Raw genomic sequence first — 72,089 nt, 5'->3', positions numbered from 1 at the left:
CAAGCGGAGTGTTGGAGAAAAACAAGAAGTGGGGTAATGGACTCCAGCAGTTCTTGGAGATGAAGCATCAGCTTGCAGTTTCACCTTTATCCAGTGTGACCAACTACATGTCTAACTTCCATTACTTCAAACTGTACATTAATGGAAAAGGCATATTTGGTGTTTCTGGCACATTGGGTGGTGATGCAGACAAAGACTTTCTGGAAAGGCATTACGGAACAAAGAGCCACACTATTCCAGCTCATCGTCATAAAAAAGTGGTTGAGTTGCCAGCCATGCAGGTGATTGGGGGACAGTGGGTCCAGACTGTATGTGAGACTGCCTGGAAAGCAGCAAGTAGAGGACAAGTTGTCCTGGTGATATGTGAAGATGTGAAGACAGCAAATGAGCTACATGTGAAAATGAAAGACGAAGAGAGATTTAAGCCACACCAGATCACAATGTACACAATCAGTGAGAGACACAACATTGAGAAAGATAAATTCAGTGGAGGGAGGATTATCATTGCCACAAACCTGGGAGGGAGAGGAACAGACATAAAGGTTGAAGAAAAAGTAAATGAATGCGGTGGCCTTTTTGTGCTTCTCACACACTTCCCACGCAATCGAAGAGTGGAGAAACAAATCTTTGGTCGTACTGCTCGGAAAGGAAACCCCGGCATGGTCCAGATGGTTCTGAACCAGGATCATCTTGCACCAGCTTACCAAGGTCAGTCCCTTGAGATAATGCAACAGCTCAGAGAAGAGTACGAAGTAAAGCGTATACAAGACATGGAAAGTGATGAACTGGTAGAAATAAACTTGAAGGAAGAACTTTTTTCCACATTTTGTGAATCCCTCAAGGACTTCGACCAGAATTACACGGAGGAAGAAAGACAAGATCTCTCACAATGGAAGCTCAGTAAAATACCTAATCATCTCAGCTGCTATCAGGCTAAGATTGATTATCAGCCAGCCCTGAATGCTCTGAAAGAAGCATGGGCATTGTGGCTGACTCTTCATGAGGAGCATATCAACAGACATGATGACATCCATGGCCTTCGGGCAGACCTCATCAAGACACTGAATGAAACTAAGGGAAATCTCCTGCAGGGTAGAAGTGATAATTTCTATGATCACATTAAGCAGGCCGTTCTCAGGACGACCTTACACTGCAGAAACAAATCCAAATGTGACTATGGAGCTAAGACCTATTGGCAGAACGTAGTAAATGCTGACCCATTATACAAAGCTGTGGCACTCTATAACCAGGCATACATCACCATCAACCTGGCTAAGGGTGACTATAAAGCAGAGGCCAGACTACTGCTGGAGCAGGCTAAGAAGTCTGTAGATGTTCATATTTCAGAAACATCAAACACAATGTTTGCTTGTCAGATGTCCGTCACTGACAGACTCAAACCACACAGTGAAACTAGCAACAACTTTCAGAGTCAGATGGGGGCCAGAATGAACATCTTCAAATCGTGGCTAACATACATTGATAATGCTTTGAAGAAACTTGAGGAGCTGGAAAAAGACAACAGTGATGCAATCACAGAGGACTGTTCAGTCTACATGTTGTTGGAGGAGAAAGATTTCATCATCTCAAATGAGTTATTGGAACTCTATGAGCATGGCCTTGGTATTGTTTTTGAGGTGAAAAAGAAACCCAAATTTTCTATTGATGCTCTCATTTGCTTCGTCATCGGTGCACTCCAGGTGTTGGCTGGAGTTCTCGTTTGTGCCTTATCATGTGGCACTGCAACCCAGTTTGGACTTGGCCTGATAAGTGAGGGAGTATCAGATATGATCAGTGGAATACAAGGCATGATAACAGGTGCATTTAGCTGGGTAGAATGGGCAATATCCAAGAGTATCAGCATTGGTATGTCTTTGCTTTCTGCTGGATTCAGCGCCATCAAGAAAGCTGTTAAATCAGTGTACAAGGTAACAAAATCACTGCTTAATGGTACTAAGACCTTTGGATCTGTGGCCACAGATATCATCAAGTCAGGAAAACATGTGTTTTCATCTATCAAAGGAACCGCTCAGTCTGCCATCTCCTCCATTGGTAAAGAAACCTTTGGAAGTGCAATGAAAAAAATGACATCTTCAACGGTTTTAAAGCAGAACTTCAAACATGCTGCCAAGTATGCTGTTCAGGAAATCGGGAAGCAAGCTGTGGTCACTGGTTTGAACTACGCAGTTGATGCAGGCCTGAAGGCAACCTTTGAAAAGATTTTGAGCTCAGCCTTAAAGGATGTTGTTACTTCAGCAGTGAAGCAGAACTCTGATTTGGTTAAAGCCATCAATGACTTCATCTGCTCACAAGTCCCAAAAGCAGCCTTGCAGCAAGATAACTACAAGGTCAGCAAACTCGATGAGGAAGAAATGAATAAAGCAATTGCTTTATTAACTGAAGAAGTTATTCCTGACCTAATGATGGACTGTACAAGAGTGCATGAAGTTATCGGTAGACTCACTGAGGTGTGCAATGGAGCAACAGCAGTTATGGACAAAGCAAAACTTTCTGGTGTTGCAGAGAGTGCCACGTTATGTTTGAAAGTTGCAGATTGCAGTACACATTACATTGAAATATTGAGTTCTATTCCTACAAAAGAGGTAATTGATGAAAGTTTTGTTCCTAAGTTACTGAGAGACATGGAGGAGCTTCAGCAAGACACAGTGAAATACGACCAAGATGGACGACACAATCTACCAGATGTGCAACGTGTTAAAGACAAAATTCTGTGCACAGTTGCAGACAGTGTTTCCAAATCATTTATCAAGGCTTGCTCGGGACATATGACCTCTTGTTTGACAATGACATTCAAGAGCAAGTTGAACAAAGCTACTGGTAAAGCTGTTGGCAACATAATGGGCAGACAAAAAACTCAAAAGTTTTTTGATGACCAGAGACAGAAACACAACATGAGAGCAGCCAGTCGCAAAACTGAGAAGTCACTTACAGAAGAGGAACAGAAGGATTTCATGAGTTACATGGAAGACATAAGCAATGTAGATCACCCTGCTACAGATTTTGACATTATTGTGCTCACAAAAAGTGGCTTACTCAAAGGTAAAGGGATTCGCCTCATTGTCACTGATAAGCATGGAAACAAACTCTCAGAGGAACATTACAAAGGAACAGATGAGTCTGCTGGAAACATCACACTGCAGCTGACAAAACGAGCAGAAGAACTGCAGCAACCAGAGTAAGTTCACTGATTGATCATTAATTCAGTTATATACTATTCTTTATAAATATTGTTGTATAGTATTGTGATATTTGTGGATTAAAAGGTTTACATTCAGATATTCCATTTGTTCCTTTCAGTGTCTCATCATGGATCACAGGAAAGTCTCAAGCTTACAGCGGACATTTTGACATTATTCAAGATGATGGCACAGTGGTCAAAGTGGACTCAGAGAACCAGAATTGTCTCTATCATGCAGTTGTACAAGCAACTGGAAGTGACCCAAGTGATCTTAAAGGAGCTGCTGTGAAACTTCGTGAGAGAGTGAAAAATGAAGTGAGTATAAATGTTGGAGGTTGATAACATTTGATGTAATGTGAGTATGAGAACATAGAGGGGAGAGTGCTGAGTGTATAAGGGGGCATGGACAGAGGAGTTTACAGAAGAGTCAAGTTATGTGAAAATTAGTTAAATCAGTTAAAAGACAATGATCATGAAAAGGTCTTTTACCAATATTAATGAGAACACTGTGTACTGTGTAAGAACACAGAATATTCCATCTAGTTGTCAAGTTAATGAAGTTACAGCTGCTGTGCCACTTGCCATGTGTGTAAATGGACACATAACTCTCAATTTAAAGATGGACTTTGTTTCTGTTGCTGTGTGATGCTGCAGGTATTTAAAGAATCTGACACAAAACATTATTTTAGGATTCAGGCATTAATCTAACAATGTTCAGACCTGCCTGAGTCACATAAATAACTGTAGTCTGATTGTACAGATGTGTGCATGTGAACAAATCAACATATTGAGACACTTTTTTGATCAGGTTCAGGAAAACCTTCCTGCATATGCACCGATTCTTAAGCTTCAGAAAGGCTATGATGAGACCCATAAAAACCCTGGAAAATACGCCATCACTGGAGGAGCAAAAGAGCCTGACCTTATTACCAATGAGGAATATTCAAAGAGTATCAACTCAATCAAAACTGATGAACGTGACATTATCAGAGGTTATAAACTTGGATCTGTCGGAGAATACAAACGGTAAGTCACTTTAATAATTTCACAAGAGAGACACAAGAATACTTTAAAATCTGTTTTTCTGAACTAGTCACATAATCAAGTAGAAATAGATTCAGTAAGGGGATAAATATGGACTATGGATTAAACAGAAAAATATTTTCATTTTCCAGTTTAAGAGGTGCTCGAAGATCTAATAACAACAGTCCACCAGTGAATGCAGACCACATTCCTCCCAAGGACTCTGTTCGCCAAGCTTGGAACAGAACAAAAGACAAACCTGAGCTACAGGAGCAGCTCAAAAATAAAAATCCAAAACTCTATGAAATGATAGAGAGCATTAAGGATGATAATAATGGGCGTAATCTTATTGCCATGGAGGTGTTGGCCAAAGATCACTACAGTGCTCTCACCACAGGGAAAAACCAACATGCCCAGAATAGCCGGTAAGCATTCGATTTGACTCTGAAAGTTATTCAACCAGATTAATCTGATCATCTGGAACTTGACCTGTAGGTGGTGTTTTTGTGTTCTTCTTATCTCACAGGCAGCTGATAGCAGAAAGCCTCGTCAGTGGAGATGTGGAGAGAGCACTGAAACAGTCTATGATTCTGGCTCATCCTGTAACCTCACAGCAACTGCTGGCTGATTTAGGTAAGACCTAGCTGACATGGTTTCTGACTAATTAACTCACTAATGCTTCAGTGAAGAGAAATAAGGACAAAATATAATCTTTCATCAAATTAGGAGGCTCATCATTTTCCTAATCGCTGCCTTTCATGTTACGGTTTTGGAACTTGATAACCATCCTATCATTATGTTACTCTGTTATAAGTTACACCAGCCACTCAGACTCTGAAATCCTACTGAAGTAAAGTGGCATTAAACTAATAAAAAGGTATTTTGGAGCCTACACTTAATAATAGAGTTCACTTGGGATGAACAACCACAACCATGCAGTGTTTAAACATTTCTTACTGTTTATTTCACATTATTCTACTTCCAGGTGAAAACAGAAGACCATCTCATAACCTCATGTCACAGGAAGGTACCAGGGGCTACTACAAGGCCGGTTTCACCAATCTTGTGACAGCATACAGCCGGCAGGGACTCATCAATCAGAATCAGAAGGAACAGCTGATGGAGTGGGTGAAAGACAACAAACATGAAGATGAAAACACACCTGAGTACCTGAGTATCAAGGTTTTATTAGAGGAAAGGAAAACTAGTAGAAAAAGAGAGAGAGAGGAGACACCTGCCCAATGGTTATTGTGATAATAATGTATTTGGACTCATATTCTGGTTGAGGTTATATTTTAGTACTTTGACAGCTTCTTGTGCCTTATACTGTATGACTGTTAGTGACAGGAAGAAGACAGAAGCCACTCACAATGTAGGCCAATAGAAGTGGTGGTGGTATAATGATTTTTTTGATGCCTTTTCAGTCTTGGTTTTTTTACCTCTAAATCAACTTTTATTTTTGTTTAGTTTTAGGCAAGTATTTTATGTTTAATGATCAGCACAGTGTCTTAGAGTAAATCGTAGTGAGTCAAACGTGGCCATCGCTGTACATCGGCCACAGCTTTATCAAAGGCTGGGATGGTCCTTGATGCATTAATGATTACAAGTGATGCTGCCGTAAAAGCATTGTCGCTTCCTTCTTTACTTAAAAAATGGATGTCAGGGATTATAACAAATGATTTTAGTGTCGAAGTTGGTATGCAAATTTCGTATATATATATATATATATATATATATATATATATATATATGCTGGCTCACAGTCACGATAAACAAGTTACTTAAAAAGACCAAAGATAACTTACTTCTAAACTACTTTTATGTGCTTGTAACAGCGAGAATCAGATTTACAATCAAAAACTAGAAAATTCCAGGGAAATGTTGAGTGCCACAGGGCTGGGATGAGTACATGATTTATTTCCAGTGTTCAAAAGTCACCCTGATCACATTCTGGTTCCGAGAAATGTCTTGTTATATTGTTACTATAGCGCCCCGTTTGTAGAAATGGCTCAAATACGACACACTTGTGTATTGTGAGTGTATGCACAACATTTACAAAGCTCAATTTTACCTTGAAGATGTATGGTATCAGGCCATGTCAGGAAACTAATATGGAGTACCAGGTTGAAACTAGTGCATTATAAATATTATTTTTATTAAAGATAAAATATTGGAAAAAACTAAGTAAAGAACACAGATTCAAGTACATAGCCATTTACAAAAAAGCTGCTAGCTCGGTTAACTGGCAAAACAGACAGACAGGAAGAATTAGCCAATCACAAAAAAGTAGTTCAGTTTCTGCCCAGCAACAGGTTGCTAAGGCCCTGTGATTGCTAAGGTCAGCTAAGGCCCTGCGGTTGCTACGGCGATGTGAGAATCTGCTTGGAAAAAACTCTCAAAATGCCCCCAGAATTTGGCTTCTGACAAGGTCCCGAACAATTGCAAACTGTGAGAAAACCGTAACTCCTGTCCAAAAACTGAAAACACCGTGAGAGACACAGAAGCCGGCAGATTCTGACAGTGTTTATTTTATTCACATATTCCTTAAAATGAGCGAGTAAGCTCAGTGTGAACACAGAGTGAGATTCTTTTGAAAAAAAGACGATTGCATTAGAGTCAGTGGGGAGTGAGACAGGTATTGCTGCCGGTCTCGGTCCCCCCGTTTAAATTTTGTGCAGACCCCGCCTGTCAATGTCACATTTTATGAATCCCAACACCTATGTCTACATTTTGACAAAGAATTATTTGTCGCCTTTTTACGGTTTGGCCGTGAGGTCGAGTTAAAAATAAAAATTAAGCTTATTTTTTGTGGGTTCTCGAACTCCAGCTAACTGCCGCTTCCACCCTAACTTTGAAGAAAAAGTGATTTCCACTCCTCGTTTGACGGCTCATAGTTTGAAAAGTTTACATGTTATGTAAAAACAGTTTGGTGTTTTGGAGAGAGCACAAGTTTTCCTCCGTTTTAAAGTTTGAATCACATTTCTACGTGCAGGTATGAGAGAGCTAGGTGACTCTGAAAAAAGGTGAAAAGAGGCAAAATTTTGTGGGTTTTTCGAAAAATTCCCATTCATTTATAATAGAGCATTCTCAAACGGGTTTTTTGGGAATAACTTTGGGAAAAATTGGAATTTCAACACCAAAAGTCATAGCACCCCTCCCCCGATCGAGCCGCACGTTTTGATGTATATATTGTCGGGGTTTTCTCCCCTGTAGAGGAGTATCTCAGAGCTGTGCACCCGTGGCACTAATCACAGCATTTTACCCCTATATTAAGTTCCATGGTGTGTTCAGGATGGCTACGGCATGATAGCTTCTGTATTCTGTTTTTAACTTTTTATCTTTTGTTTGATCATTATTGTTATTTTTATTATTCAGTGGGTTTTATCCTCCATGTTATGCATTCTATGTATTTTATTTTCACTTTATTTGATCATATTTTGATTATTATCAAGTAGGATTCTCCATCTTATGGTTAACATGTTTTTACTCTCATTACATCTTTTTTGAATTTTTTAAATCATTATTACATTATCAAGCAGGATGTTCAACATGCTTTTATTTTAATGTTGTCTTTTTTCATTTGGCATGTGTAATCTCTTTATTTTAAAGCACATTGAGTTACATTTCTTGTATGAAAAGTGCTATAAAAATATCAGTTTGGATTTAATGAACTGAACTGACAGAATGATATTCACACCTTTCACAGTGTAGGAATGAGAGGTTCATAATATTTTGGGTTTTGGATTTTTTCTTTACTTTTATCAAGACTTAAGACTTTCAGAAAGTGTTGTGATTTTCAGTTTATCATCCTGTCCCTTTAATTTACATGATCCATATATCTTGTGTTGCTTCTGTATCTCAGCTGTTCTTTAAGATGATCTACTCATGAGGTGTTGAACCCTGAGTGGATTATAAATATTCCTGCCTGATCAATACGTGTTGGGATTTCTTTAAAACTGTCCACACTATGAATCTTAATTAATTAATTTGACATCTTTTATTTTTTTGACAGTTTGAGTTTGAATTGTCCTATACTATATTCTGTAGATGTAATAACATTTTTACTCTCATTGCATCTTTTTTGAATTTTTTAAATCATTATTACATTATCAAGCAGGATGTTCAACATGCTTTTATTTTAATGTTGTCTTTTTTCATTTGGCATGTGTAATCTCTTTATTTTAAAGCACATTGAGTTGCATTTCTTGTATGAAAAGTCCTATAAAAATATCAGTTTGGATTTAATGAACTGAACTGACAGAATGATATTCACACCTTTTACAGTGTAGGAATGAGACGTTCATAATATTTTGGGTTTTGGATTTTTTCTTTACTTTTATCAAGACTTAAGACTTTCAGAAAGTGTTGTGATTTTCAGTTTATCATCCTTTCCCTTTAATTTACATGATCCATATATCTTGTGTTGCTTCTGTATCTCAGCTGTTCTTTAAGATGATCTACTCATGAGGTGTTGAACCCTGAGTGGATTATAAATACTTCTGTCTGATCATTGCTGGAGTTTTATTACAACTGTCTGAACTATGAATCTTTGTGGAATTAATTTGACATCTTTTATTTTTTTGAGTCAGTTTCATGTTTCCTTAACTATGTAGATGTAATAAAACCAGCTATACTATCATTGGTTCACCACTCAAAGCCCCTGCTATCCAGGCGCCAAAGACTCTTGTTGGAGGATTTCTCTGAATAAATTCTGGCAAAGTCATGTTGTTGTCCTGTGACTGTTTGAAACTGCTAAAACATCTTACATCATCATACACACCAACACACTACACAGGTAATAAGACTACTGAAACTAAACTGGATCCTTTGTGCATTTGAAATGGAAAACCTTCCCATCATCCATCTGGACAATTGTTAAGAGGAATGACTGAGAAGAGATTTCTGACCATTTCTTTCTTATGTAGCCAAAGTATTAAATATACTTGAGATCATAGAAAAGAAGTGTAATGGGAAATTCTTATTATTCATCTTGTCTGATCAAATGAGTAATTATGTTATAAGATTAGATGTATGTGTGTGTGTGTCATAATCTGCTGACCACGCCATGAAATGCTGATTTAGTGAACATTATTGATTTAAAATCAAATTTGAAGACTTTTAAAGCTGGACGTTAACTAAATATACCTAAAACATCCTCTGGGCTCTATATGTACACATGTGCTATGATTTATTTCTATGACCTATGATTTCTAAGAACATTTATGGATACGTATTCATGATGCACATCACATATGACAATATGACAATATGTGTGTATTTTATATGTGCTCATATTTTACTGAGTCCTGACTCAAAGAAGGAGAAGGGTTAGTAAATATTAGTGGCATTAAGATGGAAAGTAATTTAATTTAATAAAGAAAAATGAAAAACTGAAAGATTAAAAAAGGTGGTAAGGTAACCTATAATGTAAATAGTTTTAGTAGTTAAACAGTTAAAAAGTTGAAAGACCAGCTGAGATCAGATCTCTGAACTGGACGGACCTGCACACACACATACACACACACATATACACGCACACATACACACACATATACACGCATGCACACACACACTGAAGGACAAACTGCTGAGCACTTTGACGGACGGGTGAACGGACCAATGGAAAGGTTGTATTGAGGCAGGAAGTGACATAGGAAGTAAGAGCTGCAGCCAGTGATGCTGATCTAACACACCTGACCCGTGGATACAGTGATTGGTTTTAGTTTGTGAATAAAGTGCTGAATGCCAAAATTGACCTTTTCCTGCTCAAAGTGTGTTTTTTTGTAAAAGAAGAGGGACGGTTCTCATCATCCATACGTCACTTTTTATACATATTCACCTGGAATTGTTTTCACATACATTTGATTTATCCAGCACTAGTTCCCAAAACAAAGCAGGTGCAGCTCTCAGTGTAGCAGTCAGTCTACATCCCAACCCTCACCTCTGCTCACTAGCTGTCAAGGTGCAGCCAGGGGGAGGAGAGAGTCCAGTTTGGGGACCTCAGAATCACCTTTCTGTTTTACATGGTTGATGTTGTTCTGTTGGACTCTACAGGTGAAGACCTCCAACAGGCTGACCTCACAGCTACAGGACTCTGAGGCCATGGTGCTCTGCTGGAACAAGGTGGACTGCCCCCTCAGGGTTGCGGAGGGGGGGGGGGGGGTCACCTTCTCCCAGTTCACACAGTTAACATAACCGGTCATCTTCTTCAATATTTGATGAAATCTGCCAACTTCAAGGTTTTAAGGAAGGCTTCCTGTTCTCAGCTGTGCTATAAAGACCTTTGACTTCTTGTTAAGTTTGCTGTAACGTAGGATTCAGTAGAGCCGCTGCTCCTTCACATGGAAAAGAGCCCCAGAACACACTGGAGGGATTACATATCTCTGCTGGTCTGGGAATCAATCAATCAATCTTTATTTATTAAGCACCAAATCACAACAAAGTCATCTCAAGGCCCTTTCCAGAGCAGGTCTAAACCGAACTCTTCAGGTTTCATTTAAAGAGACCCAACATTCCCACATGAGCAGCACTTGCTGACAGTGGAGAGAAAAAACTCCCTATAACAGGAAGAACCCTCAGAACCAGACTCAGAGTGGGAGAACATCTTTTAACAGGAAGAACCCTCAGAACCAGACTCAGAGTGGGAGAACATCTGCCTGGGTCGGTTGGAGTAGAGAGGAGAGAGAGGAAGAGGAGAAGAGAGAGGAAGGAGAGGAGAGAGAGGCACATTGAAGGTCCGGGACTGGAATCTGTCATCCGGACGTCTCCAGGCCCAGATTACCTGTGAGACCAGAAAGCACAGACATCTCCGGGGAAGAAGTTTAGCTTATTGAATGCATTAATAGAACATGAATGTTAATGGATATAGATGGATGGATAGAGAGAGAGAGAAGGAGGAGGAGAGAGGAGGATGTTTGCAGCTGTTTGCAGCTGTGCGTTGAGGACGAAGCAGAGCTTCAGAGTCGTCTTTAAGGTTATTTTTGTCCCCACGCAGCAGAATTTAATTATGTAGCTGCCGAGCAGAGAGGAGCAAATGAGCTGCTGATGGGACTCATTCATTATCCACACTGAAGGGAACAGAGTGTGTGTGTGTACGTGGCTGTGTGTGTCTCTGTGTGTGTGTGTGTGTCTGTGTGTGTGTGTGTGTCTGTATTATTAATGTACAGAAGCATCTGCTGTCATTACTCCATACACTGCATGAAGTTTCCTCTGAAGAAAAATGATCCTAAAGGTCATAACTCTGGTGACAGACAGCCGCCACCTCGCTGCTGCAGGAGTCACAGAGTTCAGAATGACTCAGGAAGATTTCCCCGAGGCTCCGTTCAGTCCGGCTGAATTAAACTACAAACACACTCAGACCAAAAGCATCAGATTGAGACTTTGAGAGATAATATCAGCTGACCTCTCTGCACCTTTCTGCTTAAAGTGTTAAATATATGATCCAGATACGACTTTAGATGCTGCATATTAAACAGCGAAATGAGCTTATTATAATCTCTATAACGTTATTCTTTGCCTACAAATCAATAATCAGTATAATGTGAGGTTGATGTTGTTCTGTTGGACTCTACATGTGAAGTGGTCGGGATAAGAATCAGCACCTCCAAATCTGAGTCCATGGTGCTCTGCAGGAATAAGGTGGACTTGTTGCCCCCTCAGGGTTGGGGGGGTTGCTGTGTCTTGTTCACAGTGAGGGTAAGATGCAGCGTGGGATTGACAGATGGAATGCCTCTGATCCTGTTTGTGGTCTTCATGGACAGAGTCTCAAGGTGCAGCCAGGGGGAGGAGAGAGTCTATTTATTTATTGCTGTGTCCCAAGTGTCAGATGGACTGATCTAAAGCACGCAGCCACCGGACTCTGGAGCACGAAGCACACGTCTCTGTCTGGCAGTCTGATGGACGAGTCTGGGTTTGATGTCTTTTTTAATCTTGTGGTCCAGAGATACGTGACTGTCATGTTGTAAATTGAGAGTTCAAAATTCAAATGTTTGACGTTGGTTATGTAACTGTGGGTTACGCCCTTAATATTCTGCATATAAACGAGTCCTCCAGTCTGCAGAGAAGTACACAGAGTACAGTGTGTTGTATATTCCTGCACATAGAGGACTGGATCAGCCATGAACAGATCACAGCGAGACTAAAAGCAGGTTTGTGTTTTATTTCTTTTACAGTTTCTTCTGTTTAACTATTTAGTAGCAATTAAACCTTGTGCTTTATTTGACTTGTTTTTATATGTTAAGTCTTTTTATTTCAAACCAGAAATAACATGAGCCATCTTTTAGTCTGTTTAAACCCTGTGGATGAATTTATACTGTAGTGTAACTTAATATGTTTTTATAACTCAAAAATGCAATTTTACAAGAGCGATTTTGTTATGATTTTAACAATGATATAAATAACTTGATCTGTGGTCAATCCACACTTCTGTATTATTTGGTGAGGAGAAAGATGACAAACCTGAGCGAGTTGCAAACCAACTTCCAGTATTAATTGCTGATTTTAAAAATCAAAACTTTAAGTTTTTCTCTCTGGTTCAATTTAAGGGATTCATCTCTATATTCCCATCAGCAGTACTGAGGCTTCCTGACACTGATTTAGTGAGACACAACTAACTCTGATTAACTTCAACAGTGGAAAAAAAAAATCTAATCGACATCTGTGAGTCCAAAGGCTGTTCTTCACAGTCACAATAAAACACAATTACATATATTATTTTTAGGAGCATAACTTATAGACAGATTTAAATACAGATAAGCAGACTCATGTTTTAAAGTCATGTTTCTTTAACAGATGCTGAACCATGGGTGCTAAAGTTTCAGTGAGGAATGAGACTCCTTACACCTGGTACTACTCCAGATCACCCTCAGAGGTGAGAGTTCATAACATCAACTTTGGCTTTCATACAGTTCAGTTTGAATTCATATAATACATTTAGCTTATGTATAATTAACTGTTAATGCCTTTGTCTCTCTGATATGTGCAGTGATTCTACAATCCCACAGCTCTTAATCACAATGATCTTTTTTTGTCTTTTAGGGATTTAGTTATCTACCCAGTGGCTGTCAGGCAGAGTATGATGAGCAGCTAAGTGTCTGGTGCTGGATTTATGTGAGATACCATAGTCATAGCTGGAACTGTCTGGCATATGAATTCAATACTCACAAAGGCAACCCCACGTTCTACTTAAGAGAGAACTGGGACCGCTCATTAGTTGAGTTAAGTTGCAGCAAAGAAAGTGGTGTCCAAAGGTGTTCCAACTATGGTGAGTTATCAGTTTTTCATTTACTTTGTTTCAACTATTTAATCATAAAGAAGATCATACCTCAGAATATCAGTCTCTGTTATTGTTTGTTTTCTGTTCCTTGATTTTCTTTGGCAGACTAATAATCGTCTCCTCTTCTCTAAGGGGGCCCCAAAAGTCTTGAGAATCATCAGTTCTAACAAAATATTTGATATTTTATGGGTCTCAGAAATAGGTGGGGAAAATGGCTAGACAGCGCCCACTAGTAAGAAAAAAAAGAGCTACTCAACACAGAAAAATTTAATTTGGTATGCATATATATGATGAAAAGGTCTTTCGGAGCCATACCCAAAGTCCAACAGAACATTGGTCACTGTCCAATGAATTTTTTTAATATAGTAGTTCTCTAAAATAACTGATTAATGCTGTAAATATACAGATATTTGTCTTTGATCTTATGTACTTTTTATACAGCATTTCTTTTGTTATTGCACACATGGAATACCTATTTTAATGGGAGATTAACTTGAATAGATATTTTTGATGTATTTTAACAAATCTGTTTTCCAAAAACAACACTGCAATATAAATTTTGACAGTAAAAATTTGCTCTGTATTTTTTTACATTTTTCAATCGTTTATTACATGCAGTTTTGTGGTATGGTTAGTCACTGTAATTAGACAGTATCCATCTGGTATCCTTCCTCCTGTTAGACCAAACAGAGCAAAGGTGTTTTTACAGTATAGCCATAAAGTGTAACTTAAATTATAAATATTTGGGCACTGATGATGGTCGAATCATTTACAATGGCATTTAAATTACTTTGGCTCCTGGCATATGCTCCTTAAATTATTTTGACCAGCATTTCTGACTCACTGGCATCTATATTGGTAAATCTTCCAGAATATCAGCTTTTGATTGCAGGGTAATTCCAATGCTGTACTGCTTCATGATATTAATCAGAGGGGGGTAACGAAGAGCAGAGACCAACGACTGCCATCCAGTGCCCTCCAGAACTTGGCTAACAATCACAGAGTAACTGTTATCTGGTATATGATGAACTTTCTAAATAATCTATCTAACTAAATGTTTTTTCTTTTTTTAATGTTCTATATATGACCTCAAGAATTTATTATATTTTTCTTGTCTTAATCTCTGTGGGACTCTCCTTGTTAAATAAAGGTTAGTAATGCATGAGTCTTTCCAACAGGAAAAGAGGAGGATGACCAGCGACAACAAGAACAGGAGAGGAGACGACAGGAGGAGGAGTTGAGACGACAGGAGGAGGAGTGGAGACGACAGGAGGAGGAGAGGATACGACAGGAGGAGGAGTGGAGACGACAGGAGGAGGAGTGGAGACGACAGGAGGAGGAGAGGATACGACAGGAGGAGGAGAGGATACGACAGGAGGAGGAGTGGAGACGACAGGAGGAGGAGAGGATACGACAGGAGGAGGAGAGGAGACGACAGGAGGAGGAGTGGAGACGACAGGAGGAGCGAAGACGACAGGAGGAGGAGAGAAGACGACAGGAGGAGGAGTGGAGACGACAGGAGGAGGAGAGGAGACGACAGGAGGAGGAGAGGAGACGACAGGAGCGCCTGGAACGGGAGCGAAGGATTCAGGAGGAGATTGACAGAGAGAGTGAGACCTCCAGAGAGAAACTGTCTCGGTCGAGGGAGAGACTTCGTGAGAAACTGAGACTCAGAGGTCAGGCACATCATCAAGAGCACACACAAGTTCTCCATCAGCAAATAGAGGATGATGCAGCTGCAATCGAGAGGAATGAGGTATGGCATTTATTGTTTATATGGACAAGTTCAAAAGTCAACGTCTATACCAAGGGTCAGGAACATTTTAACCTAAAGAATTAAAATAGCTGCAGCCAGTTGGACATTGCTAGAAACACAATTGTCCATGTTTCACTCATGGTTAACTAATCATGGGTAAACACTTCTTGGTCACCTCAACATAGTATGTACCTCCACATGCTTAGTAATGGGTGTTAATTGATCTTGCCTGGTTGAAGGTGGAAGATAGATTAAGACGCAGTCTTTTAACATTATTCTGGAATATATGTGTTTTTAAACAACCAACCTGCCTATACTCAAGAATAACGTTTTCAAGGAACAGACATGACCATGAAACAAGACAGGTGAGGAGGTCATGTCACAATCGCTAAATCTAGAACATATGCCGTATGTATAGATAGATGTATAGAGCCATTTTTGAGTGGAATGAGTTGCCATACTTTATTATTCAAGCTACAAGTAAAGGAAGTTTTAAAAAGGATCTAAAAAGGTAATTCTTGGGTGGAGGCTGGCAAAATATTTTATATGCATCATTGTTTTGTTTGTTTTTTTGTTTGTTTGTTGTTTCTATAGTGTAGGTTACTGTGTACAGTCATCTGTGTGAGTGGATACCAAAGATGTTTGGCCATTGCTATTCTTTAATTAGCCTACAGCTGAAGAGAGAGGCGCTTTTTAAAATGATTTGTATATAACAAATAATGAGAATACTTAATTATATACTAATATTGCAAAGTCATGGTTTTCTTTATTGTATTTTCAGTCAACTTTGGGATATTTGAGAGTCATAAAATCTATAGGTTCCTGGCCCTTGGTTTATACAATTGAAGAAACTTGTTTTGCAAATACAGCATTTGAAATCCTATGATTATTGTACATTTTTAATTCAGGTGCATTCACTATTTTTCTTTATTTCCAATGTAGCTTGTAGATGTAGAGCAGAAATTCAGAGAACTTCTGTCAAAATACAAAATCACGGAAAGTGGAAAAATGCAGGTATATGAGCTTGAGGACCGGATTAAAACTCTTCATAATGAACTGATGGCTCAATACTGCAGAGAAAACAAGCTTTCAGTGTGGTCTCAGTTTACATTTGATCAGGCTGTGGGATATGAGGAACTTTCTCTGACTGAGAAACTCACCCTACTTGAGGCAGTTCTGCAGGTGGCTCTTCAGAGCATCACTGAGACCAAAAATGAAAATGTTCTTTCACTTGACTGGGAGAAGAAGTACCAGTTCCTTTTCTGTCTGGTTGAGGAACTTTACGTCTCAAATCCAACTCTGGCTGAGAAAATCTTCTTGAGAAATCTTGATGCAATTTCAGAGCTTTTACCACAGAGTAGGGAGATTCTGGGTCAAATACTCTTCAATAACATCTGGACACCAACAGAGATAATGCTCTTCATTCGTAAAGTTTTGTCAAGAGACCACAATCAAACTGCCCAAGTCCTCCACATGGTACAGACCTACAGGCTCGACTGCCTCCTCACTCTCTCTGTTCTGATGAAGCAAGAGCCACTAAAGTTTCTACAACAGCAAGTAGAAGAAGACAGGGACAAAGATGCTGACACCATTTTGAGAGAACTCGCTGACTCCCAGTGCCCAGAGAATGTTGTGACAGTGATCAATGATGTGCTCAGACACATGGAAACAGAACATCCAAAATATCAGGAGGTGGATCTTACTGACCAGGATATAGAGGATCTCAAGGTGAAGATCAGATCCCTTGATTTGGCAAACCCAGATATCAATACTCTGAAGGAAGTGTTGATTGGAATGTCTGTAGCTGTGCAAGACACCACAACAATCAAAAATAAAGATGAAGAAGAGATTCCAGGTTATTTTCCAAGACTGACTCAGTTGACATCATTACTTTTGCTCCTACTGGAAAATAAAGGCTGTCTCCTTGAGATTGGTACAGGTGAAGGGAAATCTTGTATCTTGGCAATGTTCGCTACAATCCAGGCTATTCGAGGAGTGAAGGTGGACATTGTGACAAGCTCTCCAGTTCTTGCACGACGAGACCAGGAGGAGTGGAAGAAATTACTTGTAATGTTTGGTGTCACATCATCTGTAGTACCACCAGACCTCTCAAAAGCATGCTCCCCTGAGGAACGAGACAAGGAGTTAGAAAATGCATATAAACAACAAGTTGTGTATGGCACTGTTGATACTTTTGCAGCAGATATATTAAAACAAGAGTTTGAGAGGAGAACTACCCGTGGAACAAGAGGATTTGAGCTCGTGATAGTAGATGAGGTGGACTACATGACCTTGGATAATGGAGTTCAAGTGACATTCCTGTCTCATGAAGCCACCGGTTTGAGGCATATAGAACAAATTCTTGCCAACATTTGGACAATGACATCCAGTTGTCAACCAATTGAAATGCAGGATACAGGTGAGATAAAATGGGCAACGAGGATCCAACACTTCCATAAGGCAGCAGCATCTGCTGTTATGGGACAGGAAGCATCTGACAACTTCTCAGCTTTTGACATTTTGCAACCAGGGGTGGATTTGGGCTTCTTTTCAGAAGACGATATTGAAAAGTTGACGCAAGCTGGCAGTGAGACAGAAACAGAAAATACAGCTGATGACTTCCAGGATGCCAGCTGGAGAGCGATTGAACAAGTCATGAAGAAAATAGTAGTTTCACAACAGTATGATCTTCTAACCATATTTCAGGAAGTAATGGAGAACAGTGTGGCTTTTGAGTGTTATTCAGAAGAAAACAAAAAAGCCAAGCGTTACGGGGCTGAGGAAAGATATGCTGACTTAATAGTCAAAATGTTACTCCTTGAAAATGGATTAGCATGTGAAATCATGTCAGAAACACATCTCATTCAAGCGACTGTGAGTGCAGTAAAGTCCTGTATTAAGTACTCAGACAAATGTTCTGATTCTGAAAAACAGGGTGACTTCATTACTATCCCTCATTTCTTGGGGGAATATGTTGAAAATCAGTTACCAGTGTTTGTTGAGAATGCCTTGAGGGCCATTGAGATGACTCAGGGCAGAGAGTACATGATAGATACTTCACCAGCTGCTGACAAAGAAGTTGCCAGTGGTACTGACAAGCATCAGTATGATGCCATCATTCCAGTGGACTTCAAAGCAAGCGGAGTGTTAGAGAAAAACAAGAAGTGGGGTAATGGACTCCAGCAGTTCTTGGAGATGAAGCATCAGCTTGCAGTTTCACCTTTATCCAGTGTGACCAACTACATGTCTAACTTTCATTACTTCAAACTGTACATTAATGGAAACGGCATATTTGGTGTTTCTGGCACATTGGGTGGTGATGCAGACAAAGACTTTCTGGAAAGGCATTACGGAACAAAGAGCCACACTATTCCAGCTCATCGTCATAAAAAAGTGGTTGAGTTGCCAGCCATGCAGGTGATTGGGGGACAGTGGGTCCAGACTGTATGTGAGACTGCCTGGAAAGCAGCAAGTAGAGGACAAGTTGTCCTGGTGATATGTGAAGATGTGAAGACTGCAAATGAGCTACATGTGAAAATGCAAGGTGAAGAGAGATTTAAGCCACACCAGATCACAATGTACACAATCAGTGAGAGACACAACATTGAGAAAGATAAATTCAGTGGAGGGAGGATTATCATTGCCACAAACCTGGGAGGGAGAGGAACAGACATAAAGGTTGAAGAAAAAGTAAATGAATGCGGTGGCCTTTTTGTGCTTCTCACACACTTCCCACGCAATCGAAGAGTGGACAAACAAATCTGTGGTCGTACTGCTCGGAAAGGAAACCCCGGCATGGTCCAGATGGTTCTGAACCAGGATCATCTTGCACCAGCTTACCAAGGTCAGTCTGTTGAGATAATGCGTCAGCTCAGAGAAGAGTACGAAGTAAAGCGTATACAAGACATGGAAAGTGATGAGCTGGTAGAAATAAACTTGAAGGAAGAACTTTTTTCCACATTTTGTGAATCCCTCAAGGACTTTGACCAGAATTACACGGAGGAAGAAAGAAAAGATCCCTCACAATGGAAGCTCAGTTATTTACCTGATGATCTCAGCTGCTATCAGGATAAGCTTGATTATCGGCCAGCCCTGAATGCTCTGAAAGAAGCATGGGCATTGTGGCTGACTCTTCATGAGGAGCATATCAACAGACATGATGACATCCATGGCCTTCAAGCAGACCTCATCAAGACACTGAATGAAACTAAGGGAAATTTCCTGCAGGGTAGAAGTGATAATTTCTATGATCTCATTAAGCAGGCCGTTCTCAGGACGACCTTACACTGCAGAAACAAATCCAAATGTGACTATGGAGCTAAGACCTATTGGCAGAACGTAGTAAATGCTGACCCATTGTACAAAGCTGTGGCACTCTATAATCAGGCATACATCACCATCAACCTGGGTAAGGGTGACTATAAAGCAGAGGCCAGACGACTGTTGGAGCAGGCTAAGAAGTCTGTAGATGTTCATATTTCAGAAACGTCAAACACAATGGTTGCTTCTCAGATGTCTGTTACTGACAGACTCAAACCACACAATGAAACTAGCAACAACTTTCAGAGTCAGATGGAGGCCAGAATGAACATCTTCAAATCGTGGCTAACATATATTGATAATGCTTTGAAGAAACTTGAGGAGCTGGAAAAAGACAAGAGTGATGCAATCACAGAGGACTGTTCAGTCTACATGTTGTTGAAGGAAAAAGACTTCATCATCTCAAATGAGTTATTGGAACTCTATGAGCATGGCCTTGGTATTGTTTTTGAGGTGAAAAAGAAACCCAAGTTTTGTATTGATGCTCTCATTTGCTTCTTCATCGGTGCACTCCAAGTGTTGGCTGGAGTTCTCGTTTGTGCCTTTTCATTTGGCACTGCAACCCAGTTTGGACTTGGCCTGATAAGTGAGGGAGTATCAGATATGATCAATGGAGTAGTGGGCATGGCAACAGGTACATTTGACTGGGTGGAATGGGCAATATCCAAAAGTATCAGCATTGGTATGTCTTTGCTTTCTGCTGGATTCAGTGCCATCAAGAAAGCTGTCACTTCAGTGTACAAGGTAACAGAATCGCTGCTTAATGGTACCAAGTCCTTCAGATCTGTTGCCACGGATATCATCAAGTCAGGAAAACATATGTTTTCATCTGCCATCTCCTCCATTGGTAAAGAAACCTTTGGAAGTGCAATGAAAAAGATGACATCTTCAACGGTTTTAAAGCAGAACTTCAAACATGCTGCCAAGTATGCTGCACAGGAAATAGGGAAGAAAGCTGTGAGCACTGGTTTGAACTACGCAAAGGATGCAGGCCTGAAGGCAACCTTTGAAAATATTTTGAGTTCAGCTTTTAAGGATGTTGTTACTTCAGCAGGGAAGCAGAATTCTGACTTGGTTAAAGCCATCAGTGACTTCATCTGCTCACAAGTCCCAAAAGCAGCCTTGCAGAAAGATAACTTCAAGGTCAGCAAACTGGGTGAGGAAGAAATGAATAAAGCAATTGTTTTATTAACCGAAGAATTAATTCCTGACCTTATGATGGACTGCACAAGAGTGCACCAAGTTATCGGTAAACTCACTGAGGTGTGCAATGGAGCAACTGAACTTATGAACAAAGCAAAACTTTCTGGTGTTGCAGAGAGTGCCACGTTATGTTTGAAAGTTGCAGATTGCAGTACACATTTCATTGAAATATTGAAATCTGTTCCTACAAAAGAGGTCATTGATGAAAGTTTTGTTCCTAAGTTACTGAGAGACATGAAGGAGCTTCAGCAAGACAGAGTGAAATACGACCAAGATGGACGACATAATCTACCAGATGTGCAACGTGTTAAAGACAAAATCCTGTGCACAGTTGCAGACAGTGTTTCCCAATCATTTATCAAGGCTTGCTCGGGACATATGACCTCCTTTTACACTAAGCCATTAAAAAGTGAGTTGAACAAAGCTACTAGTAAAGCTGTTGGAAACATAATGGGCAGACAAAAAACTCAAAGTTTTTTTGATGACCAGAGACACAAACACAACATGAGAGCAGCCAGTCACAAAACTGAGGAGTCACTTACAGAGGAGGAACAGAATGATTTAATGAGTTACATGGAAGACATAAGCAATGTAGATCACCCTGCTACAGGTTTTGACATTATTGTGCTCACAAAAAGTGGCTTACTCAAAGGTAAAGGGATTCGCCTCAATGTCAGAGATGAGCATGGAAACAAACTCTCAGAGGAACATTACAAAGGAACAGATGAGTCTGCTGGAAACATCACACTACAGCTGACAAAACGAGCAGAAGAACTGCAGCAACCAGAGTAAGTTCAATGAGAAAATCTCATTGATCATTAATTCAGTTATATGCAATTCTTTATAAACATTGTTCTATAGTATTGTGATATTTGTGGATTAAAAAGGTTTACATTCAGATATTTCACTTGTTCTTCTCAGGTCTCAGCCACATGCTTACACCGGACATTTTGACATTATTCAAGATGATGGCACAGTGGTCCAAGTGGACTCAGAGAACCAGAACAATCTCTATCATGCAGTTGTACAAGCAACTGGAAGTGATCCAAAAGATCCTAAAGGAGCTGCTGTGGAACTTCATGAGAGAGTGAAAATTGAAGTAAGTGTCCATGTTGGAGGTTGACAACATTTTATGTAATGTGAGTATGAGAACATTGAGTGTATAAGGGGGCATGGACAGAGGAGTTTACAGAAGGTGTAAGTAGAAATGTCTATGCTTTGATCAAAATTAATTGACAGAGGAGGGCTCCTGGAAAGATACTTTACTTAAGGTGTCAATATAAACTTAAATGTGCTCCTGTGACGCTCCGTGAGAAAGTGAAAAGTGAAGTGAGTATCCATGTTGGAGGTCACACCGTTTCGTCTTGGTGTCATCTATATATATTATATCCTATCATTATACAGTATTATCAGCATCTGTTTCAGGTGCTTCTAATTGGATGTTGAGCTAAATAAAAAGTCCTGACATCTCTGATGGAGAGCAGGATTTACATTACATGCTGTTTCACTATATAATGTACACTGTGTACTGTGTAAGAGCACAGAATATTCCATCTTGTTGTCAAGTTAATGAAGTTACAGCTGCTGTGCCACTTGCCATGTGTGTAAATGCACACATAACTCTCAATTTAAAGATGGACTTTGTTTCTGTTGCTGTGTGATGCTGCAGGTATTTAAAGAATCTGACACAAAACATTATTTTAAGATCCAGGCATTAATCTAACAATGTTCAGACCTGCCTGAGTCACATAAATAACTGTAGTCTGATTGTACAGATGTGTGCATGTGAACAAATCAACATATTGAGACACCTTTTTGATCAGGTTCAGGAAAACCTTCCTGCATATGCACCGGCTCTTAAGCTTCAGAGAGGCTATGACGAGACCCATAAAAACCCTGGAAATTACGCCATCACTGGAGGAGCAAAGCCAGATCATCCTGAACTTCTCACCAAAGACGAATATTTGAAGAGTATCAGCTCAATCAAAACTGATGAACTGATTATCAGAGGTTATAAACTTGGATATGTTGAAAAATACAAACGGTAAGTCACTTTAATAATTTCAAAGTAGAGACACAAGAATACTTTAAAATCTTTGTTTATCTGAATTCACATAATCAAGTATAACTGATATTCAATTATGTGATGCCCATAAAGTTAAGATTCAGTAAGGGGATAAAGTATGGACTACGGATTTAACAGAAATATATTTGTATTTTCCAGTTTGCTACATGCTCGAACAGTGAATGCCGACCACATTCCTCCCAAGGACTCCATTCATAAAGCTTGGTACAGGATAAAAGACAAACCTGAGCTACAGGAGCAGCTCAAAAATACAAATCCAAAACTTTATGAAATGATAGAAAGCATTAAGGATGATAATAACGGGCGTAATCTTGTTGCCATGGAGGTGTTGGCTGTAGATCACAGATGTGCTCTCACCACTGCCTCAAGCCACTATGCCAAGAATAGCCGGTAAGCTTTAGATTTGACTCTGAAAGTTATTCAACCAGATTAATCTGATGATCTGGAACTTGACCTGTAGGTGGTGTTTTTGTGTTCCTCTTATCTCATAGGCAGCTGATAGCAGAAAGCCTCGTCAGTGGAGATGTGGAGAGAGCACTGAAACAGTCTATGATTCTGGCTCATCCTGTAACCTCACAGCAACTGCTGGCTGAGTTAGGTAAGACCTAGCTGATACGGTTTCTGACAAATTAAGGCTCATCAGTTTCCTAAACGCTGGCTTTCATGTTACGGTTTTTGGAACTTGATAACCATACTATCATTATGTTACTCTGTTATAAGTTACACCAGCCACTCAGACTCTGAAATCCTACTGAAGTAAAGTGGCATTAAACTAATAAAACAGTATTTTGGAGTCTACACTTAATAATAGAGTTCACTTGGGATGAACAACCATAACCATGCAGTGTTTAAACATTTCTTACTGTTTATTTCACACATTATTCTACTTCCAGGTGAAAACAGAAGACCATCTCATAACCTCATGTCACAGGAAGGTACCAGGGGCTACTACAAGGCCGGTTACACCAATCTTGTGGCAGCGTACAGCCGGCAGGGACTCATCGATCAAAATCAGAAGGAACGGATGATGGAGTGGGTGAAAGACAAAAAACATGAAGATATAAACACTCCTGAGTACCTGAGTATCAAGGATTCATTGGAGGAAATGATATAATAAGAGAAAAAGAGAGAGAGAGAGGAGACACCAGTTCAATGATTATCATGATTTATATTCCGGTTTAGGTTATATTTTAGTACTTTGACAGCTTCTTGTGCCTTAACATATACTGTATCACTGTTAGTGACAGGAAGAAGACGGAGGCCACTCATAATGTAGGCCAATAGAAGTGGTGGTAGTATAATGATATTTTTGATTGAATTTTATGAATCCCAACACCTATGTCTACATTTTGACAAAAAATTATTTGTCTCCTTTTTACCGTTTGGCCGTGAGCTCGAGTTAAAAATAAAAATTAAGGTTATTTTTTGTGGGTTCTCGCACTCAAGCTAACTGCCGCTTCCAACTTTGAAGAAAAAGTGATTTCCACTCCTTGTTTGACTGCTCATAGTTTGAAAAGTTTAGATGTTATGTAAAAATAGTTTGGTGTTTTGGACAGAGCACAAGAGAGCTAGGTGACTCAGAAAAAAGGTGAAAAAGGCAAAATTTAGTTTTTCAAAAAATTCCCATTCATTTGTAATGGAGCATTCTCAAACGGGTTTTTTGGGAATAACTCTGGGAAAAATTGGAATTTCAACACCAAATGTCATAGCACCCCTCCCCCGATCGAGCCGCACACCTAACCCTTAACCCGAACCCTAACCCTCTACTATCATTGGTTCACCACTCAAAGCCCCTGCTATCTAGGCACCAAAGACTCTTGTTGGAAGATTTCTCTGAATAAATTCTGGCAAAGTCATGTTGTTGTCCTGTGACTGTTTGAAACTCCCAAAATATCTTACATAGGGTTGCAAAGGGGTGGAAAATTTCCGGTAAATTTCCAGAAAGTTTCCGGTAAATTTCCATGGGAAGTTAAGCCGGGGAATTTTGGAAATATTCCAAATTGGAAACTTTCCATTAGAATTAAGGGAATTATGGGAATTAAATGGGAATTTATGGCAACTGAGGGTAATTTAGTGGAAAGGTATGATCATTTGATTGATTAATTGGATAGAAAAGTCCATCCCTTCATTAAAAAACAGAACATTATTTTAAGTTGATGATGAAAAAAGGTGCACAATGTCGCTTGATGTCCCTGAGCTGTTGAAGTTACATTAATTTTTAATTTAATATTAAAAAAGCAACTAAATGTTATTATTCTTAATGGTTTCACACACAACTAAATACAACAATGTGTCTGTGAAGCTACACATCTCTGAGGGGGGGGGGGGGGGTGTCCAATGTATCCTGGTGGAGATACAACTCATAAAATCCAAAATATACAAGATGTTTTTAAAACTATTAGTTATTGTTATTTACTTAGGTGCAAATGATATAACTAGTAACATCAAAGTTCCACTCCTGTCTGCTGAAGTGATATTTCCTGTATAGATTGTGGTTTATTTGGTTTTGACCAGTTTTATTTTTTCCACCATGAGGCTAAATATAGCACTTAGCAACATATCCCTAAATATATATTACCATATAATGTCATCAAAACCACAGGCTCAAAAGTCTGGCTTCAAGTTGTGTGTTCTGGGCTCAAAAGTGTGGTCTAGGATTGTAGAAATCATCTGTGCATGTGATGGAGGAATGCACAGTGCATATAGGGGGCGTGGCCTCAGTATGCACAGTACATATAGGGGGCGTGGCCTCAGTATGCACAGTGCATGTAGGGGCGTGGCCTCAGTATGCACAGTGCATGTAGGGGGCGTGGTCTCAGAATGCACAGTGCATGTAGGGGCGTGGTCTCAGATAGCATAGATATTCAACTGTACTGCATGATATCTGGTTGTTTTAGTCAGGATTATGCAAAAATATTATTTTACACAATTATATTTAAGTTCCCTAATAAGAACATACCTTCAGTTTAGTAAATTCCCGGTTTATTCCCGTTAATTCCCGTTAATTCCCATGGAAAGTTTCCAAGTTTGAAAATTGCAACCCTAATCTTACATCATCATACACACCAACACACTACACAGGTAATAAGACTACTGAAACTAAACTGGATCCTTTGTGTATTTGAAATGGAAAACCTTCCCCTCATCCATCTGGATACATGGCTGATGAGTTTTGAGAGGAATTATTATCAAGCAAAATAACACTGAACAGACATTTCTACAAGTTGTGGATCAGAAAGAAAACTTTTAAAGTAGAAAGTTAACTATATGTTTGTTCGTCAGCAGTTGTTTTGGCCTTTCTTGAAATCAGTCTTAGAGAATAATTATTAATAACAAGGTGATGAACACATTTTTTCACCTTAGAAACATAACTAAAGTGCAACCATTCATAAATCAAACAGATGCAGAAAGACTTTTCTTTTTAGCCTTTAACTACATTTTATTTCAGTCATGTTCACTTTGATGCAGTGCTGCATTGTTTCATGCCTCAGCCAGCAGCTTCTTATAGGTTCTCCTTTTAACTTTTTTTTTTTAAATTTCCTGCTCTGTAGCACTTTGAGACTGCTGAAATGTAAAGTGCAATACAAATAAAATGTATTATTATAATTATTAAGAAGCTGCTCAGACTAAACCTGACAGTTAGTCTGGTCTGAATGGTCTGGACCAGGTCAGTTTGCGGCATACGTTGCCATGGTAACTGAGTTTAAACTGTGCTGAGTTTGCTTTAATGAACCGAATCTGCTGGAAAATGAGCCAGACTAACGAAATAAACCTGGTTTATTTGGTCATCCTGCTTTATGGAACAGGCCCTGGTGTTTTAGGTTAGCCCAAAACTAAACATTACCTAGATGTTAATTTACTAACACGAGAGGAAAGCAGAGAGAAATGTTTCCGTGATGTTTGCCTGAACTGTGTATTCCACACAAATACAAATGTACAAGTTACCTGAACAAATATTTAAAATTGGCCAAAATATTACCTAACAAACTACATCAGACTCAGATCAACACTATAAAAAGACAAATCTGACTTACCGTTCAGTGTCCAACATGGAGAATCTGTTCATGCAGAAGATGAAACCAGGCAACAGCAGGTGAAGTCCGAGTCAGGAAACACACACACACACACACACAAAATGGCGTCCTCTGGTCCGGTTCACCAACGTTAGCTCAGCACACAGAGTCTCCCTTCTCAACAGAGACTAAGTGAGAAATGTGCGGTCCTGTCCACAGCTGAACTTTTCTAGTGTTGACTGAAACTAGCAGCAGACTATCTACCGCTCCACAGCTCTGTGTTTCCTGTCTTTGCTTCTCTCCCGTTCTGTCTAAACACCGCCATCTGGTGGCCACTTCCTTACCTGCAGCCAATTCACACAGGCAGCACTGGCTGGCTAGAGGCATAAAGGTGCAATCTGTGTTTTTTCTTTATAATAATGATAATATTACTGTTATTATTATATTATGTATTATTATTATTATTATTATTATTATTATTATTATCATCATTATTATTATTATTACACTGCTTATCTTCAATATTGCTTAAAACTTTTAAACTGTTTAACTACTAAAACTATTTACATTATAAGTTACCATACCACCTTTTTTAATCTTTCAGTTTTTCATTTTTATTTCTTTATTAAATTAAATTATTTTCCATCTTAAAGCCACTAATATTTACTAACCCTTCTCCTTCTTTGAGTCGGGACTCAGTAAAATATGAGCACATATAAAATACACACACTTTTGTCATATTGTCATATGTGATGTGCATCATGAATACATATCCATAAATGTTCTTAGAAATCATAGGTCATAGAATTAAATCATAGCACATGTGTACATATAGAGCCCAGAGGATGTTTTAGGTATATTTAGTTAACGTCCAGCTTTAAAAGTCTTCAAGTTTCCTTCTTTTCTATGATTTCAAGTATGTTTAATACTTTGGCTACATAAGAAAAAAAATGGTCAGAAATCTCTTCTCAGTCATTCCTCTTAACAATTATCCAGATGGATGATGGGAAGGTTTTCCATTTCAAATACACAAAGGATCCAGTTTAGTTTGAGTAGTCTTATTACCTGTGTAGTGTGTTGGTGTGTATGATGATGTAAGATGTTTTAGGAGTTTCAAACAGTCAACATGACTTTGCCAGAATTTATTCAGAGAAATCCTCCAACAAGAGTCTTTGGCACCTGGATAGCAGGGGCTTTGAGTGGTGAACCAATGATAGTAGAGCTGGTTTTATTACAGCTACATAGTTAAGGAAACATGAAACTGACTCAAAAAAATAAAAGATGTCAAATTAATTCCACAAAGATTCATAGTTCAGACAGTTGCAATAAAAATCCAGCAATGATCAGATAGAAGTATTTATAATCCACTCAGGGTTCAACACCTCATGAGTAGATCATCTTACAGAACAGAAACAGAAGCAACACAAGATATATGGATCATGTAAATTAAAGGGACAGGATGATAAACTGAAAATCACAACACTTTCTGAAAGTCTTAATCAAGTCTTGATAAAAGTAAAGAAAAAATCCAAAACCCAAAATATTATGAACCTCTCATTCCTACACTGTAAAAGGTGTGACTATCATTCTGTCAGTTCAGTTCATTAAATCCAAACTGATATTTTTATAGCACTTTTCATACAAGAAATGCAACTCAATGTGCTTTACAATAAAGAGATTACACATGCCAAATGAAAAAAGACAACATTAAAATAAAAGCATGTTGAACATCCTGCTTGATAATGTAATAATGATTTAAAAAATTCAAAAAAGATGTAATGAGAGTAAAAATGTTATTACATCTACAGAATATAGTATAGGACAATTCAAACTCAAACTGTCAAAAAAATAAAAGATGTCAAATTAATTAATTAAGATTCATAGTGTGGACAGTTTTAAAGAAATCCCAACAAGTATTGATGAGGCAGGAATATTTATAATCCACTCAGGGTTCAACTCCTCATGAGTAGATCAATCACATCACTCATCAGCACAGCGTCTTAAAGAACAGCTGAGATAGACAAGTGCTTTACAACAGCAATAGAAAAGGCAGAACCCAATAAAAACAAAAATACATTAAACAAAAAGAAATATGATTAAACATACACAGCAAAGAATTAACTAAGTAAAAGAGAGTTTTAAAAAATGGATTTCTTAATATATGGGTTATGTTAATTAAAAAAGGACAGATTGATAAACAGAAGCCTACAGTAACATGAATTATGTAAAACACAACAATTACTGGCAGTGATAATCAAGTCAATCAGAGTGTACTTGAACAGACGTGTCCTTGGAAAAAGTCAAAATATATATGTGTGTGTGTGTGTGTGTGTGTGTGTGTGTGTGTGTGTGTGTGTGTGTGTGTGTGTGTGTGTGTGTGTGTGTGTGTGTGTGTGTGTGTGTGTGTAAGATTGTTTTACATAACCACAATGAAAACAGAATTGTGTCCATTTCAACAGACAACACCCGTGATGCAGCAGTGTCAGTGATGAATTAAGGACATCTCTGCCTTTGATTGATGATGTACAGTGATGGAGACTTTTGACTCACTCTGAAGTATTCCAAGACACTTTACTGCTTATTAAACATGTCTACAAATTAAATTCTGCTGCATATAATACAAAAACTGAAGTTGACCTCAGAGATAACAAAAAGGGAAAATTAAAGATTGTCCAAATCAGTTGCCATGTACCACTTCTCTTTTTTGCTATTTCCCTCTTTTGTTTAATGAATCCTTGATACTCAGGTACTCAGGAGTGTTTTTATCTTCATGTTTGTCTTGTTTCACCCACTTCATCAACCGTTCCTTCTGATTCTGATCGATGAGTCCCTGCCGCTTGGACACTCTCACAAGATTGGTGAAACCGGCCTTGTAGTAGCCCCTGGTACCTTCCTGTGACATGAGGTTATGAGGTGGTCTTCTGTTTTCACCTGGAAGTAGAATAATGTGTGAAATAAACAGTAAGAAATGTTTAACACTGCATGGTTATGGTTGTTCATCCCAAGTGAACTCTATTATTAAGTGTAGACTCCAAAATACTGTTTTATTAGTTTAATGCCACTTTACTTCAGTAGGCTTTCAGAGTCTGAGTGGCTGGTGTAACTTATAACAGAGTAACATAATGATAGGATGGTTATCAAGTTCCAAAACCGTAACTTGAAAGGCAACGATTAGGAAAATGATGAGCCTCCTAATTTGATGAAAGATTATATTTTGTCCTCACTTCTCTTCACTGAAGCATTAGTGAGTTAATTAGTCAGAAACCATGTCAGCTAGGTCTTACCTAAATCAGCCAGCAGTTGCTGTGAGGTTACAGGATGAGCCAGAATCATAGACTGTTTCAGCATTCTCTCCACATCTCCACTGACGATGCTTTCTGCTATCAGCTCCCTGTGAGATAAGAAGAACACAAAAACACCACCTACAGGTCAAGTTCCAGATCATCAGATTAATCTGGTTGAATAACTTTCAGAGTCAAATCTAATGCTTACCGGCTCTTCTTGGCATAGTGGCTTGAGGCAGTGGTGAGAGCACATCTGTGATCTTTGGCCAACACCTCCATGGCAATAAGATTACGCCCATTATTATCATCCTTAATGCTTTCTATCATTTCATAAAGTTTTGGATTTGTATTTCTGAGCTGCTCCCGTTGCTCAGGTTTGCCTCTTGTTCTCTCCCAAGCTTTACGAATGGAGTCCTTGGGAGGAATGTGGTCTGCATTCACTGTTCGACTGTTGTTGTTGTTGTTATCAGATCTTCGAGCATCTAGCAAACTGGAAAATGAAAATATGTTACTGTAAAATCCATGTTCCATATATATTGTATGCCCTTACTGAATCTCAACTTTATTTTTTTATTTCTATTTTTACATCAGGGACCATCTACAGAAAAAAATATCTAAAGAGAAAATATGATCTGTACCAGATTTAACTAACAGTTAATCTGCAGTCCCTGGGCAGGTAAATTAAACAATGAAACAGAGTAAAACCTAACACCATGCACAACACACAAACACCCACACACACCTCATAGAAATAAACATATCAAATAATTTACATATAAACAATACATACACATATAACACATTTATTAGAAAAAGCAGATCATTAGTCAATGTGATATTAATGGTGACAAGACTGCTTACTTAAAAATCAATATTTTAACTTTTAACTTAAACTAAACTAAATGTGAAAATCTTTGCAGGGTTTCAGATTTGTGAGGAGCTTATTCCATTCTTTAATGGCTTTGATGGAAAAGGCGTACATCAAGTAATTGAATATCAGTTCTATTTGGACAAACTAAACATTATTTGTACTTGATTATGTGACCTATTCAGAAAACAACGATTTGAAAGTATTCTGGTGTCTTTCTTGTGAAATTATTAACTTACTGTTTGTATTCTTCAACATATCCAAGCTTATAGCTTCTGATATTATCACAATCATCAGTTTTGATTGAGCTGATACTCTTCAAATATTCTTCTTTGGTGAGAAGGTTGGGATCATCTCTTGGCCTCGCTCCTCCAGTGATGGCGTATTTTCCAGGGTTTTCGTGGGAGTCATCATAGCCTCTCTGAAGCTGAAGAATCGGTGCGTATGCAGCAAGGTTTTCCTGAACCTGATTTAAAAAGTATGTCAATATATTGATTTATTCACATGCACACAATGCAATACAGGGTTCAGTATCTTGCCCAAGGACATTTCGACATGTTGACTGGAGGAGCTGGGAATCGATTAGTGGACGACCCGCCCCGAGGTAAGATGCTCAGTTCCCAAATCTTAACAAAAACAGGAGCGACATGGAAATATGAAGTCAGTGTGTACTTTATAACCAGACTATAGTGTAGTGACAATGCTAACGCTTGGAAATTGAGGGACTTCATTAGCCCCTGGGAATCTCTACTCTGTAGGAATGTTGGGTATTGATCAGATAACAGAACTAAGACAAAATATTATCATAGAACTAAATGAGTTTATTTAATTGACTACAGCTAACAAGTTTTCAAATTGTCAAGTGTAACAGTTCTGGATCAGCTTGTAAGTAGATATTGTGCTCCTGCTAGCCTCAGATTGATCTTTAGGACTCGCAGCAGTGTATGGCTACACAAGAGACAAAATAAGCTGCTTTAGACTGCAACTGGAAGAAGTGGCTTTTTAATAATGTTCCTACAAAAAAGGTTTTTAAGTTATTTTGATCAAAGCATAGACATTTCTACTTACACCTTCTGTAAACTCCTCTGTCCATGCCGCCTTATACACTCAGCACTCTCCCCTCTATGTCCTCATGCTCACATTACATCAAATGTTATCAACCTCCAACATTTATACTCACTTCATTTTTCACTCTCTCACGAAGTTCCACAGCAGCTCCTTTAAGATCACTTGGGTCACTTCCAGTTGCTTGTACAACTGCATGATAGAAACAATTCTGGTTCTTTGACTTCACTTTGACCACTTTACCATCATCTTGAATAATGTCAAAATGGCCGCTGTAAGCTTGAGACTGTGGGTTGATCTTTCCTTTGATCCATGAGGAGAAACTGCTTTTCCTGAGAAGAACAAATGAAATATCTGAATGTAAACATTTGAATCCACAAATATCATAATACTATAGAATAATGTTTTTGCACTATATAATCTGAGAACTGCATTTAACATAAATTAAAAAATAAATAAATGGAAATGATCAATGAGATTTCTCAGTGAACTTACTCTGGTTGCTGCAGTTCTTCTGCTCGTTTTGTCAGCTGTAGTGTGATGTTTCCAGCAGACTCATCTGTTCCTTTGTAATGTTCCTCTGAGAGTTTGTTTCCATGCTTATCAGTGACGATGAGGCGAATCCCTTTACCTTTGAGTAAGTCACTTTTTGTGAGCACAATAATGTCAAAACCTGTAGCAGGGTGATCTACATTGCTTATGTCGTCCATGTAACTCATTAACTTCTTCTGTTCCTCCTCTGTAAGCAACTTCTCAGTTTTGTGACTGGCTGCTCTCATGTTGTGTTTGTGTCTCTGGTCATCAAAAAAACTTTGAGTTTTTTGTCTGCCCATTATGTTGCCAACAGCTTCACCAACAGAGTTGTTCAACTTGTTCTTGAATGTCATTGTCAAACAAGAGGTCATATGTGCCGAGCAAGCCTTGATAAATGATTGGGAAACACTGTCTGCAACGGTGCACAGGATTTTGTCTTTAACACGTTGCACATCTGGTAGATTGTGTCGTTCATCTTGGTCGTATTTCACTGCGTCTTTCTGAAGCTCCGTCATGTCTCTCAGTAACTTTGGAACAAAACTTTCATCAATTACCTTTTTTGTAGGAACAGATTTCAACATTTCAATGAAATGTGTACTGCAATCTGCAACTTTCAAACATAACGTGGCACTCTCTGCAACACCAGAAAGTTTTGCTTTGTCCATAACTGCTGTTGCTCCATCGCACACCACAGTGAGTTTACCGATAACTTGATGCACTCTTGTGCAGTCCGTCATGTGGTAAGGAATAACCTGTTCAGTTATTAAACCAATTGTTTTATTCATTTCTTCCTCATTCGATTTGGTAACCTTGTAGTTATCTTGCTGCAAGGCTGCTTTTGGGACTTGTGAGCAGATTAAGTCATTGATGGCTTTCACCAAGTCACAGTTCTGCTTCACTGCTGAAGTAACAACATCCATAAAAGCTGAACTCAATATCTTTTCAAAGGTTGCCTTCAGGCCTGCATCAACTGCGTAGTTCAAACCAGTGACCACAGCTTTCTTCCCTATTTCCTGTGCAGCATACTTGGCAGCATGTTTGAAGTTCTGCTTTAAAACCGTTGAAGATGTCATCTTTTTCATTACACTTCCAATGGTTTCTTTACCAATGGAGGAGATGGCAGACTGAGCGGTTCCTTTTAAAGATGAAAACATATGTTTTCCTGACTTGATGATATCCGTGGCAACAGATCTGAAGGACTTGGTACCATTAAGCAGCGATTTTGATACCTCATTCACTGATTTAACAGCTTTCTTGATGGCGCTGAATCCAGCAGTAAGCAAAGATATACCAATGCTGATACTCTTGGATATTGCCCATTCCACCCAGCTAAACGTACCTGTTACCATGCCCACTACTCCATTGATCATGTCTGATACTCCCTCACTTATCAGGCCAAGTCCAAACTGGGTTGCAGTGCCACATGATAAGGCACAAACAAAAACTCCAGCCAACACCTGGATAACACCGAGGAAGAAGCAAATGAGAGCATCAATAGAAAACTTGGGTTTCTTTTTCACCTCAAAAACAATACCAAGGCCATGCTCATAGAGTTCCAATAACTCATTTGAGATGATGAAGTCTTTTTCCTCCAACAACATGTAGACTGAACAGTCCTCTGTGATTGCATCACTGTTGTCTTTTTCCAGCTCCTCAAGTTTCTTCAAAGCATTATCAATGTATGTTAGCCACGATTTGAAGATGTTCATTCTGGCCTCCATCTGACTCTGAAAGTTGTTGCTAGTTTCATTGTGTGGTTTGAGTCTGTCAGTAACAGACATCTGACAAGCAACCATTGTGTTTGACGTTTCTGAAATATGAACATCTACAGACTTCTTAGCCTGCTCCAACAGTCGTCTGGCATCTGCTTTATAGTCACCCTCAGCCAGGTTGATGGTGATGTATGCCTGGTTATAGAGTGCCACAGCTTTGTACAATGGGTCAGCGTTTACTACGTTCTGCCAATAGGTCTTAGCTCCATAGTCACATTTGGATTTGTTTCTGCAGTGTAAGGTCGTCCTGAGAACGGCCTGCTTAATGTGATCATAGAAATTATCACTTCTACCCTGCAGGAAATTTCCCTTAGTTTCATTCAGTGTCTTGATGAGGTCTGCCTGAAGGCCATGGATGTCATCATGTCTGTTGATATGCTCCTCATGAAGAGTCAGCCACAATGCCCATGCTTCTTTCAGAGCATTCAGGGCTGGCTGATAATCAAGCTTAGCCCGGTAGTTTCTGAGATGATCAGGTATATTACTGAGCTTCCATTGTGAGGGATCTTTTCTTTCTTCCTCCGTGTAATTTTGGTCGAAGTCCTTGAGGGATTCACAAAATGTGGAAAAAAGTTCTTCCTTCAAGTTTATTTCTAACAGCTCATCACTTTCCATGTCTTGTATACGCTTTACTTCGTACTCTTCTCTGAGCTGACGCATTATCTCAACGGACTGACCTTGGTAAGCTGGTGCAAGATGATCCTGGTTCAGAACCATCTGGACCATGCCAGGGTTTCCTTTCCGAGCAGTACGACCAAAGATTTGTTTCTCCACTCTTCGATTGCGTGGGAAGTGTGTGAGAAGCACAAAAAGGCCACCGCATTCATTTACTTTTTCTTCAACCTTTATGTCTGTTCCTCTCCCTCCCAGGTTTGTGGCAATGATAATCCTCCCTCCACTGAATTTATCTTTCTCAATGTTGTGTCTCTCACTGATTGTGTACATTGTGATCTGGTGTGGCTTAAATCTCTCTTCGTCTTTCATTTTCACATTTGCTGTCTTCACATCTTCACATATCACCAGGACAACTTGTCCTCTACTTGCTGCTTTCCAGGCAGTCTCACATACAGTCTGGACCCACTGTCCCCCAATCACCTGCATGGCTGGCAACTCAACCACTTTTTTATGACGATGAGCTGGAATAGTGTGGCTCTTTGTTCCGTAATGCCTTTCCAGAAAGTCTTTGTCTGCATCACCACCCAATGTGCCAGAAACACCAAATATGCCATTTCCATTAATGTAGTGTTTAAAGTAATGGAAGTTAGAAATGTAGTTGGTCACACTGGATAAAGGTGAAACTGCAAGCTGATGCTTCATCTCCAAGAACTGCTGGAGTCCATTACCCCACTTCTTGTTTTTCTCCAACACTCCGCTTGCTTTGAAGTCCACTGGAATGATGGCATCATACTGATGCTTGTCCGTATCACTGGCAACTTCTTTGTCAGCAGCTGGTGAAGTATCTATCATGTACTCTCTGCCCTGAGTCATCTCAATGGCCCTCAAGGCATTCTCAACAAACACTGGTAACTGATTTTCAACATATTCCCTCAAGAAATGAGGGATAGTGATGAAGTCACCCTGTTTTTCAGAATCAAAACTTTCGTTTGAGTACTTAATACAGGACTTTACTGCACTCACAGTCGCTTCAATGAGATGTGTTTCTGACATGATTTCACATGCTAATCCATTTTCAAGGAGTAACATTTTGACTATTAAGTCAGCATGTCTTTCCTCAGCTCTGTAACGCTTGGCTTTTTTGTTCTCTTCTGAATAACACTCAAAAGCCACACTGTTCTCCATTACTTCCTGAAAAATGTTAAGAAGATCATACTGTTGTGAAACTCCTATTTTCTTCATTAGTTGTTCAGTTGCTCTCCAGCTGGCATCCTGGAAGTCATCAGCTGTATTTTCTGTTTCTGTCTCACTCCCAGCTTGCGTCAACTTTTCAATATCCTCTGATGAAAAGAATCCCAAATCCACACCTGGTTGCAAAATGTCAAAAGCTGAGAAGTTGTCAGATGCTTCCAGTCCCATAACAGCAGATGCTGCTGCCTTATGGAAGTGTTGGATCCTCGTTGCCCATTTTATCTCACCTGTATCCTGCATTTCAATTGGTTGACAACTGGATATCATTGTCCAAATGTTGGCAAGAATTTGGTCCATATGCCTCAAACCGGTGGCTTCATGAGACAGGAATGTCACTTGAACTCCATTATCCAAGGTCATAAAGTCCACTTCATCTACTATCACGAGCTCAAATCCTCTTGTTCCACGGGTAGTTTTCCTTTCAAACTCTTGTTTTAATGTATCTGCTGCAAAAGTACCAACAGTGCCATACACTATTTGTTGTTTATATGCATTTTCTAACTCCTTGTCTCGTTTGTCAGGGGAGCATGCTTTTGAGAAGGCTGGTGGTACTACAGATGATGTGACACCAAACATTACAAGTAATTTCTCCCATTCCTCCTGGTCTCGTCGTGCAAGAACTGGAGAGCTTGTCACAATGTCCACCTTCACACCTCGAATAGCCTGGATTGTAGCGAACATTGCCAAGATACAAGATTTCCCTTCACCTGTACCAATCTCAAGGAGACAGCCTTTATTTGCTGTTAACTGTGACAGTAGGAGCAAAAGTAATGATGTCAACTGAGTCAGTCTTGGAAAAAAACCTGGAATCTCTTCTCCATCTTTATTTTTGATTGTTGTGCTGTCTTGCACAGCTACAGACATTCCAATAAACACTTCCTTCAGAGTATTGATATCTGGGTTTGCCAAATCAAGGGATCTTATCTTCACCTTGAGATCCTCTATATCCTGGTCAGTAAGATCCACCTCCTGATATTTTGGAATTTCTATTTCCATGTGTCTGAGCACATCATCGATCACTGTCAGAACATTCTCTGGGCACTGGGAGTCAGCGAGTTCTCTCAAAATGGTTTCAGCATCTTTGTTTCTGTCTTCTTCTACTTGCTGTTTTAGAAACTTTAGTGGCTCTTGCTTCTTCAGAGCAGAGAGAGTGAGGAGGCAGCCGAGCCTGTAGGTCTGTACCATGTGGAGGACTTGGGCAGTTTGATTGCAGTCTATTGACGAAGCTTTGCGAATGAAGAGCATCATCTCTGTTGGGGTCCAGATGTTATTGAAGAGTATTTGACCCAGAATCTCCCTACTCTGTGGTAAAAGCTCTGAAACTGTATCAAGAATTCTCAAGAAGATTTTCTCAGCCAGAGTTGGATTTTCAACGTAAAGTTCCTCAACCAGACAGAAAAGGAACTGGTACTTCTTCTCCCAGTCAAGTGAAAGAACATTTTCATTTTTGGTCTCAGTGATGCTCTGAAGAGCCACCTGCAGAACTGCCTCAAGTATGGTGAGTTTCTCAGTCAGAGAAAGTTCCTCATATCCCACAGCCTGATCAAATGTAAACTGAGACCACACTGAAAGCTTGTTTTCTCTGCAATATTGGACCGTCAGTTCATTATGAAGAGTTTTAATCCGGTCCTCAAGATCACAGTCCTGCAAGTCTTCACTTTCTGTGATCTTGTATATTGACAGAAGTTCTTTGAATTTCTGCTCTACATCTGCAAGCTACATGGAAATGAACAAAAAAGAAATAAGAGTAAATGGACCTCAAATATGTACAGTAATATTTCATATTGTAAGGTTTTCAAATGGTATATATTAAAAAAAAAACTTTTCAATATGTAGATCAAGGATCAGGAACCTATGATTTGTTTCGTTACTGGATTTTACATGACTTTGGAATATTTCAAAGTTGACTGAAAATACACCTTGTCAAAACAAAAGTTAAAATTGTTAATGTCATTTATTATTTTATACTAGTTATACAAAAATCAGAAAAGTATTTTAGGGACGAAAGCTTTAGTCATCTCACAAGCACAGTCTCTTTTGATTGACAACTGCAGGCTAATAAGAATAATAAGAATAACAAAGGTCAAATATTTGTCACACTTTATTTTGAGTGGTCCCTTTAAATGACTTACAAAGTATCAGTCGAATATCAGAAAGTAGAAAAACATCTCCGTATCTAATATCAGTTGACTGGTGTCATGTATTATATTCATTCATTTTTTACAGTCAGGCAGCTAAAGCTTACTTTATGGAGCATATAGCATGGAACTGAAACTTAAGGCCATACTCCCGATTAGGTCAGCTTTAGCTGCCTGACCATAACTCGGTGTATGTTGTACCAAATTTACTTCTTTTTCCTATGGACAGCACGTGATGAACTTGAACAATGGGTCTCTAGGTCAAATAACACTAAACTTCTCCTTTAATGAAATCAATCAAAACTAATTCAACTTTTGTCATCTTCTCTTCACAGTGACAGCCATCGATGGTGTCATCCGGCAAAAAGGTTAAAAAAAGTGGATCCATGAAGAGATCGTTTGAGCACTTGGGGATCGACTGAAACACGATTGCTGAGCTCTACATCAGTTTCTCCGATGTATTTAAGAGTTTGTCAAGAGATGAGCATGAAAAAATCTCCACCTTCACAGAGAGGTGCAAGGTGCAAGAGACTGCTTGGTGCGTCTTGACATGATGAACATGTGTACCGAGTTTCGTTTGTCTATGTCAATCTGTGGCGAGGGGCTCAATTTTATTCATTTGCCAAGGGGGCGCTACAGAGCCATTTTGCCACGCCCATTTATACAAACTATAAAATATCAAATTCTTCGCTGGGTCTGGCTTGTGTGCAAAATTTGGTGACTTTTGGGGTACGTTTAGGGGGTCAAAGAGGCATTGTGACAGAAAAATAAAGAAAAATCCTTACAGATACAATGCGGCTTCGCGCTGGTCAGCGCTCGGACCCTAATAATCGTTATGTCAACTTGCCATAAACACAAAAATAGGTGCATATTTTGTTAATGTTAAGATGTCATGACAAAGACATTTTCTGTTTGTCATAATTAAGACAAACCAAACAATGTCAACTTTTCATTACAACAACCGAATGACACTGAATGACAACAGTCATAAACGTTTATGACACGTTCATAACTCTGTCATGTCACTCCTATGACGATACCTTCAAGTAAAGTGTTTACTCAATTTTATTCTCTGGGTCAAGGACTGGGTGCAAATGAACGATGCACTGTTGCCCCCCTTTTCTCTCCAGAGAGGCACAAGGCAGGGCTGCCCTTTGTTGCCACCCTTGTTCACTATCGCGATAGAATCCCTGGTGCTCTGGCTGCACTCAGAGGAAGGCTTTGTTGTTACCCGACTAGACACAATTCATAAAGTCTCACTGTATGCCGACGATTTGCAGGGTTATACTGCATGTGTGAATGTTAGAAATTTGTCTTAAGTTAGGGACTTATGATAACTCAGTGAAAATTGGGCAAATGTGTTTTTAGCAATTCCCAACCAGATCTCAGGACTAGGACAGTATAAGCACTGTGGCTCTTTTGAAAAAAATAATTTAATTTGTAAAAGAAATTTAGATTGTAAGGGTTTAAAATGTTCCTGACCCCTGGTATAGACAAGTGTCCCATTAATGCCATACCTCATTCCTCTCGATTGCAGCTGCATCATCTTCTATTAGTTGGTGGAGAACATGTGTTCGCTCTTGATGATGCACCTGACCTCTGAGTCTCAGTTTCTCACGAAGTTTCTCCCTCGACTGAGCCAGTTCCTCTCTGGAGGTCTCACTCTCTCTGTCAATCTCCTCCTGAATCCTTCGCTCCCGTTCCAGACGCTCCTGACGTCTTTTCTCCTCCTCCTGTCGTCTTCTCTCCTGTTCTTGTCGCTGGTCATCCTCTTGTTTTCCTGTTTAAATAATACATTTGTACAAGTTTTGTTTTTATTTCTACCATTAGAGGATTTTTTTCTCAATGAGCCTTTTTCAAACCAGGCGAGTCCATTCAAGATTAAGAATCTCTTTTTCAAGGCAGACCTGGCCAAAACAGGCAGCAGCACAAATAACACATAGTTACAGACATAAAACACACAAAAAAGAAATATATAATAATAAACAATTAGACAAAACTATGGTATACTCACAAAACAAAAAAATCTAGGAGTCAGCTGCATAACCAGGTCAATTAAAAACATTTACATAATAGGGAATCTGCCTCTAATTCTTTCAGTCCTTCAGCACATATTCCACACTCAGGATGCTTTGTGTTAATGTGTAAAAATGCTATAGATTTTTTCGTCACCTTTACAAAGTAAATATATACTTTTTATATTAGTACTGGTAAAATTTTACAGTGTTGTTTGCTAAATAAGTTATTTTTCTGTACCAAAAACAGAACTATGGCAACACTTCAGTCAGGAAGAATATATTTGAATAAGCTGCAGTAATATTTCTCACACCATCATGCTTTTCACATCCCTCACACATGCTCACTCATAATTTCCTGTGCTGTCAATTGAGCTATCAGCTGTTCACATCAGCTGGTTACATCGCTCTCTGCTTTAGTATTTTCTTGATGCTGTTTTGCGTCTTGCTACCGCTCAGGACTGAAGTCCCTGGAGAGTCCAAGTGCCAAACACTTTCGACAATTCTTAATCATCAATATTATCTATATAATAAACAACTCTTTTTGCATCACTCTCTCGTCTCCTTCTTGAAACAGTAATTAACATAATGAAAAACTGTGATAACTCACCATAGTTGGGACACGTTACAATATTACTGTCTGCATTGCAGTGCAACTCAAAGCATGAGCGGTCACAGCTCTCTCTTATGATGAACGCAGGGCCTCCTTTCCAAGTAGCGAATTCATATGTCAAAGTATTCTCATCACGATTTTTGAATCTCAGGTAAATGTAGCAGTAGATTCCCAGCCCCTCCTCATACTCTGCATGACTGCCACTGGATAGACAACTAAATTCCTAAGAGACAAAAAAAGAGATCACTTTAAATTAACTGGGCTGTGGAATTGTAAAATCACTGCACACATGAAAACTCACATCAAATGTTGATCATATAGAACATGATGCTGACAGAAGATGCTGACTGTGCATTTTTTAATGAAAAGTTCAACACAATAAAATATTGTCAGTATATTGTATTTTGATTTCTTGGTCTTGCTGTCTTTCCAGTAAAAATGTTAATGTTGCATGTGGACCATCAGGGCCCTTTGGATACCTGGACACACTAAAATGGAATATCAATATAAAACACCAGATTAAGAGTCTCTTCCCATTTAATTATGACACATTACCAGCCAAATTGTTTTTCACACAGATGCGCTACAAATATTCACTTGATGCTCGCTTCATTAACAGTTTGTTAATGCAGGACCAAAATTATTTATACAATGATTACTTCAAATTGATGAGCAAACTAAATCCTGTAAAAGCATGAACAAAGTGGATAATAACAAACAAACTCACCTCTGAGGTTGATTTGGAGTAGTACCAGGTATAAGGAGTCTCATTCTTCAGTGAAACTGTAGCACCCATGGTTCAGCATCTGTTAAAGAAACATGACTTTAAAACACAAGTCAGTGTGTTACGACCCCTCCCTTTCTGCTCGCCATCATGCAAGTTGATTACTTCCTGCAGGAGTTGGTAGTCAGGGAGAGTCGTTAGGGCAAGGTGCTGACACCTGGCTAGGCCTCTACCAAGGTGATAAATGCCAGCCTGGTCTCATGCTCTCTCTCTCTCTCTCTCCTAGGCTCCACGCCGCTACAGGTTCTGGGTTCGTTTTGGCGTTTTCCTTTTACACTCAACAGCCGCACACAAATATCTCACTCATCCACACACTACATTCACCACTGATACCACCACACCTCATGATTTTTGTATATATGTTGTTTTAGTTACAATAAAACATTTTCTTTTGGCACTTCAAACCCTGACTTGTCTCCCCTCCGTGTCACAAGTGGATCAACAAATTGTGTTTTGAATCATATTTTGCTGCCATGACAAAAAGGGTCCAAAAATGACCTTTTTCCTGAAGAGAATGTGTTCTTTGAATGTCTCCTCTGAGGTGATGGCTCTCTTTTATTGAAGCTGTATTGTATCTATATGAAATACAGTGTCAAGCAGCTGAAGCTCAGCCCTGCCTGAACACTGCTGATGGGAACAGAGAGATAAATCCCTTACATTTAACCATGATGATTCTGGACTAAGCTAACACTAGAAATTGGTTTGCAACTCCCCCAGGTTTGTTGACTTTTTTTCTCATTTCTTGGGTTACCCATCCAGAGTGGGTAACCCAAGGGTGGAGAGTGCTGATCATGAAGGACCTCCACAAGGGTGCGACTCCATCCAACTTCTGGCTAATAACCTGTACAACATGGCAACTCCTGTCAGGCATCATAGAGGCCAAGATGAAAAGGCACATGGCCCAATACATGAGCAGAGCCTAGAAAGTAATTGGTAGTAATACCAGGGGAGCCAACCACCAGAAATGCTTGGAAATGTACAACATCAACAGGAAACTAAGAGCCTTCATCAAGAACACAATGGGACTGTGGGAAATAACCTTTCCAACAACTCAAAGCCAGACCAGAACCAGATTCAAGGAGCGGTAAAACACTACTATATATGCTCCCTGCACTTTACCACTCCTTGGTGGCCTTCATGAATCTTCTGTAATACAGTATTTCTCATGTTTGCTGGTATAACTAACCTTGTGCCTTATAGCAGAAGTCCATCACACACAAATATATAACAAAGTCAGCTAAAAAGAAACAGAAGTTGAGAAAGCTCTTTATGTCAGCTGTTTTGAATGTAAGCTTTAGTTAACCCTTAAACAGGAGTGGAAAATGAGATACATAAAAAAAACATAATTTGATGTTACTAGTAAGTAAAGTAGTAAGTAAACAATTTCCACAAATATTTTTCTATATATTTATATTTCATGGCTTGTATTTCCACCAGGATATGTTGCCCCTATTAACTTATAAACATGGCCCCAATGGTAAAAACAATTAAATGTTTTATTTAATAAAGAGAAGTGAGATATTCTTGCTTTCTCTGGTCATTAATATCACACATACTCATTTCTAAACTGTTTTTTAAGTATAAACCTACATCAAGCATTAATTTTACCAATTCAAGGCACGTACTATTAAACAACAACCACCGTAACCATAGTAACAGGGTGTTAAAAACTCTGTATCTCCTGGTGCACGTTGCCTGTTAAAGGGTTAAGGGTCAATTCAACTTAAAGTAAGGGTGATGTGATGTAATGTAATCTGTTGCAGGATATACTAGGGAAGTCACAATTTATGGATTTATGGAGCTTCTGGGTTACAGGCTGGGGGTTGTTGGTTAACCACATTAATTAACAACAGTCAAGTGTACCCTGCCAGTTGTTGTGTAAAAGAAACAAAATGTCAATCTCAAAGCAATCCATCTATCTTTATTTAACACAAGTACAAGCTCAAGAGAGGCACGGGTCTACCACAGCAGACAGGACCCCAGGCGCAGGCTGTGCAAAGATGCTCCTGAGACAGTTCAGTATATCATGGCAGGGTGTAAGATGCAGACAGGAATAGCGTACAGGGAACATGTATGTAAACCAAGTGGCTGGCATAGTGTACAGGAAAATCTGCACTGAGAATGGGCTGGAGGTCCCGAGGTCAGAATGGAAGACACCTCCTAAGGTGGTTGAGAATGACCGAGCTAAGATCCTGTGGGACTTCCAGATGACAACCTGATGATGGCTAACCAACCGGACATCGTGTTGATGGACAAACAACAGAAGAAGGCAGTAGTGATAGACATACTGATCCTGAGCAACAGCAACATCAGGAAGAAGGAACATGAGAAGCTCAAAAAATACCAATGAGGAGAAAGAGGAGCTTGAGAAGATGTGAGGGCTCAGATTCCAGATACAACATCTGAGGTCCCTGTTCAGAAGAGCACAGTCCTAGGACCAGCTAGAATACTGCGCAGAACCCTCAATACTCCCAGCAGGCCCAATAAAACAGCCAGTAAGGCAGAGGAAGTGAGGGACAGAGCTGGGGCTTACATGGTGGCAGGCGACAAAAGGAAGAAGGGTACAAAAACAAAAACACCAACAAACACCACAATAAGCCTGGCACAAAGCCATGCAGCGGTGGGGAAGAAGAGTAGAACTAGAATAAATAATAAATTGTTGAACACAAGAAACTGTTGAAGCAATAAAGAACAAACCTGCTTTTACTCTTGATGTGATTTATCCATGACTGAAAATGATCCAGTCCTCTATGTGCAGGATTACACAACACACTGTACTCTGTTCACTGTTCTGCAGACTGGTGGACTCATTTATCTTTAGTACAGTAGAGTCCCCCCCCCTACTCAGGGAGGAAACTGAATGAGGCACGCCTGCCTGTCGGATAAACACCCTTGAATAGAATAAGCACTGCTCTGTTAAAACAATACAATTGAAGTTCAGCAGCATCTCACGTAGCAGCAAATAAATCAGTCATTTTAAAAAAGTGTCCCAAAAACGATGTACATATGACATTGTTGTTAATGTCAGTGCACTTCCCAACAATTAATTTATAAATAAATATAAATAAAACTGCCTTGCCTTGCCTTGCCTAATCACAGACAGCTAGACTGTGTATTTTTAACTGAATCCTGGTTTGAAGTGGATGCAACATAAACACTTAAAGAGGCCTATCCACCAAATGACGCATTCTCCCACTCTGCAGAGACGGTAGAAAAGGTGGGGGAACAGCTACAATACTCAATGAATGCCTGGAGTGTATTTTTTATTTTGAATATAACGCATTAACTTCGCTGTCAGTAATAATCTACAGACCTCCAAAAGTCTGTCTCTCTACTCTTCTGGTTGTTCTTTCAGATTTCCTCACCTGCATTCATGCTAATTATGCCAGCTTAATTTTAACCAGTGATTTTAACATGTTGATAACAAGACAGCTGTTGAAAGTTTAAGAATGAGAGAAATAATTAAAAAGAGGAACAGTCGTTGGAAGAACAATGAAATTGCAAAGTATAAAGTATAAATGACTATATTAGCAACCCCAGAGTGCTTAATAATACCAATGATCACCTTATTAATATTTCTATAAAACCACAGTAACCATCTTATAGCTTCTAAATGTGATGAGTTTGCAGACTACTTCAGGGAGAAGACAACCAACATCAGGCTTAACATCAGTCGTCTACACAATGCCACAACTAAGAAAATGTGTTTCCCACTGCATGAAAGACTGCAAATAGCCTTGTTCCAACAATACCTAGTAGCTATAGACATCTTCCCATTTTAAGTAAAACTTCTTAGAAAAACTTGTTAACACTATAACAGATTTTATAAACTCAAACAAGAAGTTCCAAATGTTTCAGTCAGGTTTTTGGGCCCTAGTTAAAGTAGTTAATGACATCAGGACATCTAGGTGATAATAAATAGTGTATTACTCAATCTGGGTGTTGCTTTCAACACAGTTAACCACCAAATTCTCTTAAATAGAGGAACCACTTTGGACTATCTGGAACTCTTTTTAATTGTTTTTTTGTGTTATCCTTCTGACATATTTTATTTAGTAACTTTATTTTATTTAAGTAACTTTTACTCTGAGTAGATTTAAAACAAGCTACTTTTTACTTGAGTACTTTTACTGGAGTAGAATATTTCAGTTCAGAAGGATCAACCATAGTTTTGATCATTTTAATCTAAGATTGTGGATGTAAGGTCTCTGCTTTGCCTCATCTCTGTTTCTTATGGAATGTGTTTCCTTATCTTTAGGAGGCCGAGCGCTCTTCCTCTGTCTTGGCCTTCATCCAAGTCTTGGGGGTCGTGACCGTAGTAAAGTATTTAGAAATGATTTATGACCTGAGGCTCTGGTTTCAGGGTTGCATGAACAATGTAAGATGTTCATGTGCATATATACATTCTGCTTATCTTCTATTGGGTAAGATGATATGTTTGACCAATCACAGATGATTTCATTGTTCTCTCAGAAACTATAGTACTTTAGACTCTTTGCTGGCTGAGAAGAGCTGATGTCATTCTGTATGTATGCTGTCTCCTTATTGTACAATAATATTTGTTTAATCCAGCATTTGTGTATTATTTCATATTGTTGTTCAGTGCTGAGACCATTTCACTTCTTTATCTCATATTTGTATTTAATAGATGTCAATAATTGATATTATTTAATTATAATTAATTGATTCATACTGAGCTGAGGGGGCAGAGTGAGAGAGCTTTGAGTCAGGACTCAGTAGAATCTAAGCACACAGACATATTACATGCATTTTAGACTTCTCTCACAGAAAACAGAAAACCCACAGGAGCTCGATCCTGCAGCCACGGAGCGAGACAGGTTTAACCATTACGCACATTACGCGGCACGGACACAGGGTAAAAAATGACAAGAGTTCATACCTTCCATGTGAGAGGACAGGACAGCAAGATGCGACGACTCAGTCACGACAAATCAAACGTCCGCCACACCGGACTGAAGCCACATCACGGGACGCAATGAAAGAGAAGGAGAAGTAAAGGATGGACACACCGACCCACAAAGTTTAGCTCCAGTCAAGTTGGCTAAATGCCATGCAGCAGTAGGGAGGAAGACAACCTATCTGGTTACATAATAAATAATTAAACTAAAGAAACTGTTGAAGAAATAAAGAACACACCTGCTTTTACTGTTGCTGGGATTTATCCCCGGGAAGAGCTGGACGGAGTGGCTGGGGAGAGGGAAGTCTGGGCTTCCCTGCTTAGACTGCTGACCCTGGATAAGCGGAAGAGGGCGGTACGGTACGGTAATTTATCATGTCTGATGTAAACTAGTTACACTGACTGTGAGATTAAAGAACACAGTTCAAGAGAAACAAAAGATTTCCTCTCTTAACATCCAGACTGTTAACACTCACCTCTGCTCTGCTCCGTCACCTCAACGTGGAATGAGAACTAACGGAACACTTCCAGTTTCAGTATTACTCTGTCGCTGTGTGTGTGTGTGTGTGTGTGTGTGTGTGTCTGTGTGTGTGTGTGTGTGTGTGTGTGTGTGTCTTTCTATCTTTGCGAGAACCAACCTCAGTTAAAAAGTGTTGTGAGGGTTTGAGGCTTCAGATTTGGTTTAAACTGAAGGTTAGAATTGAGTTGAGGAGTTTTATGATAATGTAGGATTATACTGTGTTACAGATGTCTTATATAAGACAATGTATGCATGTTCCTATTTGTGCATGACTTCGTTACTTCCTCATGACTCTGAATCTCATGACTGAATCTGGCTGAAGGAGAGTTCAACCGTTGTGTGGGGTTATAGATAGGTCAGGGGAGTTGGTACATATGTTTGAACTTCTGCTTTTCTACTTCTGCTTTTCTACTGATTAAGGGAAGTGAGAAAACGTTGTGATGCTATAGTATATGGAATATGTTTGCCAGTTATGGGAGGTGACAGCCCAAGTAGAGAACAGTGACAACGCCCTACGAGGAGCCTTTACTATTGTAACTCTGGCTGTTGCATTGGTAAAACACTCCGCTTGTACAAGTTTAATACATTCAACTTATACTTTGGTATTTTTAATCCAGTCTCCTTTATTAAAGGTAAATCATTTCATTTCTAATAAGAAGGGGTTTTAGTTGTGATGGTTAAGGGAACACATTATGTCAATGAGTGTCCTAAAGGATATAAAGACAATCAATGTGTGTGTGTGTGTGTGTGTGTGTGTGTGTGTGTGTGTGTTAAGGACTGTAGTGACTATGCTCTGTACTTTTAGCACTTCTAGAGGCTAATGGATCTGATTGGTCTGACGTGTACGCAGGTTTAAATTGTATTTCCTTTACATAAATTTACAATAAACCAAACAGAAAAACAGCCCTTTGCTCCTGAGCACAGTCAAAAACGTTTTCTCACCATCAGCACACACCTGGCTTGATATGCAGGACCTATTTATCTGTACCCAGCCGGCCTGTTACCGTGCTCCCCCTAGCGCTTGGGAGGAGCACTACCACTCAAATGAAATCAAATCTATGGCTCCTACATGAACGTAATGTGTTTGTATAGCACTGATTCATACTGAGCTGAGGGGCAGGACCAGGGTTATTACAGTTAACCAAAACTAGCAGTGAAAAAATTATTTAGTTAACTGAGATAAAAATAAAAATGACAGTTAAAAAAAAGAAACTAAATAGAAACTAAAATGAACAATGCAAAACTAAACTAAACTTCTAATATCTGGAAAACTAAAACTACTTCATCACTTGTTAAACTCACTAAAACTAAACTGAAATTTAAAAACAATTTGAAAAACTGAATAAAAATAAAAACTAATTAACATTTTAAAACTATAATAACCCTGGTGATATCATTGTATGTGATGTGCTTTGTGAATAAATGTCCATAAATGTGCTTAGTAAAAGGAAATAACTCATTTGGGATACTATTCCACAATTTTGTCAACATGATGTAAACAAATATTGGATAAAAAAAGAGGACTTGCACCGTAGCCATTAGCCGTGAATCTATAGCTAATACTTCCTGTTTATATCCTCCGAAAGCATGAAAGGGAACTATTCCAAAACTGAGATCATAATAATGTCTGTTGTGAAATAGAACTAAAGGCTGGTGTTTGGTACCAGGTCTCTCAGAATTAACTTGGCACCTTGTTCATGTACAGGTGACTCAGTGGTCAACCGGTCCATCAGTCTGCCTGTATGAAGATATATATGAAATGAATGAGGAGGATAATAAATCTACAGCTAAAGAAAGACTGAACTATATGTGTACAAGAGAATCATTTCTATGGTGCACTCACATGCTTCTGTGATTAGATGAACATTCAGGGCGTTCAGGGTTGCATCTTTTCAGAAAACACAAAAGCTAAAAAGACTTTTAACTGACTTTAGAGTTTAAAGGTTAAAAAGGTAACAGAAAAATGTGGTTGCTTCATCAAAGAAAAAGGCTGATGTTCTTCAGCTGAGTGTCAAAAGTTACCACAACACTTGAAAACACCACAGAAAAACACATTAGCTATCACAGAGCTGTTTTATATTAGCATCACTGGTACTAGTAATAAATGTTGTCAATTACACGTTTGCTTAAAAAACCTGAAAAAGGAGACACTGAAGTTAATATGAACAGGATCATGTTCAGGGCTGTAGTCTGCAATGAAACAAGAGGACAAACACAAAGGCAACAGACTCATTAATTCACTCACTGAGAGAAGAAAAACATTTTGTCCTGGATGTGAACATTAGAAACACATACATTACACAATACACTGAAAAACCAGAGACAAATAACTACATCTATCTAACTCGTGTTACACCAGAAACAGGTGAGACAGATGGATATCAGGACATGAGTGTTAGTAACAGCAATAAAACAATGAATTACAGAATACATCAAAAACCAACAAAGGTGAAACTGAATTATTTGCTAAAAGATATAAAGAAATATTAATATAATACTGGAAAGAAGCTGCAATACTGCATCATTACACACGGTGGTGCTACAACACAAAGCTACTGCAGCATCTGCATTTTAAAGGAGTTCAGCCAGCATTGCTGCACTCAAAAATAAAAGTGCTAACTGAAACCAGAAATGGTTCTTTGGGGAGATGCCATGGAAGAACCATTTCTAGTCTTTAAAGAACCAGTTCTTTTAAAGGAACCATCTTCAAGAAGATTATTTACCCAGCTGGTTCAGTAAAGACCTGTTTTAATGGTTCTTTGAGCATTTCAAAGTAAAATATTACATGCAGGGTAAAAATCATGGATGTCACAGCTATTATCCCCAATGTGGGACTAATAAAGGAATATCTTATTTTATTGTTTGTGCGTGGGTTTTTTAAATGATTAGTTTAATGCTACAACCAGGCAGATTCTCACACAGCATGCACACACACAAGCGCTGCTGAAACTTGTCTGTCTTTGATGCAGATGCCAGCTAACTGACTTCCAGTGGGTCACACTCTGTCACAACAAATTGTCCAGGAAATTGTTAACTTACTGAAAAATAAGCTCTGCATTTAACTAAAGTATAGTACTTTGTTTGTCTGTTGCTTAGAACCTGACATACAGCAGCCTCACTGTTTGGATCTAACCGTGAAGGAAATATAACATGCCCAGGTTGCTGATGGTTACTGCACATACCTTATAGTTGCAATATCTTTGGTTTGAGTCCAGTGTTGGATCTTAGCTGTACATAGTGATCTTGTTTTCTTTTGGCCTCTCATCAGCAACTGTCAAATAAAAGGAAAAAAATGCACAAAAACATCATCTTTAAAAAATAGTGAAGATGAGGGGGGTGACTAGATTTCATTTGGTTGTTAGTGTAGAGTCGACTGGTCTGTTGTTTGGCTGACAGTGTCGTGGTTTGATATGTTTGCTCTCACAGACAACATGGACATAAGGAGGTTTTTTTAAATGAAGAGGAAAGTAAGTCATCACTCGTGGTAATCTTTAACTTCAGCTAACTAACAGTTGAGTCTCTAATGGCCAGGAGAAATAAAAGCCCGGCTGGCTCATGTATAAACTGGGGTCACAAAATAGACTAATATCCTACTTATTGAGGAGACATTTTGAAATGGAGAAATTTGACTTATTCTGCCCAAAGTTCTGTCGACTTTACTCATCGATTAGATTACATTAAACACTGAACAGAAATTGTAATTACATACCAGCATAAAGAGATTCTGAAGTTCAAATAAAACAAGTGGTTATAATTAGAGATGGCTCTGAATTAGTCATCAAATCAATTAAAGTATAACATCAATGTGGCTTCTGAGCCTGAGGACAAAGTTTGTGGGTTTGGACTGCTGTCAATGTGCTGCTGAGTAATGTATCTAACCCAAGCTGGTCCTGAGGGATTCGTCCTGCTGTACTGTAAGTCACGCTGGGTAAGAGCCTCTGCTAAACAATGTAATACAACTGTAAACATCTAGTAATGACGAGAAAATACTTTATGTTGCTCCTCTAAACAAATACAGTCCTTCAAACACAGCTTTGTGGATCATATTAGAGCTGGGAGATTATGGCAAAAATCTAAATCATGATCAATTGAATTTTTAACCTGGATTAGGATTAATGAAGGATTATCTCCACCCTTGATGAACAATTCTTTAGTTTAGTGTTTTCCACTGCTGCCCTCACACATGAGGATCTTTAGGGAGTGAAGATAAAGATGTTTTAAGGTGTGACTAAGCTGTGGTTAATGTCTAGTTTACTTGGTTAGAACTATGTAAAGATCATGTTTGGGTTCAAATCATCCTTAAAGATATGAAACCTTTGCTGCCATGGCAACAGTGAACACCACCATTAACTGACATGAGTAAGATTAAGTCCATTAGAGTTTCTAAATGACAGGGCCTTCAACACACTCACTGATACTTAAACATTGTCTCTCTGCTCTTGCTGGTATTTGATTTCTTTATGTCAATCATTTCAAAGATTAGGGAGGAGTTTAACACCCTCAGCTGGAGAACTGATGGGGTTCCAGAAAAAGGCTGAAATGTGAACCCTGACAGGTTTGTTATTTTCAGGTGAAGCTTCGTTTTAAATGTAGAAATGAGCTCTTCAGCAATGACTGTGTAATTGATTATGATTGTGTTTGTGTTGACTGGAACACGGTTTGAACTCAAATGCACAACTGGAGACAAATCAGTTCACAAAACACAGTCCTTTAATTCAAAACAGGTCAGTAGAGGCAGGCAGAGCAAACAATCCAGAGAAGGCAAAAGGCCGGGCCCAAAAACGTGTAGTAGTGATGTTTCTAATTATTGGTGGAGTCCAGAGGAGAGACAAAGCCATCACTCTTTTTCTGGAAATACTAATTCTGCACATTCATTTAATTTAATAATTTTGAAATGATTAGAATAATTGTACAAACATATAAAATGATGTAACTGATATAGTTTCTTACATAGTCCACTCAATCAATCACAGATTTACTGATTCAGACATTTTTAAAAAGTGTGTGAACAACAGCTTCCAATGGAAACTAATGAGGAGGTGAAACAAGTTAAAATAGAAATAAGTCTGATGTAATTAAACTGAGATAAAAAGTCTGAAAGACAATAAGACTGACTAAATTAGTACATAGTCATAATAATTCCTCCAAACTCCATAATTACACTTAATTTACACTTTGGCATAAAAGTGAGCACCTGCAGGTTTTCAGTTAAGATTGCTTTGTGGCTTATGTCTGGACGCTTTTCGCTGCTTTTCAGTTTGTACACTCCTTAATGAATCCTTGATACTCAGGTACTCAGGAGTGTTTTTATCTTCATGTTTGTCTTGTTTCACCCACTCCATCAACCGTTCCTTCTGATTCTGATCGATGAGTCCCTGCCGGCTGTACGCTGCCACAAGATTGGTGTAACCGGCCTTGTAGTAGCCCCTGGTACCTTCCTGTGACATGAGGTTATGAGGTGGTCTTCTGTCTTCACCTGGAAGTAGAATAATGTGTGAAATAAACAGTAAGAAATGTTTAAACACTGCATGGTTATGGTTGTTCATCCCAAGTGAACTCTATTATTAAGTGTAGACTCCAAAATACTGTTTTATTAGTTTAATGCCACTTTACTTCAGTAGGATTTCAGAGTCTGAGTGGCTGGTGTAACTTATAACAGAGTAACATAATGATAGGATGGTTATCAAGTTCCAAAACCGTAACTTGAAAGGCAGCGATTAGGAAAATGATGAGCCTCCTAATTTGATGAAAGATTACATTTTGTCCTTATTTCTCTTCACTGAAGCATTAGTGAGTTAATTAGTCAGAAACCATGTCAGCTAGGTCTTACCTAAATCAGCCAGCAGTTCCTGTGAGGTTACAGGATGAGCCAGAATCATAGACAGTTTCAGCATTCTCTCCACATCTCCACTGACGAGGCTTTCTGCTATCAGCTCCCTGTGAGATAAGAGGAACACAAAAACACCACCTACAGGTCAAGTTCCAGATCATCAGATTAATCTGGTTGAATAACTTTCAGAGTCAAATCTAATGCTTACCGGCTCTTGTTGGCATAGTGGCTTGAGCCTGTGGTGAGAGCACATCTGTGATCTTCAGCCAACACCTCCATGGCAATAAGATTACACTTATTTTTATTCTTCTTCTTTATTTTATCATTATCATTTATCATCCCGAAAATGAGTATCATTTGATAAAGTTTTGGATTTCTCTTTTTGAGCTGGTCCTGTAGCGCACGTTTGTCTTTTATCCTGTTCCAAGCTTGGCCAACGGAGTTCTTGGGAGGAATGTGGTCTGCATTCACTGTTCGACTGTTGTTGTTGTTGTTGTTATCAGATCTTCGAACTTTTCGCAAACTGGAAAATGAAAATATACATGTATTACTGTAAAATCCAGGGTCCATATATATTCTATGCCCTTACTGAATCTTAACTTTATTTTTTATTTTTTACTTTTTACTTTTTACATCTGCTCCTGTCCCAAGCTGTTAAACTGGAAAATAAAAATATATCTAATCCCTTACTGAATCTTAACTTTATGGACATCAAATAATTGAATATCAGTTATACTCTGATAAGTTAAACACAATTTCTTTTAAAGATTTTAAAGTATTCTTAAAGTTATTATATTAACTTACTGTGTGTATTTACCAACATATCCAAGGTTATAGATTTTGATAATATCACGTACATCAGGACTGATTGAGCTGATACTCTCCAAATATTCGTCATCAATAATAATGCGGGACTTTTTTGGCTCTGCTCCTCCAGTGATGGCGTATTTTCCAGGGTTTTTGTGGGTCTCGTCATAGCCTCTCTGAAGCTTAAGAATCGGTGCGTACGCAGGAAGGTTTTGCTGAACCTGATCAAAAAAGTGCTTCAATATGTTGATTTGTTCACATGCACAGTCAGAGTCAGAGTTAACCCAGTCTCACATCAAAACATATCACAGCTACATTGGTGGAGCCATCTCACAATTTGAGCTCATAAATTGTGAGATGGCTCCGTTTTTTCTGCCCTATTCTTTTCATAGGACTGCGATCACATCACGTGACATTCAGGTTTTTATCAGCAAAAACAAATAAAATGGCTGACATTCATTTAATTCTCAGTGTCAAATGTATTATTTTAAGATAGTTTCGGCATTAAAATGTGTTTTGAAGACATTTCTAGCGAGAAATATGCATTTTGCTTTCACAATCTCTGTTCAGTGAATGTATATGATGAGGTTACATTTAACACTTTGGAAACCACTGGCTTAGCATGATGGGTAATGTTTGGAAATACTAATGATATACTGCAGGAATGTTGGGTTTTGATCAGATAACAGAACTGAGACAATAAATATACAGTGGGGAGAACAAGTATTTGATACTCTGCCGATTTTGCAGGTTTTCCCACTTACAGAGGATGTAGAGGTCTGTAATGTTTATCATAGGTTCTCTTCAACTGTGAGAGACGGAATCTAAAACAAAAATCCAGAAAATCACATTGTATGATTTTTAGATAATTAATTTGAATGTTATTGTATGACAAAAGTATTTGATCACTGACCAACCAGTAAGAATTCCGGCTCTCACAGACCTGTTAGTTTTTCCTCCTGTTCTCCTCTCATTACCTGTATTGACTGAACCTGTTTGAACTGGTTACCTGTATAAAAGACACCTGTCCAAACACTCAATCAAACAGACTCCAACCTCTCCACAATGGCCAAGACCACATCAGACCTGCACAAGGCTGGAATGGGCCAAGACCACATCAGACCTGCACAAGGCTGGGATGGGCTACAGGACAACAGGTCTGGGGCTCCATGCAAGATCTCACCTGGTGGGTCATCAATGACCATGAGGAAGGTGAGGAATCAGTCCAGAACTACACGGCAGGACCTGGTCAATGACCTGAAGAGAGCTGGGACCACAGTCTCAAAGAAAACCATTAGTAACACACTACGCCGTCATGGATTAAAATCTGCAGCGCACCAAGCTCCCCCTGCTCAAGCCAGCAGGTCCAGACCCATCTGAAGTTTGCCAATGTCCATGTGGATGATCCAGAGGAGGAATGGGAGAAGGTCATGTGGTCTGATGAGACAAGAATAGAGCTTTTTGGTCTAAACTCCACTCGCCGTGTTTGGAGGAAGAAGAAGGATGAGTACAACCCCAAGAACACCATCCCAACCGTGAAGCATGGAGATGGAAACATCATTCTTTGGGGATCCTTTTCAGCAAAGGGGACAAGACGACTGCACCGTATTGAGGGGAGGATGAATGGTACCTCCTTCCCTCAGTAAGAGCATTGAAGATGGGTTGTGGCTGGGTCTTCCAGCATGACAACGACCCGAAACACACAGCCAGGGCAACTAAGGAGTGGCTCCATAAGAATCTCAAGGTCCTGGAGCGGCCTAGCCGGTCTCCAGACCTGAACCCAATAGAAAATCTTTGGAGGGGGCTGAAAGTCCGTTTTGCCCAGCGACAGCCCCGAAACCTGAAGGATCTAGAGCAGATCTATATGGAGGAGTGAAACCTGAAGGATCTGGAGCAGATCTATATGGAGGAGTGAAACCTGAAGGATCTGGAGAAAATCTGTATGGAGGAGTGGGTCAGAATCCCTGCTGCAGTGCAAACAAAGGTTTCTGTTTCAAATATGAAGTTCTGTTTTTCTGATGCATCAAATACTTATGTCATGCAATAAAATGCAAATTAATTACTTAAAAATCATACAATGTGATTTTCCGGATTTTTATTTTTGATTCCGTCTCTCACAGTTGAAGAGAACCTATGATAAACATTACAGACCTCTACATGCTCAGGAACTGGGAAAACCTGCAATATCGGCAGAGTATCAAATACTTGTCCCCACTGTAACTGAAATATGTCGAATTTCTGGGAGTTTATTTAATTGACTACAAGCTAACAAGTTTTCAAATTGTCAAGTGTAGCAGTTCTGGATCAGCTTGTAAGTAGATCTTGTGCTCCTGCTAGCCTCAGATTGATCTTTAGGACTCGCAGCAGTGTATGGCTACACAAGTGACAAAATAAGCTGCTTTAGACTGCAACTGGAAGAAGTGGCTTTTTAATAATGTTCCTACAAAAAAGGTTTTTAAGTTATTTTGATCAAAGCATAGACATTTCTACTTACACCTTCTGTAAACTCCTCTGTCCATGCCCCCTTATACACTCTCCCTCTATGTTCTCATACTCACATTACATCAAATGTTATCAACATCAAACATGGATACTCACTTCAATTTTCACTCTCTCACGAAGTTCCACAGCAGCTCCTTTAAGATCACTTGGGTCACTTCCAGTTGCTTGTACAATTGCATGATAGAGACAATTCTGGTTCTCTGACTTCACTTTGACCACTTTACCATCATCTTGAATAATGTCAAAATGGCCACTGTAAGCTTTTGGCTGTGGGTTGATCTTTCCTTTGATCCATGAGAACAAACTGCTTTTCCTGAGAAGAACAAATTAAATATCTGAATGTAAACATTTGAATCCACAAATATCACAATACTATAAAATAATGTTTTTGCGCTATATAATCTGAGAACTGCATTTAACATAAAATAAAAAAATAAATAAATGGAAATGATCAATGAGATTTCTCAGTGAACTTACTCTGGTGGCTGCAGTTCTTCTGCTCGTTTTGTCAGCTGTAGTGTGATGTTTCCAGCAGACTCATCTGTTCCTTTGTAATGTTCCTCTGAGAGTTTGTTTCCATGCTCATCTCTGACATTGAGGCGAATCCCTTTACCTTTGAGTAAGTCACTTTTTGTGAGCACAATAATGTCAAAACCTGTTGCAGGGTGATCTACATTGCTTATGCGTTCCATGTAACTCATTAAATCCTTCTGTTCCTCCTCTGTAAGTGACTTCTCAGTTTTGTGACTGGCTGCTCTCATGTTGTGTTTGTGTCTCTGGTCATCAAAAAAACTTTGAGTTTTATGTCTGCCCATTATGTTGCCAACAGCTTTACTAGTAGCTTTGTTCAACTCACTTTTTAATGTCTTTGTCAAACAAGAGGTCATATGTCCCGAGCAAGCCTCGATAAAGGATTGGGAAACACTGTCTGCAACGGTGCACAGGATGTTGTCTTTAACACGTTGCACATCTGGTAGATTGTGTCGTCCATCTTGGTATTTCACTGCGTCTTGCTGAAGCTCCTTCATGTGTCTCAGTAATTTAGGACCACAAGTTTCATCAATTACCTTTTTTGTAGGAACAGAATTCAACATTTCAATGTAATGTGTACTGCAATCTGCAACTTTCAAACATAACTTGGCACTCTCTGCAATGCCAGAAAGTTTTGCTTTGTTCATAAGTTCAGTTGCTCCATTGCACACCTCAGTGAGTTTACCAATAACGTCATGCACTGTTGTGCAGTCCATCATGAGGTCAGGAATAACTTCTTCAGTTAATAAAGCAATTGTTTTATTCATTTCTTCCTCATTGGATTTGCCAATCTTGAAGTTATCTTGCTGCAAGGCTGCTTTTGGGACTTGTGAGCAGATGAAGTCACTGATGGCTTTAACCAAATCAGAGTTCTGCTTTACTGCTGAAGTAACAACATCCTTAAAGGCTGAACTCAAAATCTTTTCAAAGGTTGCCTTCAGGCCTGCAGCAACTGTGTAGTCCAAACCAGTGCTCACAGCTTGCTTCCCTATTTCCTGTGCAGCATACTTGCCAGCATGTTTGAAGTTCTGCGTTAAAACCGTTGGAGATGTCATCTTTTTCATTGCACTTCCAAAGGCTTCTTTACCCACAGAGGAGATGGCGGCATACTGAGCGGTTCCTTTGATTCCTGACTTGATGATGATATCAGTGGCCACAGATCTGAAGGTCTTGGTACCATTAAGCAGCGATTTTGATATCTTGTGCACTGATTTAACTTTCTTGAGGGCGCTGAATCCAGCAGAAAGCAAAGACATAACAATGCTGATACTCTTGGATATTGCCCATTCTACCCAGCTAAATCTACCTGTTACCATGCCCACTACTCCAATGATCATATCTGATACTCCCTCACTTATCAGGCCAAGTCCAAACTGGGTTGCAGTGCCACATGATAAGGCACAAACGAGAACTCCAGCCAACACCTGGATTACACCGATGAAGAAGCAAATGAGAGCATCAACAGAAAACTTGGGTTTCTTTTTCACCTCAAAAACAATACCAAGGCCATGCTCATAGAGTTCCAACAGCTCATTTGAGATGATGAAGTCTTTTTCCTCCAACAACATGTAGACTGAACAGTCCTCTGTGATTGCATCACTCTTGTCTTTTTCCAGCTCCTCAAGTTTCTTCAAAGCATTATCAATGTATGTTAGCCACGATTTGAAGATGTTCATTCTGGCCTCCATCTGACTCTGAAAGTTGTTGCTAGTTTCATTGTGTGGTTTGAGTCTGTCAGTAACAGACATCTGAGAAGCAACCATTGTGTTTGATGTTTCTGAAATATGAACATCTACAGACTTCTTAGCCTGCTCCAACAGTTGTTTGGCCTCTGCTTTATAGTCACCCTCAGCCAGGTTGATGGTGATGTATGCCTGGTTATAGAGTGCCACAGCTTTGTACAATGGGTCAGCGTTTACTACGTTCTGCCAATAGGTCTTAGCTCCATAGTCACATTTGGATTTGTTTCTGCAGTGTAAGGACGTCCTGAGAACGGCCTGCTTAATGTGATCATAGAAATTATCACTTCTACCCTGCAGGAAATTTCCCTTAGTTTCATTCAGTGTCTTGATGAGGTCTCCCTGAAGGCCATGGATGTCATCATGTCTGTTGATATGCTCCTCATGAAGAGTCAGCCACAATGCCCATGCTTCTTTCAGAGCATTCAGGGCTGGCTGATAATCAAGCTTAGCCCGGTAGTTTCTGAGATGATCAGGTATATTACTGAGCTTCCATTGTGAGGGATCTTTTCTTTCTTCCTCCATGTAATTCTGGTCAAAGTCCTTGAGGGAATCACAAAATGTGGAAAAAAGTTCTTCCTTCAAGTTTATTTCTACCAGCTCATCACTTTCCATGTCTTGTATACGCTTTACTTCATACTCTTCTCTGAGCTGTCGCATTATCTCAACGGACTGACCTTGGTAAGCTGGTGCAAGATGATCCTGGTTCAGAACCATCTGGACCATGCCGGGGTTTCCTTTCCGAGCAGTACGACCACAGATTTGTTTGTCCACTCTTCGATTGTGTGGGAAGTGTGTGAGAAGCACAAAAAGGCCACCGCATTCATTTACTTTTTCTTCAACCTTTATGTCTGTTCCTCTCCCTCCCAGGTTTGTGGCAATGATAATCCTCCCTCCACTGAATTTATCTTTCTCAATGTTGTGTCTCTCACTGATTGTGTACATTGTGATCTGGTGTGGTTTAAATCTCTCTTCACCTTGCATTTTCACATGTAGCTCATTTGCTGTCTTCACATCTTCACATATCACCAGGACAACTTGTCCTCTACTTGCTGCTTTCCAGGCAGTCTCACATACAGTCTGGACCCACTGTCCCCCAATCACCTGCATGGCTGGCAACTCAACCACATTTTTATGACGATGAGGTGGAATAGTATAATTCTTTGTTCCGTAGTGCCTTTCCAGAAAGTCTTTGTCTGCATCACCACCCAATGTGCCAGAAACACCAAATATGCCATTCCCATTAATGTACAGTTTGAAGTAATGGAAGTTAGACATGTAGTTGGTCACACTGGATAAAGGTGAAACTGCAAGCTGATGCTTCATCTCCAAGAACTGCTGGAGTCCATTACCCCACTTCTTGTTTTTCTCCAACACTCCGCTTGCTTTGAAGTCCACTGGAATGATGGCATCATACTGATGCTTGTCAGTACCACTGGCATCTGCTTTGTCAGCAGCTGGTGAAGTATCTATCATGTACTCTCTGCCCTGAGACATCTCAATGGCCCTCAAGGCATTCTCAACAAACACTGGTAACTGATTTTCAACATATTTCCTCAAGAAATGAGGGATAGTGATGAAGACACCCTGTTTTTCAGAATCAAAACTTTCGTTTGAGTACTTAATACAGGACTTTACTGCACTCACAGTCGCTTCAATGAGAGATGTTTCTGACATGATCTCACATGCTAATCCATTTTCAAGGAGTAACATTTTGACTATTAAGTCAGCATGTCTTTCCTCAGCTCTGTAACGCTTGGCTTTGTTGTTCTCCTCTGAATAACACTCGAAAGCCACACTGTTCTCCATTACTTCCTGAAATATGGTTAGAAGATCATACTGTTGTGAAACTCCTATTTTCTTCATGAGTTGTTCAATCGCTCTCCAGCTGGCATCCTGGAAGTCATCAGCTGTATTTTCTGTTTCTGTCTCACTCCCAGCTTGCTTTAACTTCTCAATATCCTCTGATGAAAAGAATCCCAAATCCACCCCTGGTTGCAAAATGTCAAAAGCTGAGAAGTAGGGAGATGCTTCCAGTCCCATAACAGCAGATGCTGCTGCCTTATGGAAGTGTTGGATCCTCGTTGCCCATTTTATCTCACCTGTATCCTGCATTTCAATTGGTTGACAACTGGATATCATTGTCCAAATGTTGGCAAGAATTTGTTCCATATGCCTCAAACCGGTGGCTTCATGAGACAGGAATGTCACTTGAACTCCATTATCCAAGGTCATGTAGTCCACTTCATCTACTATCACAAGCTCAAATCCTCTTGTTCCACGGGTAGTTCTCCTCTCAAACTCTTGTTTTAATATATCTGCTGCAAAAGTATCAACAGTGCCATACACTATTTGTTGTTTATATGCATTTTCTAACTCCTTGTCTCGTTTGTCATGGGAGCATGCATTTGAGAGGGCTGGTGGTACTACAGATGATGTGACGCCAAACATTTCAAGGAATTTCTTCCATTCCTCCTGGTCCCGTCGTGCAAGAACTGGAGAGCTTGTCACAATGTCCACCTTTACTCCTCGAATAGCCTGGATTGTAGCGAACATTGCCAAGATACAAGATTTCCCTTCACCTGTACCAATCTCAAGGAGACAGCCTTTATTTTCCAGTAGGAGCAAAAGTAATGATGTCAACTGGGTCAGTCTTGGAAAATAACCTGGAATCTCTTCTTCATCTTCATTTTTGATTGTTGTGCTGTCTTGCACAGCTACAGACATTACAATCAACACTTCCTTCAGAGTATTGACATCTGGGTTTGCCAAATCAAGGGATTTGATCTTCACCTTGAGATCCTCTATAACCTTCTTGGCAAGTTTGATTTGTTTTGACTGATATATTGGAAGTTCTGTTTCCATGAGATCCTCTCTATCCTGGTCAGTAAGATCCACCTCCTGATATTTTGGAAGTTCTGTTTCCATGTGTCTGAGCACATCATCGATCACTGTCAGAACATTCTCTGGGCACTGGGAGTCAGCGAGTTCTCTCAAGATGGTTTCAGCATCTTTGTCCCTGTCTTCTTCTACTTGCTGTTTTATAAACTTTAGTGGCTCTTGCTTCTTCAGAGCAGAGAGAGTGAGGAGGCAGTCGAGCCTGTAGGTCTGTACCATGTGGAGGACTTGGGCAGTTTGATTGCGGTCTATTGACGAAGCTTTGCGAATGAAGAGCATCATCTCTGTTGGTGTCCAGATGTTATTGAACAGTATTTGACCCAGAATCTCCCTACTCTGTGGTAAAAGCTCTGAAACTGTATCAAGAATTCTCATTAAAATTTTCTCAGCCAGAGTTGGATTTGATACGTAAAGTTCCTCAACCAAACAGAAAAGGAACTGGTACTTCTTCTCCCAGTCAAGTGAAACAACATTTTTGGTCTCAGTGATGCTCTGAAGAGCCACCTGCAGAACTGCCTCAAGTATGGTGAGTTTCTCAGTCAGAGAAAGTTCCTCATATCCCACAGCCTGATCAAATGTAAACTGAGACCACACTGAAAGCTTGTTTTCTCTGCAATATCGAGCTGTCAGTTCATTATGAAGAGTTTTAATCCGGTCCTCAAGCTCGCAGTCCTGCAAGTCTTCACTTTGTATGATTTTGTATATTGAAAGAAGTTCTCTGAATTTCTGCTCTACATCTGCAAGCTACATTGGAAATGAACAAAAGAGATAAATAATGAAGGGACTTGAATTAAAAATGTACAGTAATATCTCATGTAAATAAATATAAATGCTATATTTGAAAAAGGATGTACATCAATAGTATAGACCAAGGATCAGGAACTTATGACTTGTTTCATTCCTGGATTTTATATACCTCTCACATTTTCCCAACTTGACTGAAAATTCATCTTTGTTAGTGAAAGATATTTTTGCAATTTAAAAGCAGGTAATTCATAGTAATTTTACAAAAATAACTTTAAAAAGTATTTTAAAAAAGGAAGTTAGGCTAACTGAAGAATAACAAAAGCCAAAATCAGTTCAACTTTATTTGGAGTGGTTCCTTGTAGATGATCAGAAACTTAAAAAACATCTGAGTAACTACTGATTAATATTATTAGTAGTAGTATTACACGTGTCATAGGCGGTGTTTTTCTCTTTTATCCTGCTATGTGCTTGTTGAAATAGGCTATATAATATAGCCTGGGATAAGTTACAAGGGAGATCAAGTTTACACATCAACATAAAATGGGATCATTTGTTCAATAAATCATCCTTTTTCCGATAGTCTGGCAGACCGTTCGTGCCGCTTCTAATTTAATAAAATGTGATCATATATGCTACACATTTGAGCTCGGGGTAAATTACCAAAAGCCTGCACAGGTCAGTTCATTTGATCAAGTTCTCCCTCAGAAAACCGGTCATCATCTCAGAGTCAGATGAGACGCTGAGATGACTTCACATGTCCGAAAACGTTGCAGCAGATTTACACACAGATGTTATTTTGATAAACTGACCACATATTGGGACTCTACATGGTTACTTTTTCAGCAGAAAAAATATGAAATCTTATAAAAACTGTCCCACTGTGAAAATTGCGACTGTTTTTGGTTGTGCTCGTCTCTGCTCTGTTCTTTACAACAGTGCAGCCTGAACAGACCCGGTGCATTTTGAGACGTGGTTTAATTTAAACTGGGTTGGAAAAAAAATGTAATAGTCACACTGCCACCTACTGGATACATGTGGTAGAACAGACACTCCTTATGGTCTGTTGAAGAAGGATGACGCAACTGAACGGGCAAATAGGAAGATTCACATGCAAATCCTGCTGTGCAGTTTTGCACCCAAGAACACCAAGAACACCATGAACACCAGGCCTACAGTCAAGCATGGTGGTAGTAGTCTGATGCTCTAGGCCTATTTTGCTGCCAATGGAACTGGTGCTTTTATAGAGAGTAAATTGGATAATGAAGAAGGATTAACTCCAAATTCTTCAGGATAACCTAAAATCATCAGCCTGAACAACCAGGAGAACAATGACCCCAAATACACATCATAAGTGGTAATAGAATGGCTAAATCAGGCTAGAATTAAGGTTTTAGAATGGCCTTCCCAAAGTCCTGACTTAAACCCCATCGAGAACATGTGGACAATGCTGAAGAAACAAGTCCATGTCAGAAAGCCAAAAAATGTAGCTGAACTGATTCTGTCAAGAGGAGTGGTCAAAGATTCAGCCAGAAGATTGTGGATGGCTACCAAAAGAGCCTAATTGAAGTTAAAATGGCCAAGGCACATGTAACCAAATATGTATGTATATTTTTGACCCTGCAGATTTGATCATATTTTCAGTAGACTCATAATGAATTCATAAAAGAACCAAACTTCATGAATGTTTTTTTATGACAAAGAAGTTTGTGTCCCAATTACTCTCACAGAAAAATAAGAGTTGTAGAAATTATTGGAAACTCAAGACAGCCATGACAATATGTTCTTTATAATGTAAACTTTTGAGCACAACTATAGCTCACTATGAATTCTCTGGAAAAGTGACCTGCTGTATTAACACATGGGCTCAGACATGATGCAGACTTTGAACTACAGAGCTGGCAGGGTTAAGTCTGTTTAATGTCTGGTCTAACTGATTCAGACATTTTCATTCATGCATACAGCTCCTAAAGTCTGGACGATTGTACTGCATGTGTGAAAGGAGCTTAAAACTTTATTGTCCATCAAATAATGACAGATATGTGTCTTAGGTTAGGGGTTCATGATAACTCAGTGAAACATGGATAACTGTGTTTTTAGCAATTCCCAACCAGATCTCAGGACTAGGACTGTGGCTCTTTTCTTAATTTCTAAAAGAAATTTAGATTGTATGGGTTTAAAATGTTCCTGACCCTTGGTATAGACATTGATTTTGTAAGTGTCCCATTAATGCCATACCTCATTCCTTTCGATTGCAGCTGCATCATCTTCTATTAGCTGAACATATGTGCGCTCTTGATGATGTGCCTGACCTCTGAGGCTCAGTTTCTCACGAAGTTTCTCCCTCGACTGAGACAGTTTCTCTCTGGAGGTCTCACTCTCTCTGTCAATCTCCTCCTGAATCCTTCGCTCCCGTTCCAGGTGTTCTTGTCGTCTTCTCTCCTCCTGTCGTCTCCTCTCCTCCTCCTGTCGTCTTCTCTCCTCCTGTCGTCTCCTCTCCTCCTCCTGTCGTCTTCTCTCCTCCTCCTGTCGTCTTCTCTCCTCCTCTTGTCGTCTTCTCTCCTCCTGTCGTCTCCTCTCCTCCTCCTGTCGTCTTCTCTCCTCCTCTTGTTGTCTTCTCTCCTGTTCTTGTTGCCGCTGATCATCCTCCTGTTTTCCTGTGGAAAAGATTTAAGTTTTTTTTTAATAAAAACAGTACAGATTTGTAGATCTGCATTTTAAAGGTGATCCAGAGGAGCTGAATGACTCGCATGTAATAAAGACACAAATCTAACTATTATTCTATTTTGACGAATATATATTTTTTTGAAAAGTGTGTGGGTCTCTCTGACTGCGGTAAACTGATTCAAAACAAACATTTAAGTGAGAAAGTTTTCAGTCTTGGAGATCAAGTGTGTGAGGAACAACAAGGGAGCTCATCTCTGAGCTCTGACTGGTCTCCCTGTATGTTAAATTATCCATCCATCCATCCATCCATCTTCTTGCCGCTTATCCGAGGTCGGGTCGCGGGGGCAGCAGCCTAAGCAGGGAAGCCCAGACTTCCCTCTCCCCAGCCACTGCTCTTCCAGGGGGACCCCGAGGCGTTCCCAGGCCAGCCGAGAGACATAGTCTCTCCAGCGTGTCCTGGGTCTTCCCCGGGGTCTCCTACCGGTGGGACGTGCCCTGAACACCTCACCAGGGAGGCGTCCGGGAGGCATCCTGGTTAGATGCCCGAACCACCTCATCTGTCTCCTCTCGACATGGAGGAGCAGCGGGTCTACTCCGAGCTCCCTCCGGATAACTGAGCTTCTCACCCTATCTCTAAGGGAGAGCCCAGCCACCCTACGGAGGAAGCTCATTTCGGCCGCTTGTACCCGCGATCTTGTTCTTTCGGTCACTACCCAAAGCTCATGACCATAGGTGAGGGTAGGAACCAAGATGGACTGGTAAATTGTAGAGTCCGCATTACTGCAGACGCCGCACCGATCCGCCTGTCGATCTGCCATTCCATCCTTCCCTCACTCGTGAACAAGACCCCGAGGTACTTGAACTCCTCCACTTGAGGCAGAATTGAGGCGAAGAGTGCACTCCACCCTTTTCCGGTTGAGGACCATGGCCTCGGATTTGGAGGTGCTGATTCTCATCCCGGCCGCTTCACACTCGGCTGCGAACCGATCCAGTGAGAGTTGGAGGTCACGGTCTGATGAAGCCAACAGGACCACATCATCTGTAAAAAGCAGTGACCCAATCCTGAGGTCACCAAACCGGACCCCCTCTACACCCTGGCTGCGTCTAGAAATCCTGTCCATAAAAATTATGAACAGGATCGGTGACAAAGGGCAGCCCTGGCGGAGTCCAACTCTCACTGGAAACAAGTCCGACTTATTACCGGCGATGCGGACCAAGCTCTGACACCGGTCATACAGGGAACGGACAGCCCTTATCAGGGAGTCCGATACCCCATACTCCCGGAGAACCCCCCACAGGATCCCCCGAGGGACGCGGTCGAATGCCTTCTCCAAGTCCCCAAAACACATGTGGACTGGTTGGGCAAACTCCCATGCACCCTCAAGGACCCTGCAGAGGGTGTAGAGCTGGTCCACAGTTCCACGGCCCGGACGAAAACCACACTGCTCCTCCTGAATCCGAGATTCGACTATCCGACGGACGCTCCTCTCCAGCACCCCCGAATAGACCTTACCAGTTAAATTATGTAATGCTTAATTCTATTTGATATTTTCAACAGGTTAAACTCACGTTATAATGGTGACGGTGGTCTTGCGTGTAGATTTCGGGAGATGTTTAAAATCTAGGTCATAGGTTGCAGAACAGCCACCGTTTCAAAGCTGTTTTTATTAACTTCCGGTGTGTTGCATTTGTAGGTTCATCAACAGTGATTCAAAACAAAGTATTTTGTTTGTATTGAGTTGTCTCAGATGCTATTGGAGGCTATTTCATGCTACGTTCATGCTGAATATTTCAAATGTAACGTTAACAGTCAATACCACAAATGTACAGTAAATCTAACTTACATGACCTTACCTCTAAACCTCTTTATGATTTAAACACAGACTAGTAATCAACATAATGAACAAACTGTGATAACTCACCATAGTTGGGACATGTTTCAATTTCACTGAATGTGCTGCAGTGCAACTCAAAGCGTGAGCGGTCACTGCTCTCTCTTATGGTGAACGTGGGATCGCCTCTGTGAGTATTGAACCAATATGACAGAGTATCCTCATTATGGTTGTTGAATCTCAGGTAAATGTAGCGGTTGATTAACAGATATTCTCGATACTGTCCACGACTGCCACTGGATAGACGATTGAATCCCTAAGAGACAAAAAAAGATGATTTTGATTAACAGGGCTGTGGAATTGTAAAATAACTGCACACAGCAAAACAACATGCCTTAAAGTCCGTGTTAAGTAAGAATAAATAGAACAGAAGTGTGTTGTTAACCACCGTGCCAAATTTGAATGATTAATAAAATCGCCAAATATGTGAAATCAAGCTTCAAGTCCCAAACACTGTGGGCGTGCCCTCCGAGTCCACTGAAGCCCCCCCCCCCCTACCAAGTGTCACCTGTCAATCAAAGTCACCACCTCTACCGGAAACATGGACACTCGGTCTGAGAGCTTTCTGCTGCTAACTTAGCTGCTAGCTCAGCGGCTAACTAGGCTACTAACTCGACGGCTAGCTCCGTAGACTGTAGTAGTAGTAGTGTGTGCTGAATGTATTTATACCTCTACAGCAGCAGGGCGGGTTTATGCTAATCCTATCTCCACAATTCAAATCTAAATGGTTGAAATGCTTTTTACACCTTTTTTAGAAATACATTTATGACCTATTTAATGTGTTTAGAAGAAAATGTCTGAATTCACTTTACACAGTCTTTAAAGGGGCTATATGTGAAATACAGCTTTATTAGCTTTCAGGAATTTTATTTTTGCTATGTAAACAACTAATGGTGATATTACATCTGGAGTAGAGAGTTACGTCACACGCCCTCTGTTTTGGAAGCCGTGCCAGCAGCGCGTTCATGTTAGTGCATGTGAGCCACCTCCTCCTCTCCTCCACCGGAACCGTTAACCCACTCCCCCTATATAACCGGAATGGTTAACCCACTCCCCCTATATAACCGGGACCGTAATGCCACTCCCCCTATCAAACCACTGAGGACCGGCTGCGGACTTAGCGAAAGCGACATGGCGGAGGAAAACCCCATGAAGAGACCACGCTCAGCTGCCAAGAAACTCTCCGATAAAGAGAGGAATAAGACCCGGGTTAACATTGGCCTTGCCGAGGTGGAGAGCCCTGCGAGAAGAAAAAGGGATACATTCTGACTCGGAGCTAGCTCTTCTTCTCTTGGACCAGTAAGTAACGTTATGTGTATACAGTCACATATCTGTTTAGTTAGTGTTAGACTAACGTTAGACATTATGTCGCATATCATGTTCATTTAGTTGACAGTCTTAGGACGAAGCCTGAGCTGCAGCTCGGCTTCATGATAGCCATGGAGGGGAGCGTACATATGTTCCCCGGCTAGCTCGGCGGCTAATTCGGCTGCTAACTGGCTAACTGTAGACGGGATCATCCCTATGTTCCCCGGTCACATACAAAGCGGGGAACATAGGACGCGGAGAACATAGGGATGATCCTGCCATGGAGTGAGCTAGCATTCAAACATAAAGAATATAAAGTGTGTGTGTGTGTTATACTGGTGTTAGCCGCAGCCACAGTGAGTAAGATGGTTATAAGTTTATTGTTCCTCTATGTGAAAGACAAAGACGAATAATCGGACTGTGTGTAACTCCTGTAGTGCTGGATATAATGTAGTTCTACTCAGACTGGTCCCGGTTTTGTTTTGCTGTTAACACAAACAAGCTAACGCTAAGATGATAGACATTTTGGTCTGACAACTACTTGTGTTTTCTATAACTGAAGAAGTTTATTGTAATTGACAGTTTAGCAATTCTGACATTTTTAAATGTGAGAATTGTCTGTCATGTTGGGTTTGTTTAGATTAAAGCTCTGAAATATGTTATACACAGGTTACATTTTTTGTCTTGCATTCCTCAGGTCATAATGCTCAATACTGCAGTTACTCCACCATGGCAGACTGGCAGATGCTGTGTGATGGAAGGAATAACACCAGGAGCTACTCTTCAGACTCTCCGTCCTGTCCTCATCACATCCTCATCAGTGGCTTTGAGTACAGCAGGCGCCACAAAAGCGGACAAACCATACTGAATTACACTTTGCATGCTGCTACTTTGTCACTACTGATCATAAACCTTACATGGTGTCATTATTGTCATTATTTCTGAATTTGATTTGCTTTTGATCTATTGTCTTCAGTTTGTTATGAACTGAAGGGGCAGTAAACCACATTTGAGATGTTAAAACAGAACTGTAATACATCAATGTGTATGACAGTGGAGATTTGTTTTCATTTCAACTTCAGTGTAGATTCAGTGTTGTACAGATACAGATACAATTGACCTTTTTTTGTCCAGATGGTTACAGCAAGAAGAGAAAGGTGATGTATACCTCTAAAAAATGTAGTATTTATGATTATTGTTTTCTGGAATTGACTGTGCAATACTGCTCACCAATAAACTTGACATGATTTGATATTATATTCATGCTTCACCCATTTCAACATTATCCTTTATAACACTGTAGATAACACCGGCTTAGTCCACTACTGCTTAGAGAGTGTAATTCAATCACTGACCATACACAAGTGAAATGTAAATTGATGTACTGTTTACCACAAAGCAGAAAACTTATGGTGTTTCACAATTCGGTTATTAGTGAATGAAGCAGATCCACACATCATTTTTTGAAGAATATTTGTTTACTCATTAATGAACAATAGGCTGAACAATAACTTCTGAACATAAATTATTATAAATGATTAATTAAACATGTTAGGAGTCTACTTAATAGGACTGAGTTGCCTTTGATCTCTAAATGATGCATGTTCCTGTAAATCTGGGGTGCATGTTGCTGCAGATGTCAGAGGTAGGTATGGCATGGCAGTTGAGCATCATGATGGCCCTGCTGCATCATCAGAGCATCAGAAACCAGCCCTGGCCTCAGGTCCAAAAGGCTCTTTCAAGGGTCAAGTCTTGAAGCAGGCTCTGTAAAAGATGAACAACACGTACACTGAAAAGTAAATCATGATGTAGACAGACTGGAAAAACTGGCGTTTCACACTATGTTGATATTTTACAATTGACTTCAAATGGATAGAAACACAGATGATACAAACCTCTGTTTCTTCTCATCTGAGCAGCTCACACCGGCTCCTCTGAGGAGGCAGACACTCTGCAGCTGCCTCAGCCGACATGATGCTGCTACTGCTGCCCTTACCAAAACCAAAATCAAACTATCAGTTATGAAGAGAGCAGCAACAATTATAATATAACATAATTTTATAAGGAACAAACTTAGCATTAGCTACCTTAGAGACAGTTGATGAACCAGACTCTGGCTACATTACACTAGCAACACATGTCTTAGTCAATATTTTCACAATTGCACAAAAACCCAAATGTGTGTTTGCCAGCAGTGCTCATAAAACCCAACAGAAATGATCAATGTGAAGTTGTTAGCTTGGCTACTATGTTCAGCTTGTTAATTTTCAACTACTAGCAGTTAGCTAACGTTAGCATCGGAAAGCTAATAACTGTTACACTACTTTACTAATGCGTTACTCTCGCTTGTATTACTTACTTCGTTATTTGACGTCACAACGGTCCGTTGTGTCCTGAGTTAGCTGTTTCATCACGGATGGAAAGTGCTTCACTGAAAACAGGCAGGTAGAGGAGGAGGAGCAGACGGAGAGCGAGGGGGAGGCGAGCGGAAAGGGGGGGTGTACCCCTTAGCTAGTTTTGTTTTGGTAGCACGCAGTCCAGAGCTGCGACGTTTAGCGGTGAAATTGAAATCGCATTTAGCCCCTTTAAGGATTGTCCAGACGTAGAACTATAACTATTATAACTACTGTAGAAACTGTTTTTTTTGGTTGCGTCGTCATGGCAACACCTTATGACAGATTGTCATATACCATCCCCAAGGTCTTGAGGCTTTTCTGACTAAATTTTGATGAGGGCTCTGATCATCGTGCTACCCACAGGGCATCACGGTGTGAAACATGCAACTTCCTGTTGCCAGTAGGTGGCACTATGACTCAGATCCAGTATTGACACATAAATATTATCAAGCACAAGAAGTCTGGGCCTCATAGGATCAGTTATGTTAGGCTATTTCATTTTTCATTTGTCCAAAGTGTTATTTTTAAATATCTATAACTTGTTTAGTATTATACATGTTTTCATTTATTCAGTACAGTTGTTCCACAGATTAACTCCTTTTACTGTGATACAATGATATTTAGCATTCATCCTCATTAATTGTTTTCTGAACACAGATATTCAGTCGTAACAGTGCTTGTTCTGCCATTTGTTTGAGTATTAACATAATTTAATGCACTGCAGTGCCCCCTTTTGGTTATTTTAGCAGTTGCAGAGCAGGGTATTTCTCTTAGTGTAATGAGCCAAGACAGAGAGCACATGTGCCTGCATCTCCTGCTGTAGTTATTCTTCACATTGTTGCCTTGGACACTATTTGTCTGTGAGTATTATTGATTTATACGTTTTAAAAATGTTGTCTATCATATATTTGCTCTGTATTTATTTTATTTCTAATTCGGTCAAGAGATTGCTTAATTGATTTCTAGCATAGCTGTAGTGGTAGTAGCTAGCTCACTGTGATGCAGCATTGGTTATGCTATGTACACTGTGTTGTGTAATAGTGTAATAGTTCTGCTAAAATATTGATTTGTTTGTATTTTGTGATATTTCAGTTTTTATTTTCAATACATTTGCAAGAATTTCTAAAAACCTTTTTTGGCTTTGTCATTATGTGGTGTTGTGTGTAGAAGAAAAGGAAATTAATCCATTTTGGAAATAGGCTGTAACATAACAAAATGTGGGAAGTGAAGGGTTGTAAATACTTTCTGGATGCTCTGTATTTATCTCATATTTACACTATATATTTTATTAATAATGGCACCCTTTATATTTATATCTTTATACTTTTGTTAAATTTTTTTTGTGTGTTAAATGTATCTTTATCTTTGCTGGACAGGTACCACGAACATTTCACTACACATTGTACTGTGTATAATTGTGTTTGATAATTATAGTCTATTTTTATATGTTTATATTTTCATACTTTATTGTTTTTAAAATGTTCAGGCAAAATAAATTAAAGTAAGAATTTTGGGACTTTTTGA

At 39.6% G+C, this 72,089-nt stretch overlaps 3 long non-coding RNA genes across 3 annotated transcripts; 1 reads left to right on the top strand and 2 right to left on the bottom strand.

Annotated features, from left to right (window-relative positions):
- Positions 1–23,168: 23,168 nt before the first annotated feature.
- On the top strand, positions 23,169–23,804 carry LOC128356909 (uncharacterized). The gene is made up of 3 exons (XR_008321204.1): positions 23,169–23,251; positions 23,353–23,459; positions 23,755–23,804. It is a non-coding gene; the product is annotated as an uncharacterized LOC128356909 (long non-coding RNA).
- A 7,613-nt stretch (positions 23,805–31,417) lies between these two features.
- Positions 31,418–32,692, bottom strand: LOC128356912 (uncharacterized). Its single transcript, XR_008321207.1, has 3 exons — positions 32,587–32,692; positions 32,207–32,423; positions 31,418–31,492 (listed from the first exon to the last, which is right to left on the bottom strand). It is a non-coding gene; the product is annotated as an uncharacterized LOC128356912 (long non-coding RNA).
- A 21,341-nt stretch (positions 32,693–54,033) lies between these two features.
- Positions 54,034–56,969, bottom strand: LOC128356910 (uncharacterized). Its single transcript, XR_008321205.1, has 3 exons — positions 56,868–56,969; positions 56,487–56,703; positions 54,034–54,109 (listed from the first exon to the last, which is right to left on the bottom strand). It is a non-coding gene; the product is annotated as an uncharacterized LOC128356910 (long non-coding RNA).
- Positions 56,970–72,089: the final 15,120 nt, after the last annotated feature.

Source organism: Scomber japonicus, chromosome 4 (assembly GCF_027409825.1).
Source record: "Scomber japonicus isolate fScoJap1 chromosome 4, fScoJap1.pri, whole genome shotgun sequence".
NCBI classification, from domain to species: domain Eukaryota; kingdom Metazoa; phylum Chordata; class Actinopteri; order Scombriformes; family Scombridae; genus Scomber; species Scomber japonicus.
This window is presented reverse-complemented; position numbering and strand designations above follow the sequence as displayed.